The sequence below is a fragment of the Coenobita brevimanus genome, chromosome 57 (genome assembly GCF_032717465.1).
Source record: "Coenobita brevimanus isolate Jiangsu-jjx chromosome 57, ASM3271746v2, whole genome shotgun sequence".
NCBI lineage: Eukaryota > Metazoa > Arthropoda > Malacostraca > Decapoda > Coenobitidae > Coenobita > Coenobita brevimanus.
This window is the reverse complement of record NC_137010.1, coordinates 23,872,632-23,944,720: the sequence shown is the minus strand read 5'-3', so window position 1 is coordinate 23,944,720 and position 72,089 is coordinate 23,872,632. Positions and strand designations below refer to the sequence as shown.

At 39.5% G+C, this 72,089-nt stretch overlaps 1 protein-coding gene across 1 annotated transcript; it reads right to left on the bottom strand.

Moving 5' to 3' along the window:
* Positions 1–17,353: 17,353 nt before the first annotated feature.
* On the bottom strand, positions 17,354–69,667 carry LOC145402310 (putative sodium/potassium/calcium exchanger CG1090). The gene is made up of 9 exons (XM_080274449.1): positions 69,502–69,667; positions 49,581–49,681; positions 40,111–40,298; positions 36,147–36,364; positions 21,499–21,575; positions 21,034–21,244; positions 19,482–19,583; positions 18,563–18,694; positions 17,354–17,553 (listed from the first exon to the last, which is right to left on the bottom strand). The coding sequence occupies exons 1-9, from the start codon at positions 69,626–69,628 to the stop codon at positions 17,354–17,356; spliced, it is 1,356 nt and encodes a 451-aa protein (XP_080130575.1). The 5' UTR covers positions 69,629–69,667.
* Positions 69,668–72,089: the final 2,422 nt, after the last annotated feature.

Genomic DNA, 72,089 nt, shown 5'->3' with positions numbered 1-72,089 from the left:
AGCACGATTTCATTGGAATTCAGATCGAAACTGAAATAACATAAAAGGGTAAAAATATGTTTGATAGGGACATCATACAATATCTTACGAAGGAGGAGGAGGAGAGTGGATCGTATGGACAATGGTAGAAGTAGCAGAAAAGAAATTACCGCTTAAATCAAAAAGAAAAATATTAAAATAAATTTACTCTTGTCCATCATAACACCTTAACTCTGTCACCTCACAAACACAACACTACTTCTCTAAGCCATTTTGAGACCTCTAAAATATATATCTAAAATCATCAACAATAACCCACAGCATTGGAAAAGCCTCAAAACTGCATCTTATATACTCAAAAATCGTCCAGAAATCTAGTTTAAATTTTTAGTTCAAGATTTTCTCCCAGTGAGATTCTGGAATTTTTATCTGATTTTGATAGCATGGTCTGCTGTCAGTTTCTAAATTTTCTGTGTCAAGTTGTAAACTCCTTATTTGGCTAGATTTCCATATAAAATGCAATTTGAGGTTAGCAAACATTGTTATGTATTTCACACCTTCAAAAATTTCAGCGTAAGTTAATGTTCTGTTAAATATTCGGTTTTTCAATTTGTTACAGCAAAGTACAGTTATACCGGTGTGTAAGTATGGTGCTGTATTGTTAAACAGTACAGCAGTTTACCGCATTATCACTGATGTTAGAAATTTTAGCTAATTTTATTATTTCTCCATTTCCATATATTAACATTTGTTACAGCAAAGCACTTGTGATCACTGTACCCTCTTAAGGTACACCAAATCTTCATAGGCTGCCTATCTTGACAAGTTTGCACCAATTTTATTTTTGAAAAGTCCATATACCGGCAGTTTGAAGCATTTTACACTAGAGTGGAATATATCCCATTTGTGCCCAGGGTGTCTGTGTAATGGATATTCCTGGAAGGATACTAAGCATACTGCCCTCTGCCTATTGGTTCATATTCGCGAAGCTCATAGGCTAGTACCCAGTAGTTCCCCCCTTCATTAATTATGGAAATGCCAGGTTCCGTCCTACATTCAGGACCCTGGGCGCAGCTTGGTTAAGTGGTGTACTGCAAATGCATTGAGGACTTCCTTTTCGAAATATTGACGCAAAGTTTCTGTACTTTCTTGTATTTGAAATTTGTTACAGGAAAGTATGCATGTCATGAGTGTTCCATCGAACAGTACACGAAACTGAATTTGGTCTAATATCAAAATCGTAATTATGGCTGTTTTATTGTAACATTTATACTGAAAGTTGTTTTCCCAGAGTACAGTCGTGTAACCATTTTGTTTTCATACGGTCATACCTTACAATGGAAAGTGCAGTATAATCTTTAACCTTTCTTGCAGCTTCCTGTCTTTTAAAAGCCTTTATGCCTTTATATAAGAGCATGGATGTTGAGTAATCACTGTGATATATATATATATATATATATATATATATATATATATATATATATATATATATATATATACAGTATATATATATATATATATATATATATATATATATATATATATATATATATATACATACAGAGCTGGGCACCACAAACGAATGTTCACTTCCATAAACGCAAATCCGCAAACTCAAACCATTACCTTCCACAACCACAAATCCGCACACTTCTTGAAATTTGCGGTTTCGCAAATGCAAACTCAAACACAAACCATTTGTATCTCTTTCAGTACCACGGCTTCAGTTTCATTATTCTGGATACCATTAGAGGATTTTATTAGGTTTACGATGATATTTTTCAAAATCAAGGGGTTTAAAACCATCTCTGGTTCGTTCGTTCGAAGATTTCCTGCACATATAGTGCAAGCCGGGCCATACATTAGCCCGGTCAGTGGGGTATGGGCTGGTTAAAAAATAGTAAGTGGGGAGGACAGGACCTGGGGATTGCCCAGCACACACGTCCTGTCTCCTGACTGGCTTTGTGGTGTGTATTATATCTTTATATACTCTGTTTTGACTAATAACAGGTGGCTTTATGAAGTTTGAAAATTGTATGAAGTAGGCTACTGAATGGGATATATAAAATCATATGAAAAGTAAAACTAAAATATATATTTTAGATACTATGATAGTGGTATATTAGATTGTTTTTTGTACAAAACAAGGGTAAATCGTTCACTATTGTAGATAAATGAATTAAATTATTACACCACAGCTCACACTTGACAAGTTGACACACCAGTCCACCTTTATTCCTCGGCTCTAACCTCCTCAGTCCTCACTCCTTAGTCTCAGTCAGACTCCTCCGACAACTGAAACAACTCCATCTTGAGCAGGTCCATGTTGCCCTTTATAAAAACAAACTGCTCAGAGTTCTCAGAGGTCAAGCCGGTTTGCGGGCAGGTGTGCAGAAACGCAAAACCGTAAATTTGTGTAAAATTTGTCGAAAACGAGATCACTCTTCTGCAATTGCGGAATTTGCGGTTTGCGGAAGTGCATATATATATATATATATATATATATATATATATATATATATATATATATATATATATATATATACAAACTGTGCACTATTACAGGTACTTAAAATAGGCTTCTGTTTATCGGAAATACAGTTACTTCATGTGAATCTTCCTGTTCTGAAAGTTGTTACATTAAAGTGCAGTTGGTATGAAATCATTGTACTTTTATGTGAAGTACAGTGGAAGTATTACGGGTGGTTAATTGTGTAGTTCAGTATTGTACTTCACATTACATTCACTTACACATGAAAAGGCCAAGATATCTTCATTATTATACACAAGTCAGTCCTTATTCCTTCTGCATAGCCACGTAAACTCTCATAACTTGTTTATCTAAAATCAGCTTAAGGTACTCTTCAACCCTTAAATTTAGTGAACCATATAGTAAACAGAGACGGAGCAGCTTCCACCATTTTAGTATTTACCTTTTTTGTAAACACTGTTGCACTTGCGTGATGTGTTTGTCTACCACCAACCTTATTCTTATGTAAACCGATGGGTCTATAGTCAGTTTGGAGACACCCTTGTGAGTTATAACACCTGACTGGTTCGTGAATGTCGTAGTAATTCTTGAGGTCAATCACTCTTTGTTCTCTGTACGGTTGATCAAGGCCTAAAGTACATAGGCATCCTAAAAGTTTTTGGAATACTTTAACTTTCATGAAATGCGTGGTTAATTTTAAAGCACATGAATATCTTAGTGGCAACAGCATGACTGGATCAACTAGTCTTTAAACATTACAAGCGTTACCAGCATGTAACAGCACACCATACTGGCAAACTGTCCATCTCTGTACCACATGATTTTAGAGCTGAGTTTCCCGTCAAGAACTTAAGTTCCCGAAATTACTACGGTTTTTTAGGCTAGTTTAGCTATGCTCGTGTTGATTCGAGTGATTTAGTTTCGTCTGTGTCGGTGTAAATCTGGTGGGAGTGTTTTAGAAACATTTGCAGCCTGAGGCCTTAGAGTCTTATAATCAAACTCCTTGACGAGATAACACTAAGGAGCTCTCAAGCACCTCTTTATTGCTTGTTGATTTTCGCACAGGACACATTTATAATCTCTTATGTGTTATTTAAGTGATCTATCTTGTATGAATGAAAAATAAACAAAAGAATATTGTGTGAAGTGCAAATCAAACAGGCAAAGAGGTACTGGGAAGGCTGCTAAGCTCACACGGATTCGGTTCCATAATCGAAGTTGAAGAATTGACAACTAGCTAAATTAATTCCACAGGCAGTCAACTTTCCAGCATTGTTCATTTAATCAGACCCACCATTTTCCATACGCCTCATACTTTAAACGAGTTACTTTTTGTTCAACACCTTACATTAGTACTTGATAAATTCAGTAATAAACATATACCCTACACATAAACATTTTACTATCCAGTTACATACATTGACTCATTTCACTTCACTATTAAACCGCTAATTATGAATAATATTAGTTTTTCACTTTTTAACAGTATACCCTATCTTATTATATAAAAAACTACATATATATATATATATATATATATATATATATATATATATATATATATATATATATATATATATATATCCACCAGTTTAAAAATTCAGTGAGTTACTGTTTATTAGTTTTTTTATTCTAAAGCCAAATTCAAAAGTATAGATAATATATCTTATAAATGCAGAATAACATCTCGCATATATATATATATATATATATATATATATATATATATATATATATATATATATATATATGATAAGATAATTAGCAAAGAAATCTCTTTCTACAGTATGTCATGAGATAAAAATAACAAATGCACTTTCGTTAGTAATTATCCGAGTTGGTTCCAAAGGTATATAACACTCCTTAATAACTAGAATAAACATTACAATACGGTATACATTAGTCAACATTCATAAAATTTCACAGCATCACACTATAAATAAGATGAAAATACAGTAATGTTCTAACTGTAAGCAAATGAAGGGAGAGAACAAACATGGAAAATTCAATACATCTTTTGCACACCACAGACTTTTCCAGCCATCAGTATTCACGCATACAGGCCTGTGTGTTTTTCTGGACAATATCTTTTATGTTAATTCATATGCACGTATACTGGATTTCAAGTATTTGATATAAAACTGCACATTTATCAGTACTCCAAGCAATTTGCAGGCCCCTGGCCTTTGGTTCCTTCATCTTTGCATTAAAAAAAAAAAAATTACAATACTAATACTTTCTATACGTCATCCAGATAGCAACATTATCGTTAGTACTTTCCTCATACACCTTCTCCAGGCCAACTTTCTCTTCAAAAAACATTTTCAGTCTACATCTTTTTCAAACCATCTTCAGCTCAACATGTTCATCATAAATTAACTTTTTTTTTTTTTACACACCATCCTCGTGACTGTCATATCTGTATTTTCTTCATAAAACGTTATTCAAACCGATATTTCCTTCATGAGTCATCTTTTAGAAATACCTTACATTCAGGCCATCTTCTACCTTTTAGATCCGACAACTTTTCAGTCACGGTTATCAAATGTGACTGACAAGGAGAGCACACATACATTTCCCTGGATACGACACACAACAATTAATTTACGATCCAGGTTCCAATTCACATTTCATTAAGAAAATCGGAAGGCTAAATAATGCTGCAAAATTAACTGATATAATCAGTTCATCTCTTATTTCTTTCCTAGTTTTGATGTATTATATTTTCGTGTATCAAGTTTCGAAATCTTAAACAAACAAGTCTCTAGTCTAGAAAGAACTAACTTATCTTCAGAATTATCCAAGTTTTGAGTAACAGTAAGACCGAATAATTAAACTTAGTTAACCTTTCTCTGAGTCTAGATACCGGTAGCTTAATTAATTCGTGTTGGAAGAATGTTACAAAAATTTATCTAGCCAGTAAAGTAGCGTGGAAAATGTACAGTAGGATAATCACACGTGTGATTTAATACAGCTCTCTGAATAATCCCTTTTCTTTATTATAAGCAAGTGAATGAGACATCAAGTGTATGACTTATCTTGCATATAAATTAGGCATAAGCATATGAAATATGGCCTAGATCTAGACCATAAATAATTTTGTGTATACATAGTAAGATAAAAATATTTATCAGGTAAGGATAATACAACAAGTACCGGTAGTATTTACAACTACAGCAGCATAGAAACTCACTTGAGAATTAACTAGGCCAGTCTGTATCTATTTACCTGTCAGGTTCTCTATCTATCTGTCCGTTGTCGGTCTGTCTATCTATCTATCTATACGGTATGTCTGTCTGTCTATCCATCTTTTATCTATCGGCTGCTAAAACAACCTGCAGGATTTTCTCTCGCTCCTCAATAATGATCCCTCCTAGAGCACATCATCATTCTTCATTATCTCTCCCGCCTCAGGAAACTCACATTTTCATAATACCTACAATTTTCCTATATACCTCTTTCCTCCTTATGCTACGAAACTGTGTAATGCTTTTCCCTTTCCTCACAAAATTCCTTAATGCTTTTTTTTTCTTTTTTCCTCACAAAATTAATTAATACTTCTTTCCTTACGAATTTACTTGACAATTTTTTTCTTTTCCCCTACAAAATTACTCCTTTCCTCTTCCTTGCTAAGTTAATTAATACTTTCCTTGTCCTTACATCTACAAAAGTATTCGCATTCTTTTATTCCTTTTGCCTAGACAATAACTTAATACTTTTCCTAAAAAACTTACAAAATTACACAATACTTTCTTCCTCACGCCTTCAAAATTACCGTATGCCTAAAGTATTATGTAACACAACCAGCTTGTTTATTTATAGTTCGGATTTTCAAGCTTTTTTCTTTGTACGCTTAAAAAAAAAAAAAAAGTTTATATAGTTTTTCATACTTCACACCAAAATAATATCACTTAATATTTTTCATTATTCTTACTGATACGGTACTTTTCTTGGTCTCATGCGTACCAGATTACTCAATACTCGTCCATGGTCTTACACTTACAAAATCATTTAATACTTTCCCTTCTTATAACTATAAAATATTATAATTCTTCATCTAAAACTACTCGTGGCTCTTTGTCAAACCACAGGGCACATAGATTATCTTAATATATTTTTATATAAACATTTTTAACATATATAAATTAACACATATAAATACTCTAACACTTAACATAAACACACATAAACGCCTCCGCTACGAAAATATTTTGTGTCCATATATACATAAACGAGTCTCAGGCAGGACTCAACAGACTTAACCTCGACTCCCAGTGTAACCCAAAACTTTTTTTTTTTTTTTTTTTTTTTTTTTTTGAGGAAGAACAAGAGACACGCAAAGCTCTGTACTATCATTGTCCTTCCTGGAAAAAAATGTAACATGATTTTTTTTTTTTTTTTTTTTACAGGATGATCAAGAAATAGTGGAAGATTCTGGAATTCCCCTTCCTTGTTCTGCGTGTTAAAACAAATCTTCGATCACACGATCATTTTGCTTTTGCATTTCAGATTTGTTTTTGCAGGGAGAACAAGACACATGGGAAGGTTCAGCAGACTCCTTTCCTTGTCCTTCCTGCAAAAAACAAATCTCACTTACGACTGGGAATTGACCTTAAGTTTGTTTGTGAATCTAGACTCGGAAAACCCAACCCTTGGCCACTTGCAAATTAGTGTGTGTAGTTGTAGGTACTCAAATAATTATTTTGTAGCTTCTTCGTTTATCATTCTTAGCTGTTATTATTTTTGTGTGTCATCTTTTATTTAATTTACTTTCTACTTGTCTCTACCACTTGTTCTATTTATTCGTATTCAGTATGTTTTCATTTATCTCTGTTTATTTCATTATATTCTACTTCATTTATCAATTTTAGCTCCTTCGTCATCTCCATTCATCAATTATCTTTAGTTATCCTATTTAGTTCTTCAGTCAAGTAGTTTATTTCTCTGCAGTTTGCTAAAGCACAATCTCCCCTTTTTTAAAAACAAATAAACTTATAAAAAACTATTCTGTCATTAGTATATCTAAATATTATACAACATTAATCCACAGTTGTCAACCATGAAAATCATCTTGTCATCAGTTAATGTATTAGGGCAATATTATAATTTATTCTTAATATATTTCTTACATTCTCCTCGTGTTACATTTGTTTATATATATATATGGATATAAGTCTTCACCGATACAAAATCAAAACTTGGTTACCTAATTATATACTCTTACTGTATTTCTTGCATTCTTTTCTAATACATTTAGTATGGAGATAAAGTATTTATAATATTTTTACACAGATACAAAATCAACTTAAGAATCGTTTGATTAAGTTACAAAACAGCTAGGATGAAGTTATATGATGCTAAATTATTGTAATTTCTCTTAAATACATATATGGTGATTATTTTTTGTATTTTCCAACACTAAAACAAAATAAACCTAAGAACAGTTTGATTATTAGTTGCAAAATATTACAGCAGGATGGAATAATTATGTTAACTTGTCATAGCTTTATAACTCGTTCATTAAATGTTTTTTCCACATTCTGGCTAGAGTAGTCCTAAATGAACGTAATGATAGTTTGATTAGTGTTACATAGCCTAATACTCGTAGAGTGAAACTGGATGGAGTTAAGCCACTACCTGTAGCTGTGTTGCATTTTTGGAAAACAGTGAAGAAATTCTGTATGCAGGTTGTGTTTGCTTTTTTTTCTCTCTCTGATTTCTAAATACCAGGAGATATAGAGAATTTGATTAAAGCTGCATAAAGTACGGAAGAAGTAGACTTAAGAATAGTTTGATTAAAGGTCAGATTCTTAATGCTTACAGTGACAGGTACTTGGCTGTTTAATTAAAAGTGGACTCTGCTTTTGACTGGCGAAAAATAACTTCGGCATTCTTGAAACATTTTTAAAGGATAATATGTATATTGAAAATAACTGTATAGGCATGTTTAATCACTAATCAGTTAATTGGTCAAAGAACATTTTCAGAGGTAACTGATGTATTATAGCTCTTTAGGCATTTTCACCATCGATTAGTACAAAATTCTTCTTTCTGCAAAATGAACTTCTCGAATTTTAAGTAATCCAGATTTACCATAAACTATCCTTTTTCATTTAAACTTTTTTTCTAATTAGCATTTTTCAAAAACTATTATTCACGTAGCTACCGTATTTTGCTGACTTTGAAATCTAAATGATTAATAAGTAACACTTATGACAATAGCAATTTATCAAAATCTCTCCTCAAATTACTGACGTTAATTAGTACAACCTATGATGTTAAAATACCAAAATCACTGGTAAGAAAAAAGAAAGAAAATATGCACCATATATGGACAGGTTAAGGTTGAAATTTATGAACATAAATACACGTACATCATAAACAGATTCATTATATATGTAGCTGGATAATGGAACAATGTAGTAACAAAACCAGCTATGGACAAAAAGTAACCTACTAATGAAAATAATGACTATACACAGTAAATAGTTTGGATAAAAAGGTTGCCTATATGACACTTAACGATAACAAAAAAAAAAAAATATATATATATATATAAGTTTGGGGGAAATATATATATATATATATATATATATATATATATATATATATATATATATATATTTAAGCCGATAATAAATATGAAAGATTAATAACCATAGATAAATAGGTAGACAGACAGAGATAAACAATGTGCAAAATATGCTACCTGTTCAAATATAGAAGTAATTGTAAAAAAATATTCAGAACTGGAACCAGAGCTCATTCATTACAAAAAAAGAAAACTATGCCATTCTGTAGTGTTTCAGTTGCAGTACCTGTCGTGTGTTTAAGTGTTTCATCAGCAACTTTGGTGTTTCTTCCATATTAAGCAAGATTTAAAGATGGTGTTTGTAAGGAAAGTGTAATGAGATCGTTTTAAGTTTATCGAAATGTTACCAGTAATTATGCTGTTTTAATTAGTTTCTTATATTTCCATCAATTAGCACTATATTTTTCATTCATCAGTATGTTTCATAGCTTTCTCGGTATTTAAGCTAATTTCTTTTTTGCCATGATCAGCCCACTTAAAATGAGCTTTTATGAATTATCCTTTTTTACATGAAATATATATGTTACATAATTAACAACAAACATTTTACATATAACTAACATTAATAACACTGAAACGTTTAGTGATATGTCAGTCAGTTCCACAAATGTGTCCTTTCCATTTTCTTTCTCAAGCCTCATTCGTTTCATCTTTGTTTTAAACTTCACTGTCAGCTCCACTTTTTTATTATCACTTCTCATTAAAAACCTTACCCTTTACTATCTACCCTCTATTCGTTTATTGTGGCCACATCCAACATGCTTTCTAGTATCTCAGTCACCACTCATCCTTATTCCCTTCTGCCAGTCCAAACCATCCTCCCTCATAATTATACTACTCCGTCCTGCTACCAGAAATCTACTTTTTTTTTTTTTCATTTTTATCTTTCTTCACAATTAATATTAACTAAATCTGTCGAAGATCTGTTCACATTATGTTGAAAAGGCATACATTATTTTATTCATTTAATATGGATATAATATCAAAAATTCTTCTTTTTTTTCAAAATCAGTTCACAATACACGTTCAAATGTTCAAAAACAATTCATTATACCAAAGCCTGTCAACATCATCAGAAACCACTCAGCATTAACTCGGAATGGCCAGAACCATTTTATAGAATTTAAACCTGGTCAGTTAACATTGTTTTAGTTCAGCCTGATAGATCAGTTTGCATTTTTTTTCTTTCCCATGGTATTTAACGCATGTAGTGATATACTGATTTCCTTTCTTTTTTTCCTCAGTAGTGCAAAATTCATCGTAAATCCAGTTTCTTGCCATCTCTTTATGATGTGCTGAATCAGTTTCGTCATTTTTTTCCTATTCCTGGAAATCTTATCATGTGTTAATTTTTCTCTTAAAATTACCAGTATTTTTATATATATGTTCATATTTCCATATTCTAATATGTGATTTAATCCAGTTAACCTAACCTACAATCATTTCCCTATATTTTCCCCCAACATGTTATAAACTAATGCTGTCTTTTCTTCATTTGGCATGTCTTCTTCACTACACTTTATTAATTTTATGCTACATGTATTGACTATTGCTATATCTATGTGGGTATCCCTGCATTATCTGTATTTATAGTATTTAAGTATCTTTTTAGGAAGACTGTAGTGCTATAACGAAGCTAACTGAAGTAAGTGTAAGTCAGATCATGTAGGGTAGGGTGAAGTGGGGTAGGTTAAGTTACACCGGGTTAGGCATGGCTAGGAAGGCTGTGCTAGGTTAGATATCAATGTAGGTTAAAACAGATTACCAGTGAGTTAGGCAGGGTTAGAATAGGTTAGGTTAAAATTAGACTGGGTTTGTTTGGCTTAGGTTGGGTTAGGTTAGATTGCTTTGTTAAGTTAGATAAGGTTTGTTTGGGTTAGGCTGAGCTAATTTAGAGTGTTGGGATGGGTTTGGTATACTTAAGTTAGACAGGCATGCTTGATAAGGCTAGCCATGGTTACAGATGAATAAATTACTTTGGCTAATTTGATTAGGTGAATGAAATGGTGTTATATGAAATGATTTCATAGAGTGACGTAAGTTAGGCAAGATTAGGCTAGTGTAGGTTAAGTTCAATCATGCTAAACCACTTCCGGATATGGATTAAGACTGAGTGGGTTAGGGCAATGTAGGCCATCCTAAGTGCTTGAGTTAGGTTCTATTAGGTTAGGTTAGGTCGTTAAGAAGGCTTTGTCTAGGAAGAGGTAAGGTTAGGTAAAATACCGCTCAGGGTAAGTTAGACAGTTAGGCATGGCTAGGCTAGGGTTTGGTTATGAAACATGAGACAGGACTAGAATGGTCTGGGTTGGGTGGGTTAGGTCAGTTTAGATTAGGGGAAAGTATACCATGAATTAACCCCTTCAGTACGATGACTTCTGTAGCCTGTTATTCTTTTTAGCACCAACTTGTTTTATTCAGCTTAAGAATCCATTGTGAAAGGGTTAGATGCAAACTCCATTAACCTCTTTCGTGCCTGAGATCGTCTGCTAAATGAATAAAATCGTCTGGCAATGGTGTGAATTGAACAAGGCGTCATCATACTGAAGCGGTAATATGCTTGTAAGTAAAGTGAGCTCTTCCCTTGATTAAAACAAAGAACTATTGATAGTTTTTTTTTTTTTTCAAAATAATTTTTTTAATATGACACATACCTCATAGCTCTACGTAATGTAAAAAGTATCTATCTTTTTAAATGATATGGAATGGGAAAAGCTCGGTGAAATGATATATATGGTACTTATTAAATGTATGTATTAAATGGCCACTAAATTGTAAATAAAAATATATAATGGACTCTTGAAGGAAGACTTGCGTAGCTTAGACAAATATTACAAGTTGATACAAATATTTCTTGCACTAATTGAAGACGTAATAGTCGTCCTATTAATTCATTAATTACTCTTTGCTTCACGTTAGTGTATTTTCAACGGTAATATCAACAGCTTCTAAGGATTATGCTAGGTTTATGTAATCTTAATCACTAGGTACTTACCAAACAGCGTTAAAGTTCTACATAGGCTACGGTCAGATTCATATCACAAACTTCATTTCCAAGCTTCCTCATTATGCAAACAGTAATATCAGATAAGCCGCTTTTCCATTGTACGCCTGATGGTGGGGAAAAATGCTATTCGGTATGCAGTGTGTAACTATAGATCATTTATGGTTGTTGAGTTTGATACAACATTCTTCCTCGTTCGTCCTCGCTTTATGTATTAGCATAATTTGTCAATGCCAGAGCAACTGAAATACTTCGTACACATTTACTGTAGACACAGTGAGAGCAATAATATTGGTGTGCCTTTAAAAGTGATAATAATCTGTGGTATGAGAAATGCAAAACTCTACAGTGAGTTATTAGTGAACCCACACGTCCAAACAATGTAGTATCAAAGTCTAACAGCGCTCTTCATTAATTAGTATTATTAAAGTATAGGCTTGTACAGTCAGGCGAAATCAAGTCCAAGAGCAACAGGATAAACATGTGGTGATTCGAAATGTCCGCGTGACAAGGATTTCGAATAAGCACTCAGCCCTCGTCCAATTCAAAACTACCACATATAAACACAGCCTAAATATACAGTATCGTATTCCCAGCAGCTTCGAACAAAGAAGCATCGTGAATAGCCTAGCGTCTTAGTGACTGTGAGAGGAATAGATTTGATCCGCCTAAGTATTTCAGATTCATAAAAATTATTTGGCAAAGGGTTATGGTTAGTGATGGACAATAATTATCTACCTATCTATCTATTGCCAGACGCCATAATCCAGTAAGGGGTGGCCATTTGACTTTGAGCTATTTATTTTACGGGGAGGGGCACTAACCCTCCACCAACCCACTTGTTGACACATAGGGATCACTTACGGTTTGGTTATATGGTTACCACCCAGCTTTGTAAATGGTTTCTTGGCTTACAGGAAACCATTTGGCATGTCACTCAATGTAAAGCCACTTGTAAAGGAAAGAAAAGCAATAAGAAGTGACAGGAAAGATGGGACAAATAGGAAGAGAGGAGGGCAGGCACAGAAAAAGAATGATAAAGGCTAAGGAAGAAGTAGGCAGCACTACATCAAGTGAGTGGATGATGGTCACCACCACCTACCACCACAGACAGTACCTCTTCATGGAAATGCAAGAAGCAAGTAAGTTTTGAAAACTTTAGTACACACAGAACGCAAAAATATGGGAGGCCTGAAAACTTTAGAATACCCATTAAAAAAAAAAAAAAAAAAAAAAGGAAAATGAAGTTTAGCGAAGCTTAAACGCTGTGGTTGTTGTGATACTAAATATTTCGGCATTACATTCATCACGAATCGGATCAAGCTTGATAACAACATGGTGCTCTTCTGTGCGTCTGTATGAAACGTCTGTACATTTGTCACCCGTGTACAACTGACCAAGACATAGCAGGAAAATTGCACAATAGGCTTCGATTCGATTTCTTGCAAAATTCCCAAGACGCCATTTGACAATGATGTACCTGATACTGAACTACTTGACAAGCATTCGTGTACCTTCGTTAACTTTTATTACTAATTAACGGTTATGGTAATTACGGTGGAATGAAATAGCATGTAGCCTACTTCTCTCTGTTATTATGTCTACAACTCTGCATCTCTACCTCTTTGTCACTTTTCTTCCCTTACCAGATCTTAATCTTTTCCCATATAAGTAGTACATATTACAAGAATAAGTCAAATGTTTGGCGTCTCGGGACAAAATTACTCACGGTCAGATCCCGCCATTTTCCGTACCTGATCTCCACTGTTCCAAAATCTTGAACCAACTCGCCTTCAAAAGACTACCTAATCTACAAACTCCCCTTGTGTATGCAAAGGCTAGATTGTTGGAAGCAGTCAGTCACGTTACAAAAAGCTAATAGTCTTACGTTATATCAAAACTACCATTAAAAAGAAGGCAGAAGACCGTCAACAATCTGCAAAGTTGGAACTAGACTTGGTTACTTCTGGTCTATACAGCATTAATTATTATGCTAGTAATGATTCGCCATCGTCTTTTCGGAGCTTAAAGTGAAAACATGAATCAGAATCTCATGTGAATTGTTAGGTATTTTAGAAATGCTACTCTTAAAGTCTCTATTCAAGGGTAAATGGAAGCTTTTGGATTTGAGTTTCTATGTCAAAATCTAAAAGACACCAGGAACAACAATACACGACTCTCCACTTCAAATACATCCTTGCTACAATAGGACTATTAATTTAGTGAAACTAAGATTTTCCATTCACTAATAGACTCTTATTCAAACTTGGTTAAAATTACTTGTCTGCTCATTCCAAAAACTATGACGACAGGGAAAATACTTAATTTCACAGTGGAATTAGCGTCCACAAGCCGAAAGTAAATGATGTTAGGGGTGAGGTCATTTATGGAAATAACGCCACCACACCCCAAAGTATACTGTATATTATTAAGCTTTATCCCTCACACTTTATATGACATCGCTGGACTACAAATTTAAGCATTGTTAAGCTTGTCATCTCCACAGAAATTACATCACCAAACTCAAACGAATATATATATATATATATATATATATATATATATATATATATATATATATATATATATATATATAAAACTTTGCAGCAAAAACTACGTAACCAACCCACAAAATACCACCAAACGTGGCATTAGGAACAATTAACGCCAAAGAGCATTACCAACAGGCTTATCAAAAGTGGTATGTGCATTACTATATATATTTACGTTTATTTTGTAAGTATGGAGCAAACACGAGACGACATTTCCACATAAGTATTATTATGGGAGGATAAGTCAATATTATATTTCGTGAGCAAATCGCTTTGTTTTTCACTTTTTCTATATCTTCAGACATTCTTGTGACTCCGGTTTTAAAGGTAGCCTAAGTGTTTTAATACCTTTTCTGCGTTCTTGGAAATCACTGAATCTCTTACTGATAAATATACTGTACTTGGAATATACTCGCGGTATTTATCTATTAAAGTTTTTCCTCAGCTTTAATATGTATCCTTGATTCATAATTATGCCAGTTAAAAAGAAAAGTCTTCTTTGATCCTACATACTGGCTACACAAGATACTTTTTAAGTTACCTATCTTCAAAAAATCCGTGTCCAACATTATCTGCAAGCCACTGAACGTGTCTTCCTTTTTAGTATATATATATATATATATATATATATCATCCAGCCATCCAAATTCATTTTGATTTATTCAAGATTGCCGTAATTTCCCTTGTTGTAAGATCATCCCTTGTTAGTAGAGTTGTTCCTAGGTATTCTTATTTTTCCTTGATTGAGCCTGCTTTCTATTAGGCTAGGCTATTTTAGCAATGTGGTATATATTGTCGCTGGGAAAGGTACCATAACGTAGCCATTCTTTAAGACTGGCGAAGACCATACGACTTTTTTCCCGTCCCTCTGCACTCTCCTTTTTATTTTTCATATTCTATTTTTTCATTGGCATTCATCATATTATCGTGACCCCAGTTACTCCAGTACATATCCCAGTAAGTCGAAAGTTAATGTATTTTAAATCACCTCGAAATACACTGTTACACCTTTACCTTTTTCTATGTTCAGTGATAGTCCTATACCTTCCCCAGTAACCTCGAATTTCACCAAAAGTAAGTTACACTAACAGCTCGAAATTTCCCCAGTTATGTTTTCATGCGTCTCCCTAAGATCTTTATGGGATAGGGTTCTTGCGGCATCTGAGGTAGCTGATGTAAACGAGCTTCCAGTCACCAGCAATTCAATTCTATCACTTTCCTTCTATAATGCTGGTATTTTTTATTTCCTCCAGATTTTCCATTAATTCCACTAGTCTGCTGTTTTCACACTAACCCACAGTAAAGGGACTGAGATGGCCAATGGTTTTATTCAGTCTCACATTCTCTTTTTTCAACATTCTCTCGAATATCGGTTCGCTGATAGACTTGGGTACCCGAACTACGTGTAGTTCAGTAAACTTTTATTGCCATGATTTCCCAGGTTTCCCTAATTTTCCAACGGTCACAGTAAATTTCGTATTTCTAATGTGGTGTTACCCTTCCAATATTATTTAAAATGGAACAAACGTTCAGGTGGGCTGACTCAAAGACACATCGATGTATCATATACACTGCTCTCAGTTTACAGATTTTCCCCAATTTTCCGGCATTTCTTTAAAAACTTCTGTCTTCTGGTACTCATTTCAGCAATTTTACATGGGCTCAGACACTCCAGTGGACTGAGGTAGCAGAAGATGTTAAGCTTGATCATTGACATTGCCTGATTTTTCAGAATTCCTGTGACAACTTTCCACTTCCAGTATTCATTAAAAAAAAAAAAAAAAAAAAAAAAAAGTCAAACGCTCCAATAGACTGTGTTGTTCAGAGGCATATTATGACTTTTTCTGAATTTTTCTCCTAGCGGTCCCCAGGTCACTCTAGCATTCCTTTTGATAACTTATCTCTTCCAGCACCCATCCGAGTGCTCTTTGGGTTCGGTATTACGTTGATCCAGTGGTGTTTTCCTTATTATTCGACTTCAAGATATCTCCAGTTTTCCAACAACAATCAAAACATTCCAGCCTTCCGTCTATACCTTCCCAGTCCAGTAAAATAATACAGGTTTGAACACTTCTGCGGATCAGACTTCGAAGAGATCCCAAGTTTTACCGCTCTCACCGGATGTTTCCAGGCTTCCTTCCATGGCTTGCCACTTCCACTGCCATTCCAGCCACCTAATTATGGGCCTGGACACTCTTGTGTACTGAAATGACAAGCTATGTAATACTTATACTACGTTCAGTATTTCCCTATTTTCCAACCTATCGGTACAGCACTTGCCAGTCTGGTACTCTTCACAACAATCTTATACGGGATCGTACACTCCAGCAGTCCCGACTTCGTAAATTTCCCGCAATTTTTTAGCAATCACCATAGAATTCAAGCTTTCTATCGATAAATTATTACCTTCAGCACTCATTCCAAGAATGGACAATGGCTTAAACATCCTAAAAACATTCAGCTTATTATATGGCGCCAAGATATCGCCAACTCTCCAGCAACCACCAGATCACTCCAGCAACCACCAGATCACTCCAGCATTCCCTCTTTGACTCCCTGCTTCCAGCACCCGTTCCACCAATCCAATATTGATTGGGACACTCCGACAGATTGAGATTGTTAGAGACGTTTTCTTTATTATCAGATTCAGTATTTCCCCAGTTTTCCAATAGTCACTAAATCATTCCAGCATCCCTTTGATAGCTTTCCACATCCAGCACCGTAGCCATCCCAGTGACCTAATACGGGCTGGGGCACTCCGGCGGATTGAGGTAACCAAAGACATTGAGCTCGTACAAGCTGGCAAAGATCATGAAGAAGAGGTACCAGAAGAGGAGCACTACCCCGTACTTCTTGTCCAGTTTCCAGCCGTTGAGGTGCGTCGCCGCGATGAGGAAGATCACCGTCGAGAAGAGCGAGACTGTCGAGTACGTCAGGCCTGTGGAGAGGAATATTTGATTTTAGAAATAAGGGAGATACTTGAGACACTGATTAGAGTTTGAAGGAGATCTTCGAGTACAGGGATTCTGATCAGTCTGGGGAAGGTTTTTAAGATACTGATTAGAGTTTGAAGGTGATTGTCGAGTAGCCTATAAAGATTCTTATTAAAGTTTCAGTAAGATTTTTAAAATACTGGTATGTGTTTGAGTGGAACTGTCAGATTGGTCAAGCCAGAGAAGGATAATGCAGAGCCCAAGGGATAGATATTCTTAAAACATTTATTAGAGCCTAATGAAGATTATCAGGAACTTACTGAGTCTGTTGAATTTAACAAAGTTTAATGTACTATCGAGCACAGATATTCTGTTTAGGATTTGGGCGATTAGGAGATCAGAATTTAATTTAGATAATGAGAAGGTTGTTAAGTACCGGTATGTCAAGCCTAGAGAGATGTTTCATTTTAAAGAATTGTGAATTTCTCAACTAGATCGGTTAGACCTGCAGTTGGATTTCATTTGTATATAGGAGGACGGATATTGTATTTACAATTACAGGAAGGCTTGACTATCAGACCCAAGGAGATATTATTTTAAGTATAAAACCTTACTTATCTAATAAATTGAGAGTCAGTATTTAAAGATAAAATACTTTAAAAATAACACACGTATCACAGTCTATGATCTTTTAGATCCACACAAAAGCTGTTTTAAGTGTTTAGAGGCCAAGTAGACTGGTGGCGTTTTTAGTTTGGTCACTACCAGACTATATCATCAGCTGAGGGAAAATTCTTTTTTAGAAAGGCTAGGCCCTGTTTCTGTTTGACTCTGTAGAGGTCGGGTAGGTATTACATGCCAGGTAGGTATGTTAGGTATTAAGTGCTAGTCTGGCTATCAGACAAATACATTCAGTTGAGGATAGCCCCCTCCTGCTATTCTGTTAACATGGCTATGAGTCTTTTAAGTCTCCTTGACAGTCCAGATCGACATGAAAGCTCCATATGTGCTCACCTCTGCTCTCGACGAGCACGACTACGCCCGGGTCAGTGATAGCTGTCTTGATGAACCATGGCAGGCCCAGGCACAGCAGAATGTCGAACACGTTGCTGCCAATTGCGTTACTCACTGCCATGTCGCCGAATCCTGTTGGGGGAAGGGGAGATTGTTGAATTCATCGGAGGTCCACGTGCCTGATTTTGTTCGTTTGCCATATTATAAACATCTGTTTTCTGTACCCTAAATGCAGCCTTCCATTATTTGTATATTATTCTCTATAGTCTTACTCACAGGCATATCACCGAACCCTGTTTGGGGAGGGAGTTGAAGCTCCTATTAAAAGCTGATTAAGATTACAGGAGGACAGATTAAATGTCCTGTAATTTAACCACCCCAATCCCAACCCCACTGATTCGTCTTTCCCCATTGCTTTTGTCTCCATGTCACCACCCTATTCACCCTACCTCACCACCCTACTTACCCTATCTAATCACTCCACACACCCTTCCTCATCAGGACCACTCAGCGCGCCACTTACCACCCCACTCACCCTGGTTCGCCACCTCACTCACTCTGCCTCACCTTCCCACTTACCCTGCCTCACCTTCCCACTCACCCTGCCTCACCGTCACATTCACGGTACCCCACCACAACACTCTCCCTGAAACTCACCGCACTCACCCAGCCTCTCACCTCACTCATCCTAACCCTTTCACCTTATTTACCCTATCACACCATCCCACTCACCCTACCCAACCACCCCACTCACCCTACCCAACCACCCCACTCACCGTACCCCACCACCCCACTCACCCTACCCCACCACCCTACTCACCTTGCTTCACAACCCCACTTACCTTGCCTCACCATCCCCCTCACCCTACCCCACTTTCCCACTCACCCTACCTCTCATCCCACTCGGCATGCCACTCACCCTGCTTGGCGACACAGAGGGATGAAAGTGCGTCCGGAGCAGACACCCCCACTGCTATTAGGGTGAGGCCCATCACTGTGTCAGGGATGCCTAGGGTGAAGCCTGTGGGGAGGGGTATTATTATTATTATTATTATTATTATTATTATTAGCAGCAGCAGCAGCAGTAGTAGTAGTAGTAGTCGTAGTAGTTATTATTTCCATTATTATTATTATTATTATTATTTTATTATTATTATTATTATTATTTTATTATTATTATTATTATTTTATTATTATTATTATTACTATCAGTAGTAGAGCTGCTGTTGTTGTTGCCGTCGTCGTCGTCGTCTATACTCATCATAAACGTCAATAGATAAAGCCATTAGAATCGCACATTGTTCACTGTTTTTGCCCTACAAACGCCGTTGTCACTGAGTTATTAAGTACTGCGTTACTGAGGCTCAAGGCATCTAGCGACAGCCAACCCGACCCCCGACACCTCATGCCAGTCTACGCTGTTGTACGGTACCGCGTAACTCATGCTCTGTCATAAGTTTTGAAATCTGGAGGTAGACGATGCCACTCTTTTTTGCTCTAGGACCCACAGTTTGCGAGAATTTTAGGATTTTCTAAAATTTTGCTGGACCCCTCTCTTTCTCATGGGTGTTGCCAAACGTTGCTGGCTCGCACGAGTCTGGGGAATATCAGGCGTCGCCGAATTTTCAATTATTTTTTTTTTTTAATTTATTTTTTTTTTTGTAGGTCCGGCAGATACGGTCACCAAACGTGCTAGTATTTATTACAGAATCATCACAACCATCCCCACCATCATCATCATTGCCATCTTTATAAATCACCACTTTACTTTTAAGCACTCTTTATTTATCAGAAACGTTTCATATTACCCTCATTACCGTCTGTAGCAACATCATCACTAGCTTTACTGTCACTACTGTTATTGCTATCATCTTTATCATCATCATCTCAGGTCTGTGTCATTATCATTTCCTATTGACCTTGTTATCTAACTATCTCGCAGCTCTCTAACTGTTTTTATCATTATCATTTTTGCCTTTAAACTTCCAAACTTTAAAGCACAACGTATCCGATCCATGAACAGATGGTGGTTTTGGCTTACTCTAGTTTAGCCAGTTTGACTGGAAATGAAAAACGATGTAGACCTTCAGTCTTCGGTTCTTTATGTTTTCATAGTATTTGACGACATTCTCCACTCATTTAGTTTAGTGGATAATGCGGCAGGTACATAACACAAAAAGTACAAACTAAAAAAGGAAGGAATCTAATCTATTTGGGACCAAAATATTATAACGGAACTGAGCTACCCACACAACTTGAATACTATATCGTGGTTGCATAGAGTTCGATGAGCCTTGGTTATAAGGTAGGCATGAGTCTCCTTGGTTACTGGTCACATCGACCCCCCCTCCCCCCCAAGCTGGAATCACTTGGACATTAGCTGAGTTGGAATAGAACCAACTCGCATTAAAAAGGCAAGGGTTGGAATCTATGAGGGACCAGCTCTATTACCATGCTGTGCCTTCACTTACCAATAACAGTGATCATCCAGACCATGATATACGAGTACGCCGCGATCCATATCATACTCATAATGAAGGTCATGAGATAGAACCTTCTGAACCTCTCCCTCCTGCAGTCGGGTGTGGTGAAGTGGTGTAGGGCGACGAGGGGCAGGCTCATCCCCCACGTGAACCGCTCCCACACACCCACAGGAACCGTCCACGGGGATACGTCATCGTCCTGGGGAGTGGGGACGATTTAGGAAAGAGAGAGAGAGAGAGGGGGGGGGACGTAAGAATATTGGGGTAGGTATAGCTGCTGGAGGGTGAAGGGAGTGGGTATGCGTAGTGGGTTGGGCTAGAGGGGGAGGTAGAGGGCTTGGGGAGTGGGTTGGGGTGGAAGGAAGGACAGAAAGGTCTAACAAAAAGAACAGTTACGAAAAATAGAGAATACCAGTACGTTAACGTTTGATATGACCTTTATATTGCACTGACCTTCATCTCTGGTGCCATGACCTTGTTTGTGGCTCCCTCGATCTCTGCTGTCTCCTGTACCCTCATTCCCGTACCGTCTGTGGCGAGGAAGAGTCAGACCAGGTTAGATTAGGTTAGGTTAGCTTAGGTTACGTTAAGATAGGGTAGGGTAGATTAGATTAGGTTAGGTTAAGATAGAGTAGATTAGGTGTAGTGTAATGTAGGGCAGGGTAGAGATAAGTAAGTTAGGTTTGGTTAGGATAGGGTAGATTAGGGGTAGTGCAGGGTAGGGTAGGTTTGATTAGGTTGGGTTGAGCTGGTCTGTGAAATGGGGATAGTACTGGGTTGGGTTGGAGAGGGAGTTAAAGTAGGTTAGGTTGGACTGGCATGTACTCCTTGGGTCTTGGTTGGGTTAGCTGAGGCTGCAGTAATTTGGATTGTGCGGGCATGTTTGAGAAGTGAAAAGTGGATAAGGATCGGTAGGGCAGAATGGATTAAGTTATGCTGGGCAAGTTTGTGTAGAGTAAAATAGTTTGCATTGGGTTGGGTTGGGTTGGACTGGTTGAGATGAGGTGTGGTTATGATAGGTTGGCCTCGGCTGGGTTGAATTAGAGCTGGATGGGATAGGTTACGATATGGTAGGGTAGGGCAGAATGGACTGGTTTACAGGATGTTAAATTAGTGGTAACTGAGGTGGAGTATGTTAGTATATTTGTCTGTCTGCAATAAACCTAAATGGAGGATCATTCTGAAAATTAGTGGGAACATTCCTGTTTACCCAAAGATAAAGTGATCTGATTTTGGTGAAAGTCCTTTAGAAGATAAGAATACACTGGCAGCTTTAATTACCAGCTCAGTGTGATGTGATGGATGCATGCGCTGTACTGGACAACATTCTGGTTTGTGTTATTAGTCTGTCTGTCTGTCTGTCTGTCTGTAAGATTATGAATGAAATTCAGGGTAGACCATTATAAAAATCTGTGGAGTATGGCCTTTTCATAATTGGTTAAACATGAGGTAACGTTATTAGTGAAGGTACGTCAGAGAACAAAGGTACAGCAATACTTCAAAACCTACACATTAATAATAAATGAGAAACGGAATGCGATATAAACTGTCTTAGGATATAACAGAGATAAATATATAAATACTAACTTAGCTGACGGACATACGCGCTCTACTGAGTGCTCTTCTAATCACTATCTTTAGAACATATTAGCGGCATAATACTCTGATTAATACTGCTGGTCAGCTGTCAAGAGTTATTGCCTCCGCGCCCTAATAACCACTGATGTTGCTTTATGGGAATTTAAGTCGGGCCTATCAGCAGGCCGGTCTAACACCTCCAAAACACACACATTAAACCATTCTTTCACTTTTCATGGAAGGCAAGGAGCTCCTTCTTGCATGAAAGTTTCTGCTTTACAGCTGTCATAACAGTCTTCAAGATTATCATGCAAGATACCCAAATATCGTTCACAGTTATTGGTAACACCTTCCTCTCGGTATATACCATATTACCCATATCATAAATAGAAAAACAATCCCAAACCATAACTGAGTCAGGGCGCTTCACCGCCTCCACAGTGTACAGAGGCTCGTACTGGCCAGAATTTCTTGGTCGTCGCGCTTTTGCACACGCAATTCCTGTTACTAAAAAAAAAAACTAAAAAAAACGCATTAATCTGACCATAATACACTACGGATTTTCACCAAAGTAAAGTCGTTATATTCCCTAGCAAAATTAAGCCGTTTGACTTTGTGACGAGCAGTTAAATCTTATTACTCGTAGCAGCTGATCATGAAAGCAACTCGGAACCATGTAGCACACGTGCTGCACAATTCTAATGGACACATCAGCAAGTAATTCAGGGCTGGCTTCCTTTAGCAAATGTTCTGTGCTTGTTGGAACAACATTCAGCCACGGGATTTTTTCAAGGGTTATTAAGAAGTGCAAGCCTCGTATTCTCGGCAAACCAGTGAATGCCAGTGATAAAAGAACATTGTTAGCTATCAAAATACATGCAATAAAAATAACTTACATAAACGTTACCACAGAATCATTGCTGTGAAAAGAGGAATTTGGTAATGAGTCAGCATGAATTCAGCCTTGTGGTAATCCGCTAGGAATCACGCCCCCCCCCCCTCCTTTCCAGAGTGGTGAATCAGGCCCTCACCCCGCCACAACATTTGCTGCCACTGTACAGTATATGATGCCGCTGACTTGCTGCTGTTTAAAGCTTCTACATGCCTGTGAATTGAGTTTAAGTTGGAGATTTCAGTAAAGAATAATTTCTGACACAATGACTTGCGAGCGTTACCATTAATAGCACTGTTATATCTTATTACACCCGTCCTGGCGATGCGAAAGCGGCTTTTATTTTTTCCTGTGTGTGTGTGTGTGTGTGTGTGTGTGTGTGTGTGTGTGTGTGTGTGTTTTAACAAAATATATCAAACGTTTGTACCCGATTTTAACCAAACTTGATGGAAGGGTTGAGGGTTAAGCAACGGAGAAATCTATTTTTTAAGAACAATAGATCAAAGGTCAAGGTCACGGGGCTAGGTCAAAGTTTGACCTCGCAAAATCAACTTAACAGATTGTATTCAATTTAGACCTGACTTGAAGGAAGGGTAGAGGATAAGACAAGAGTGAAATGATTCATTTGCAGAACAGTCAGTCAAAGGTCAAGGTCAAAGTTTGACCCATCTGAGTGTGTGTTAACAAACAATTTTGATTCTGCGTTAACAAACCTTTGTAGATGTGTTGAGAGTCAGCCAAGGAGTAAGCCATTTTTTTTTTTTTTTTTTTAACAAGAGGTCGAAGGTCAGGGTCATAGGGCAAGGTCAGCTTAAATACCTTTTCTCCGATTTAAGCCAAATTTTGAGTAAGGACTGAGGATAAGGCAAGAATAAAATATTCGATTTTAAGATCGATCAGAGATCAAGGTTACAGGGGAAGGTCAAAGGTCAAGGGCACAAGGCAAAAAGCAGATCAGTTTTGATCTGATCTGAACCAACGTCGGTGGAAATGTTAAGGGTCAAACAAGAACAAAGACATTCAGTTTTAGGAAGAATAAGTCAAAAGTCAAAGTCACAAGGCAAGGTCTGTGTGTCTGTGTGTGAAACTAAAGCCGTTTTGATTTTATTCTGATCAAAGTTGATGAAGGAATCGAGGATCACCCGAGAGCTTGATCTTTTCTTAGAACGGTAGGTCAAAGGTCAAGGTCACATGGCAAGCTCAGCTTTCTGCAAGGGTTCAAGTTGTTGTTGCTGTTGTTGTTGCTGCTACTGTTGTTGTTGTTAATGTTGTTGCTCCAGGGTCATCTGGACGTGAACCCAGTGGATTGCAGGCTGAATCTGTCCTCCTGCAGTCCTCCATCCTCCTTTCGGGGGATAGGGAGCTCCGGGATACTTGTACGACCGAGTAGCAGAGCCGTCTTGCTTTATCAGTGCCACCAGGCGAGGGTGTTCCTCTCCAGCATCAGGGTTCAGGTTTAAATAATGATTACAAAAGACACGATTTTTTTTTTTTTTTTTTAGTCAGTTGAAGGTCAATGTCATTGAAAAAGGTTAATAATCAAGGCTACATGACAAAGTCAACTCGGGCAGTTTTGATCTGATTTGAACCGAAGTTGGCTGAAGGATTGAAGGTTAGGCAAGAATGACGTAATTCGATTCTGAGAGTAATCTGTCCAAGGCCAAGGTTACATGGTTAAGTAAAAAACAATCGGCCATTATAACAGTTGATGGGAGGGGTGTTACACTCTCTGGGTGCTCCATATTACTATTATTATTATAATTATTATTTTTATTTTTATTATATTATTATTATTATTATTATTATTGTTGTTATTATTATTATTATTATTATTATTATTATTATCATCATCATCATCATCATCATCATCATCATCATCATCATCATCGTTGTTATTATTACTGGCTGTACTAATATCTCAATCACCGAAGATAAAAGGTTATTTTCATCCCACTCGGTTTTTCTGTTTGTGCAAGATATCTCACAAACAGGAGTGGACTGAAACTGCCTTTGTGACTGCATTCATTACAATTCACTCGTGCCGTAATGCTGTAGATTTTTACTCCCACCTTCGCTGCCGCCTCGACTTTCCTAAATGCAAAGATACTGGTCAACAAAACACACATGTATGAGTACCACGTCAACACAGATTCACCCAAAGCACCCAGATTGAGTCAAGCGCTTCAGCAATGCATTGATCAATCTAAATGTCACTCAGGAGGTGCAACAGAGCAAGCGTAGGCTATAAATGCATCAAATCAGTCAAAATTTCCCCAAAACCAGCACAAATCACTGTGTACCACGGCAAACAAATCCACTAAAGCTGAGGTGTTTTTCGGATGTAACGAGGTAACCCAGACAGAGACACACAACAACTGTGAGAGAGCACCAGATCTACCTAGGTTCACCTAGGTAGTCTTATAAGAAGCTATGGTAAATTGGACTTACCTTAATTCCTTAGAAGACAGGTAGCCACTTGGCCATTTTATTCCGGTTGCCGTCAAACGATTTATATAATTCAGCGAAGAGAGAGTCCAGCTTTGTAAATGATCAGAACCTGTCTCTCGTAATTATCCCCACCATTATTCCATATCGTTGGGATTCAGGAATCATCCCTGTCCATCCGTCTGTCTGTCTTTCTGTCCGGGCCTGTATCTTGGAAATTACAAGATGGATTGGTTTCATACCACACAGAAGGATAGAATATGTGTCATAGTTGATGCCCATATATATGCAAAATTGCCATGCTGTCTGTACTTTACGAGCTATGACCATATAAGGAAAATCTCTTGTGTTACCCATCTGTCCGTCCTTTCATCCAGGCCTGCATCTCGGAAACTACCAGGTGGATTGGCATCATATTACACAGAAAGATAGAGTATATGTCATAGCTGATGCCCGGTTATGCAAAATTGCCATATTGTCTGTACTTTACGAGCTATGATCATATAACGAAAAATCTGTCTTAAGTTGGTTGCGTCTACTGGAGATTTCAATCCGACCTGCACAAAGAATCTGAAGATGAAACTTAGTAGACCGATTCCGAAGAATTTAATATTATTTCTATTATCCCCACTATTAGTCTACGAGTCCTACTTTATGCCCCTATATTTGAAATTGCTATACTTAGTGCATATCTACTGTATGGATTCTTTACCAGATGATGGGGATACGTCACTGATAAAGGTTTGTTCACTCAGGGAAACATATCCCACAAACCTACCCTTATGTAGTGTTCAGAATGCCTCAAGCTCACCCAGATGCGCCCAGTTTGTCCTGATAATCTCCATATCTAAGAAGACCTTTCAGGCAGTCATTAAAGGCACTGAATCCATGGAAATACACCTAACCCAGTTTTTAAAATGCACAAAATTCACTCATACTCACCCATATGTACCCAAGCAGTCGTTGTGGTAACCATCCCGGATAAGCCCAAAAGTGTATACAATGCACTAAATGCACTCAAACTTACCTAACTACATCCAGGCAGCCATACATAGTTACTCTGGCAGTTCACAAGTTGTTGTTATTGCTGTTACTTAACCCCGTTCCGCCTGACTGAGGAAGCCTGTCTACCACAGGTAATCAATACTGCTTTCGTAGCGCCATCCAACAGATACAGCACATCCATTGTGCTGGGAACCGGCGTCCCCCTTGTGGTAGACAGTGCCTCACCAGGGTCATACAAGGATCCTTGTCACGGTAAGGTGCAGGGAAATATGAAGAGGTCTGGCTTCCGGGTGGACGCCTCAGCTGCTCCACCCTGAGTGCAGAGTGCCACCACGCTGAGGCTCTTCGCCAGCGCTGGTAGTCCATAACTATATCACATGAATTCAGATTTACCCAAACTGACCCAAACCAACAAAATCATACTCACATTTCATGCAAAAGAATAAGTAAATAAATAGATAAATTAAGTAATAAAAAGCTAGGAGCCTGTGAAAACTAAAAAGTTAAATTAAGGACAGTTAAAATCAAGACCCACTCGCTTCTAAATGTTTGGGCACATTCATAGGAAGTGGGAAAGACAGACTGAGGAAGACTGTCCAGAGTTGACAAGTTGTGTGCCCAGAACATGTACGGCTGAAAATTCTGGTAAGATTATGTAGCTGGATGAGTGCTGCGTGCCCACTGTAATGAGGGAGGCAAGTGGACATAGAGTTTGAAGAACAGTGACCAGCATGGTAGTACCGAGATGAATGAGCCCTTACTGAAGCAGAGAGAGAGTGTGAGTGAAAGAATAAAGTCAAGAAGAAAAATGGAGTTAGACAAAAAACAATACTTTAGCTCCATCCTGTATGGTAATGTTGCATGTGGTGACCCTCTCCCCCCACCCACCCCCACCCCCACACGTACACAAAAGAATTGTTCTCAGCACATAGGTCAATAAGATCAGTGTATGGAGTCAATAAACATGCAGAATAAAGCAAAACACAGAGTCGGTTATGCACGAGAAGAGTAATATATTCTTTCAAGACACATCACAAGAAAGAGACACCAAGAATACTGAGAGGTGATGATGGACCGAGTTGCATATTTAAGACTGTGTCGAGGTGAGAGATGTAACTGAGTTTTTGAGGCAATAAAAATAACCAAAACTGATAAATCGGGAGTTAGATGAGCCATTAACTCATTTCGTGAGCAGTCTATAGTAATGGCTTCTGAGATGGACGCTGCTTAAAGTGACTGAAAAAGTAAAAGGCGGAATAGTACCATCAGCGCGTGAACGAAAAGTGCTAGATGTACATTTTACAACTCGGAAGTCAGGTGATGATTGCTGAGGAGAGTTAGTGAATAGACAAATCGCTGAGGAATCAAGGAGTTAGAAGGAACTAGGAAGTCCTAGAAATATGCCAAACCAACCACTACCTATCCAAAGAATCTTGAGTATACATCAGACCAACCAAAACTTACTCTTACCGTCTTAGAAATAAGCCATCACAACCAAAAATACTCAGATAGTCTCAAAAGGCACCAAATAAACTAAAAACACTAGTATAGTCTTGGAAATTCACTAAAACACACTCAAGAACTCTAGAAATGCACCAAACCAACCCAAATTAACCCAATCAAACCGTTTTTTTTTTTTAATTGTATTTACTGGCTATGTCCTTGAAAAAGACGTCAGCATCGTAGTCATCGTCGTCCTCTGAGGTGTTGTCATCGTGGTGAAGAGGTAAGGGTGTGTGAGGGGTCAGTAGGGGGATCCGCACCCCCTCCTCGTAGGCTCCTGAAACTGGGTATTACACCAGCTTTATAATCCCACTACACTGATAACATTCACTGCCCGGATTCACTTGCAAACTTACGATCCATTCCGTGTCATAACTAAAATTTAGTTTCGCAGGAAGAACGAGAAGAGTACGAGAGAAATAACATACCGGTATCACTTTGTTCTGCAGAAAGGTAAAAGAAATGGAATGCACATTCTTCCTGTGCCTGTTGTTCCTCCTGCAGATACAAATTTAAGTTGTGACAGGGAATCGACTGTAAGTATGTTGGAGTTTCCCAGTTCAGTTCCTTAGTATCCCTGTGGGTGAAGGATCCGAGGTTACAGTGCAGCAGTCCGGAAACATTTAACCCATTAGAGGGCACGGGTTCCCTGCATGTGAATAAATTCATATGGTGGTAGCCAGAAAAAAAAAAAAATACACCGAAAGGGATAGGGGTAGATGACCACCCTACACCCACAGTGTCAGTGCTATACATGATTCAAGCTTCCAGTTACCTCCCGGGGACTGAACCAGGGCACCCTTAGCACATGACCGGCACCCGACTAGTGCTTTAGACCACTATACCACCAGGCGTTATTCTTGAAGATATCTTAATTTCAGATACTCGCAACTTCCATAATCTAGACATCTAAGCATTGCAAACCATTAACTTCCGGTAATTTAGCAAATATATATCCAGATCTTCCCCTCGCGGAGAAAGTGATAGCCAGAATGAACCTTTCCCCTTGCTGGTGAAGTGCGAATGGAGACGGGGTGTCTGTCGGAAGCGTCATGTATATGTAGATGAAAGTGGTGTATTAGCTGTTTGCGCGTAAATATGTATGTCATCGGTAAAATCGACAGGGTGTGAACATTTTCACGCATAAGACAGGACACAGCCGTACTACAAGCTTCCCCCTCAAATGTCCACAATGGCTTGGGCTCAAACCTTAGACTTGGGGCCCATGAATCACGATATGAATAATTACAGCTCCCGATAAAGTAATTCGAAGTTCATGTTTCCGTTAGCAGAAGAAAATAAGAAAGAATATGTGCACATTAGAATCCTGAAACTCAGTCATTTAAACTTACTTCCTTAATCGAACTTAATAATTCAAAAGCGCAAGTTAAATTTATCAATATTCTACGAATGCGAGATCTTAAAACCCCTTAATTCTACAAAACCAAGACGTACAAACTTGTTCATAGTGTACTTATTGGAACTGCGGATCTTAACCTCATCAGTCTGCTGCAAATTCTGTATTCCATGCGTAGTACCTCCAGACGATTTTACTCAGTGTAGCAGAGATGTTTCTAAGTGATGAGGTCTCCCCTCCTACGAATAAAATCGTTTGGAGGTAGCAAGACTATGCCAACAAAGTATGCAGCCTGCTCCAAGGGTTTGCAAAGGTTTCTGCAGATATAAACCATCTAACCCAGGACAGTTGGCTGCTGGTAAACTTCTCACATAACACCACTCCAGTTACAAACCATATAAAGGCTCCTATTATTGGTCTGCACGAAACTTTCATTTACTGCTTATTCCGTACCCCAGAAACTTCAGCTACCGGTGATTTAAGGTATTTTATCTAGATACCTAAGCTCTGGCAATATTGTACCATGAGGGAGGGGGAGACCAAGGATGAGATGGAGGGATGGAGTGGAGAGGTATATGAGAAGGGGTGTGAACTGGGAGCAGGGCATTGAAATGGCGGGGGACAGGGCGACATGGAGGCGATTTGTTTGTGGCCACCCCTTACGGGAGTCTGGCAATATACTCGTATAGTTAGACAGATATCCTTTTACCTTTATAAATGGAAGAAAATTAAATATACTGACGGGGGTAAACATGTTAGCATGTCAGAAAACGAAAAAGTTCACGACGGCGAAAATTCTTGAAACAAAGAGAAGAAAATCCTATGAGATAATCCTTGAGACATCGGACACCTGGTATTTTAAGAATCTGAAGTCGCAAGAAAGCGTCAGAATACTAGAATTCAAGGACACCTTTTTGCACTAAAATAACCCTGCCTGTATAAAATCTTAGAACCATGTTGCATTAAGAAGCATTAGCATTAAACAACACCGTTCATAATCAAATCTGAACAAATATGCAAATCAGCGCGAAAATAGCGAAACAGGCTGGGATATTCTTTGTAAAGTATAAACTCGAGACCCCCATCTCCCAACAACGCGATGACGGTCCGCCTGAAGGGTCCCGATCCCGCGCTAGTGGAGTCTGATCCTGTTTGCCTCGGGCTGAATCCTATTACCGGGGGAGGCGGGGTGGGTCGGGGCCTAGGGTTTGTGCCATTTGTAGTCTTGAGTGTGTTTGTGTTATCTCACCTTTTTCAGATTGTGATTATCAGGTATGCGTATCGTTGTGTGTGTGTGTGTGTGTGTGTGTGTGTGTGCGTGTGCGTGCGTGCGTGCGTGCGTGCGTGCGTGCGCGCGCGCTTTACATTACCTAATTTGTTTGTTTTTGTCTTTTATCTTGTGGCTTTGTTTTTCCTTTTCTTCATTTATTGGTTTGCTTGGTATCATTCTTTATATTATTATTTTGTGATTATTGCTTACCTTTAGCAAGGCGAGGCGATATAGTTTTGTGTGTGTGTGTGTGTGTGTGTGTGTGTAATTCACCGGGTCGGTCAGGATCAATTGATGGTCGTAATCGTCAGCTTTTACCCTCCCGGAAGGGAGCTGAGAGCTCATATAGTCCGATCTAAGGGCAAGGCTGTGACCTTCACACACGCACACACCCGTCCCCTTGCTCAAGGGGGACAGTAACAACCCACTTCGTCAGTGAAACTTTTCGCAACCTGAGCGAGGCGCGAACTCTCGTCCACCAGTTGGCAAGCGAGAACGTTACCACTGCACCAGCGAGCGACAGAGATTTTGTCAGTGTGTGTGTGTGTGTGTGTGTGTGTGTGTGTGTGTGTGTGTGTGTGTTGCCTAAATTTCTAGGAAAGTTGTGGACGATTTTCCACCAAAACTCCAGGAATTGGCGACTACGTGGATGTGCAAAAGCTTATTACTTTTGATGAGGGTTTGATCAAAGACGATCGATCCCAGCCGCCATATTTATTTTAAAAATGGATTGGCTTTTTACGAGACGCGGTGACTGAATGCCGTAGAGTTTCCCGAGACGTGATCGATTTCTTTCGGCAAGATGAGGCGACAGAGATTTTGTCTGTGTGTGTGTGTGTGTGTGTGTGTGTGTGTGTGTGTGTGTTGCCAAAATATCTGGTCTTCACATCTGGTCTGCAGGTTGATTGTACTGTACCTTAGGCAACAACATATTTTTGCTGGCGATTAGCACACGGCCCCCAAATGCTTTTGTTTCATTTTTAGATGATTTCGTCTCTCTCTCTCTCTCTCTCTCTCTCTCTCTGTATATATATATATATATATATATATATATATATATATATATATATATATCCTTAATGTTTTTTTTTATATGAAGCAAAAATTGCTAAATCAACCGAATCGTGATAACTGATACGTCAGTGCATAATAATCTCGCTAGTTTAACATCGATTACACTACTACGCATGCTTTTCTCTACAATAATTCTTTAAGGGGCCGGTGTTTAGTAATGTTTTAAAGACAACTTAAACTTCCCGCCAGACCTACCTTCACCAGACGTAAATAATGTCGTGCCTTGTATTTCTAGCGTCACAGGCTAAATGTGCTGAACTCAGACACCATGAGATTCCTGGTAAGGCCACGTGGTGCAAAATACCTAAACATTTTCTTTTCTGTGGGGATTATCTTTAGCCTGGCTCCGACTTTACCGTGTATTATATGGTCTATTTTTGTAACACACACACACACACACACACACACACACACACACACACACACACACACACAGACCCTGGTGAGACGCTGTCTGCCACGAGGGTGTGCCGGCTTCGAACAAAGTAGACCCTTTCACACCTTGCACTGCTACACCACACTGCGCACCTCATTCTGCACTCCTCACACTCTGCTACAATGCACTCTGCCACATCTGAAATTACCACAAGTCACAAACACTCCGCAGTTACACTCTCTGCGTCCCGTCACACTGCCGTGCTAATACACAAAACCCAATTACACTTCATGCTGCGCACACACACACACACACACACACACACACACACACACACACACACACACACACACACACACACACACACACACACACACACACACACACACACACACACACACACACACACACACACACACACACACACACACACACACACACTGCTATACGACGCACTGTCACATTACAATCTGCCACACAACACATTGCCACAACACACACTGCCACAACACACACTGCCACACAACACACTGCCACACTACACACTGCCACACCTGACAGTCACTTCTCATATTGTCACACCTCACATTCCCACACATCACGCACACGTCACATCATCATACCTGTCAGCTACACACAGTCACAGCTCACCCACACCTCCCGCCTCTCATCGCACAGATTTTAGTTTCTTGTATAGTAAATTACCTGCCAACAATATGAAAAGTATAGTGAATCGTATTCAATATATATATATATATATATATATATATATATATATATATATATATATATATATATATATATAACAAGCTCAAACAAATATCACAGAAATATTAATAATACATAATAAAGAGGTAGGTAGTTATACTGAGTATAAAATTTAGTATATATACAATGCGAGTAGTTAGCCAGGCGTGTTACGTAGGTAATGAACGAATGTTAGAAAGGTAGGGAGGCCTAGGCAGGTGATTAAGAGCTGTTAGTTGTAAAATAGCACAGTCTAAATATATATCGAAGTACTGAAGGTAACGACTGTTCTACGACAATCACTAAAAACTGCCGATTAGTAAGCCTATGAATACACTACATCTACAAGCCCCTGAAGGCCAAAAATGAGCAAAGCGCCGAAATATCCAGATCGAACTGCTCTTGAGCCGAATTGTTCATAACTGCGTGTAAACAAACCTGTGGCTCCGTAGCTGGGAACGAGAGGCGCCGAATCTGTGAGTAACGAAATCGGTTAAAATATGAGAACACATGTTATATTTAAAAAAAAAAAAAAAAATCATAAAATAAATAAGTGAGTGTAGACCGAAATAAATGGATAAATGAGAGTAAATGAAAAAACACCTGAGCATGAGAAATCGACGGATGATGGAATATGATAAAATACGTTTAAATAAATGGATAAATTAGAGTGGATGAGAAAATGAACTGTATAACAAAAGACTGAAGGTAATTGGAAAGTGAACTTCAGTCTTAGAATAAAAGTGTAAATGGATGCCGATAGAAGAATAAATAAAATCATATATAAAAAAGAGACGACTAATAAACGTGTTGGGAAGGAAAACGATTATACAGGAATTGCTCAGAGGGCATAGTAACGTGAATGAAGACAAAATTCAAAACGAGAATAGGCAGTTTCATATTAATTTCATCAGAATGTTGGGCCCCAAGACTAGGCTACCTTAGTCCAGAATATGTACGAGTAGCAGACCAACCTACGGCCCTAGTAGCGTTTGACATGCAGGAAAAATCTCCTATCGCTTTTTAGGAATCGAATCGATGCGCGTAATGCACGACTATTTTCGACCCGGGTGTTCAACCACTACACCAACGGGTTTTAAAAAAAAATCCTGGTGATAACTATGGGGGTAAGAGCAACATTTACGATTTGTTTTTGTAATAAACCCTCTACAGCATGTGAGCTGCTTCTTGACCTATCGATGTATGTTGCCTCATCCCAGAGTTTACCCAGGCAAATCTCTGCACTGAACCTTTGGTACTGTAATGTCTTCTTTACTTTATTCCTGTTACCCTTTGACAGTTATAACCAATTTTCGGAAAATATTGTTTTTTTTTTTTTATGGGGAGGGTCTAGGAGTCTAGAGGAATCAAAGACCCCTGCACTATGATGATGCCTTATTTTATTTTTAATGACTATATCTGGACGACAGTGTTCGGAAAGGATCGATCTCCGTCGAAGGATTAAAAACGATTTCCGTTAACTCCTACGTCGCTGTTGTATAGTTGAATTTATTCGCAGTACTCGCAGATAATATTATTAAACTAAGAAAATATCTTAGGGACTCAAACGGTTGACTCTGATACTACGAGATGTCTGCTGTGAGTTTAATAACATGATGTGGGGGTACCACAACCATCCTTTTAAGGGTTCGGGGCTTCCGTTAGTTGAATTAAATCGTCTGCTGCTTGTGTGATTAAACCATACAAGTGGGCACCTGTCCTCTAAATAGTCTGACTGGTAAATACGTCGAATAGTCTAGACGTATCCTCCATAACCAGATAGATCGAGACAGATATAGATAGATAGATAGATAGATAGATATAGATGTAGATTCATATATATATAGATAGATAGATAGATAGATAGATAGATAGATAGATTCATATATATATATATATATATATATATATATATATATATATATATATATAAAAAAAGAGAGGGGGGAAGTGTAATTAAAGAAAGATTAGAGAATTGTAAATGTGGGGAAGATGTAAATATATAAAAATAAAAAAAGAACTAAAAAATGAGAGAGAGAGAGAGAGAGAGAGAGAGAGAGAGAGAGAGAGAGAGAGAGAAAGAGACAGAGACAGACAGACAGACAGACAGACAGACAGAGACAGAGATACAGAGAGAGACAGAGAGAGAGAGTAATAATTGAAGTTGTGAGCCCTTGTTACCGGAGTTCCAAGAATCACGCCTACCTGAGCCTCTCATCTCTAAGGTAACCGAGAGAGAGAGAGAGAGAGAGAGAGAGAGAGAGAGAGAAAGAGAGAGAGAGAGAGAGAGAGAGAGAGAGAGAGAGAGAGAGAGAGAGAGATTCGAAACTGTAGGACTGAAAACCTTCATTTTTATTTTTACTCAGCGTGTAAGGAAACCCAGTGTAGTTACCGAACTCTAAATCTCTAAACCCATCTAACTTTGTAAGGAGTAAACACAGACCACAGCCAATCGCGTATTACCCCTTGCCTGATGGAGTAGGGACCCGAGGATTGACTACCGTAGCCCAAAACATTTAAGGGTGGATGGCCGTACCGTATGCCCCGGCTGGCACTGTGTTATTGGGAGGCATATGTCTGTGTATGTATCAAGAATGGAATTAAGTAAGAAAGAAAAAAAGTCCTGTCAACCTTATCCCACAGTATGTGTATGAAATTGTTGTAGTCGTCCTCACCTTCCCCCTTCACCACATGTCGCAAGAATAAAAATAAATAAATACAGAAAGAAAAAAATACTAATGTCATGGTACTGAGATTAGTTCCCCTCACCATGTCCCGCAGCAGCTGTACCCAAGGATTTAAGAAAAAGAAAGAAAAAAATATATGTCCTAGTACTGGGCTTATTTCCTCTCACCTTGTCCCTCAGTATCTTGTGACCCAGCGTCCCCCTCCTTCAGGCCCTGGTCGCCCATGGGAGGCACGGGTTTGCTGCCAAAGAGCGATGACTTCTCCTCCCTGGTGGCGTTCTTGAAGGGCACGTTGAGAGTGTTGGCCCAGGCTTCCAGACGCGAGTTGTACCACATCATCACAATATAGAGCACGTACAACAGCAGCAGGAAGACTGATTCGTACCTGCACAGTGGAGATCAAAGAAAATGAAATAATGTCAGTGAATGGCCTACACAATGAAGGAATGACAGTGAATATCCCGAAGAATGAAGAAGGACAGTGAATGACCCAAAGAATGAAGAGATGACTGTGTAGCCCAAAGAATGAAGGGATGACAGTGAACAGCATAATGAAGAGCCATTGGTGGTATTTGGGAGATAAAAAAAAAATCCTCGAATTACCTATTGAACCACGTCTTTACCATCTCCAGCATGTACGGATGTAGCCGCAAGAAGATTGAATGTTATGCCTGCACAGTGGAGATAAAAGAATTTATAATGAAAAAGTGACGCTATAGGAACAAAACCTTTCATCATTACTTGTTGAATCACCTCATGCTGATGTACAGTATATGGAGTGGAAGTAGGGTGATCGACTCGTGCCTAGGTATTAGAGATAAAAAATAAAAAAAAAACTACGGCATAATGAAGAAGGAATGGTGAAATTGCCGAGATAAATTAGAGACCAAACAGCTTCCAAGCGCCTGTTAAACCACATCATACCGCTGAATAATAGGTACGGCCTTGATTAATAATACTTACCCACTTGAAAAGAGGAAGGGGAGGGGGGGTTGGAGGGAATGGGGGGTGAAGGGTGAGGTTAAGAGAGGCAGGTGAATGTGTGAGGGAGGAGTGATGGGAAGGGGTCGAGTAGTGAAAGATGGTAGGGATATGACCATATACTGAATTTAAAACGTGCCTCGAATGTCATGGTAAATATTGTTTGCCAACTGGAAATAAGAGACAGACTGAAAAAAAAAAAAAGGAGGATTATTATGATACTGTACATGAAGACTTTTGTAAAAAGAGGCACTTCAAACTGTTGTGAACCCCTCCGTCACATGTACAAAAGAAGGAGAATACCGTAGTATAAAGAAAATCGCAAGAAAAAAGCTCACAGAGTTCAAAGTATCCTATTGAGAAAAATAAAAAGATCAGGGAACGATATGCAAAATGTTGAACAAAAACACCTCACGCTTCGCAAATCGAATCACAACAATTTAGGCAACCTGGGGCACCACCTGAGAGTAAACTCGTACCTGAATGTTAGAGATATAGAGAAGGCAGAATTTTGGCACAACATGGAAGAATAAAAACAAATAGTGTGAAGTGTTACAAATTGAGCAGTGCATTGAATCTTCTGTTACATTACATAACACGACAGAATGAAACGAAGGTGATAAGGCACTAATACTTTCACAGCTAAATATGAGAGGTGAGACGTGTGATTCATAAGCTAGGTAGATGATGATGATGATGAAGTGTATATAAAATAATTCATTGTTATAAACCGTATATTCAACCACATTAGCCTATAATGTGAGATATCGACTGAATACAGGTACTCTCACACCCAAGTACTAGATTACAAAATATCCAGTACCTGGTTAGATAAGGAAGACGAAAGATAATGGGCATCATGATAAAGGTAAATCCTTGCTTTAACCCTCATTCGGAATCATGAACCAATAACAAGGCCAGCCTCTGGAGGTATCCCGCATCTGAACAAACTTTCCTGGCAAGAGCAAAAATATTACAATATTATTACAGCTGATGTAATTGGGAAATAGATGAAAGTAAAGAAAATTAATATTGATGAAAATGCATCGTAGGAAAGGCAGTTTGGCCACATGAGAGAGTATGGGTAATAGGAAAATTGGCGATGCATAACAAAGAATTACTGCTCCGAACCACAAAATAAAACTGAGCATTAAACCACAATATAAAACTGAAAGCAACGAAACAAAGAGCGATATAATGAAGATAAACTCATTCCTGGAGATGAGAGAATGATAGACTGATAGACATGGCTAAGAAAAATGAAAGAAAATAATGTGGAATTATGAAAAAAGGAGGTCACTGCCTCGAATCCCTCTCTTGAGCACTGGGCAAATAACATACAGGAAACAGAGAAAAGATGATAGAAGAAGCATAAGGACGGAGTAATCAGGGCCGGACGCAGCACTTTGGAAAAGGGGGGGTTGTGATTCCTAGTAGGACTGATCCTAAATGCATTTAAACATTTTTTTTCATCGAAATGCACTCCTATTTTAATTTTTTAATCACCGAAGTAAACTAATAAATCCGAATGCAAATAGATATTCATTGCATATATATGGTAAATAACACTGTTCTCTTGTTATAAGTAACCACTGGTCTGCCGAAAACATGAAGGCGTACGTCCCCCACGCCCCCCATAATCCGTGCCTTGAGTTAAAGCAGATGACAAAAAGAGGAGATGAAATACTGTAAAAGCTGCTTTAAAACGGAGTAAGTGCCTCGAATCCCTTAATGAAGCACTGCGCAATACGTGAAGGGAACAGAGAGGGTTGCGGCAAGAGAATGATAATGGCGTAGTGAGGAGAGATGATAAAGGAAAGATAATGGAAAAGTTAAGATGAAAGGGAGTTGTTGCTTCGAATCCCGGACTGAAGCACCAGCCAATACATAAAGGAAGCGGAGAGAAGAAAGATACGTTTGTTCCAGGATGAGAGGGAGATGGAAAGAAAAGATAAAAGAGGAACTTGAAAGATGAGGGAGACTGAGGAAGATTGGGAAGAGGATGAGAGAGAGAGAGAGAGAGAGAGAGAGAGAGAGAGAGAGATCAAAGAACCAGGACAAGAACAAGGTTATCATCATACATGCAAAATTGGGAGAAAGATAAAGGTACAAAATGCTGATGGCACGAGAGAGAGAGAGAGAGAGGGGGGGGGGGAATCAGAGCTTCGAGGCAAAAACCAAATCACATCATATCATCATACACTGAATTGGGAAAAGAAAGTGGAAGGTGGAGAGAGAGAGAGAGAGAGAGAGAGAGAGAGGGGGGGGGGAATAAAAAGTATGTGGAAGATGATGATGCTTAGTAGAAAGAAGGAAGGATATAAAGAGAAGGATAAGAATATGATGGAGATGATGATATAGAAGATAAGCAGGCGATGAGGGAAAGACTGAGAGAGGAATGAAACTAAATACGTAGAAGAAGAAGATGCAGAGGATGGAGAAAAGAAAATTACAGTGTAAGATGTGGAGGAAGAGGATGAAGAGAACAGATATAAGAAGAAAGAGGAAAAGAAGGAAAATGCAAGTACGGACGTGAAAAAATGACAGGTAAAATGGGGAAGGTAAAGAAGGGATGAAGAAAGATTAGATTTGGAATATGGAAGAAAATGATGCCTAGAATATGGAGAGGGAAAATAAAGAAAAACGAGGATGCTGTGAAGGAAGATGATGCACACAACAGCCTGGAAAAAGAAGGACAGAAGGAAAGTTGAGAAAGGATGAGTAAGAGAATTGACAGAGCACCGAGAAGAAAGATGAGAAAGATAAAATGCACTGATATAAATAGGCTACAGAAGAAAAAAAGAGTGTAGATGGATGCTAGACTAGAGAGAAGAAAGAGGTACATGTAAGGAGAAACAAGACGCAAATAAAAATGCAGATCATTAATAGAAGCGAGAGACGAGTGAAGAAAATGGAGGTGAAGTTACAAAGACGGTAAAAGGAGAGAGAGAGAGAGAGAGGAAAAGCAAGGCAGTTTTTCACTCACCGTGTTACCGATGACAGACAGATGGATGGATATTCAAGGCTAAGGAGAGAAGTATAGAGGGAGAAGGAGAGACAAGAAGAGAGAGGGAGGGGGGACAGGTAGAGACAGAAGGGAAGATGGATTAGGGGTTAGAGTCAAAGAGGACAGTGTCTTTATCTACCCACCAAGTGACCTCCTCGTCGTAGATGGTGAGGAGGAGGGCGCAGATGGAGATGCAGTAGAAGGTGGAGTCCCTGATGAGAGGCCACCAGTTGATGAAGATAACGTGGCCGGCAAAGAGGGCACACACGGAGATGACGAACATTATATTGAACACCGCTGAACCGATCACGCCGCTGATGCCAATGTCGTCCTGCAGTGAAGAACAGAGAACATAATTATATTTCATGTGGATTGTTATGTTAGTTTTGGTCGGGTTCGGAGGAAGGTGTCACTGATTATTTATAATGCACCTTTAACCATAGTGTGTATTTTGCGATAGACTGACAGACCGATATATCTGTCCATATATATGTCCATGTAGATGGACAAATAGATAGATAGACAGAAATAGATATAGGCCTACTGTGTGTGTGTGTGTGGAGGGGGGAGAGAGAGAGAGAGAGGGAGAGAGAGAGAGAGAGAGAGAGAGAGAAACAGACAGACAGACAGACAGAGACAGAGTGAGAATATCAGCATAATGAATCTCCTGTTCATGTGTGTAATTAAGAGAGATTGAAAGCTAGGGGACACTGACGAGGATAGACTCGGCAAAACCAGTCTCAGCTCACCATGTATTCAACAGATAATAGTTAGATAGATGGAACACTGTACTGCTGAGCCACTAACACTGCTGATTCGTGTATCGTCCCACAAAAAAAAAGGAAAAAAACGAAATACCAGTGTCAGCTATAAATATTGTGAATAATGTTCGTGTTATGGGAAAAGATAGGGATTAGCTTAAGTAATTGTGTGGAGAAGGGAGAGCTGGGGAGCCTTTTTTTTTTTAAGTTTAGAAATACGTTGTTTTTCTGTCCTAGGAGAGAAAACTGTAAATGTGTGTGTGTAGGTGTTCTTTTATCATGAATTTTTTTCTCTTCGTGGGAAAATATTATAACGAGCTTGAATCTTCCCGGAAAAATGTAACTAATTTAATTCTTCCAGGAAATAATTATACCTTGATGAAGCGTCCTGTTACAAAAAAAAATATTTATATATTCCAAGCTTAAATATTTATGGGAGTAAAAAAAACACCTATATTAATTCTTGTTAGGAAATATAACCCGTAGTTGTTGCCTTTGAGGAGGATAATACACTTTTTTCATTATCATTATCGTCATCATCAACCTTTTCCCGTTGTCAACTTGTCATGAATGGGGTGGAAGGATCAAGAATGACGAAACACTGCAGCAGAATTATCATCACCACCTTCATCACTTCCTTATTTCCACCATAATAAATGAGGCTGGAGGTAGGTCTATCCAGAAGTAGGAAACAAGGCAACACAAAACCATATCTGTCATCCAAGTGTCCATCGTAGTTGAACCACACCTTCTTGTAATCATTAGTCAGACCCTCAAGATTCTAGCCTAAAAAAAAATAATAAGATACGCAAGTAGGTTCTTTACATAATCCCCACTATCCCAGGACACAAATTATATTCTTGCCACCCCCGGACGAATTTATTTAGCCTAAGAGAGACATCTGGCAGTGAAGGAATCGTAAACAGTCCCCCGCAAACTCCGTCAGCACCAAGACGCCTCCTATAATATTACCGCGTATTACTGTATATCATTCAGGCTGCTAGACGATTTAATTTGGTTTAGGAGAGACGTCGGGTTGTGAAGCTGTGTGTGTGTGTGTGTGTGTGTGTGTGTGTGTGTGTGTGTGTGTGTGTGTGTGCGCGTGTGTGTGCGTGTGCGTGCGCGCGCGCGCGCGCGTTAAAGGACTAAAGCAAGTAGGTAAATATCGTGTATTTTGCTAACCAGGAAAAGAGTTATGCGTATCCTTAATCCTGCTGAGAAAAAGCAGTGGATGATTTTTTCCTGAGAAAATTGACGTGATAATGTCCTCACAGGAAAAAATATACCGTGATCCTTTTTTTCCGGGGAACATCTCTTTCGACCAATCTATCTATCTAACTATTTGCCTGTCTATCTGTCTGTCTATCTTTCCTTCTTTCTATTTATCTATGTCTTTTTTATACTTTGATTTCTATATTTGTGTCCATTCATCCTCCTGCGTAGCCCTGGGCACATCAACTGATAAGCCATGCCGCAATCAGCGTCCTGCACACGTTAAAAAACCTGCAGATTTTCGGGCACACCCAAAATCTCTTTGCAGTTCAGTGTTGTCTAGTGTATTAAGTTTATTATTGCTGCCGCTGGACTATGTTTTCAAGTTAGGGACGATCTCTCACGCTGAAGGGGCTTGAGGTGGACTCCAGCACTTCATATGATATACTTTAATCCTGCTGCCCTTGAACCATGTCATTGTAAAGACCTCTGGTACTTAAAGTAATAAAAACGTAGGGTTGCAAAGCCTAATTCCTTCATTGGCGGTAGCAAAATTATGTTCTTGTAGATATTTGTGTCTCACTCCTTCATCACCATCAGTCTCTCCAGCACTGACTATAATTATCTGGCTACAGCTATATTACCAGACTCCACCTAGGAACACAGAGACACACACACAAAAAATCTACAGTACCTTCCAGTCTTTGGCTTAATAAGTAGTCAGGCTTGAAGAAGAGAGTAGGAAAATGCTTAAAACTTATGGCGGAAAGAAGGAAGGCTCTAAAAAACTTACTCGAGAACCATCACTTAACCTTATTACAAGTCCGGAAGAAAAGTCCCGCTCCTAAAAACACGGCTTCATCCAATCTCGGGAAATTTGTCACACGCGGAGCAAAACAAAGTCGAGGGGGGAGTGGTGGCGGATGAGGGTGGGAATTGAGGGAGTGAGAGGGGGAGTTTCGACCTTAGGGCTGCGTGTGGAAACAGATTATGGAGTGAGAGTAGGAGGGTTACGTGAGGAGAGGAAACGGGTGAGGAAGAGATGGGAAAAAATGATGGAGAGAGAGAGAGAGAGAGAGAGAGAAGGGTTTCTTGAAAGTTACTCTCTCTCTGATTTAAAGTAAAAGGTTTTTGACAGGACACGAATGAGAGATAGAAACACAGACAAAAAGCTTATACAGCATGAATGGGGGTACGAATATGACGATATATACCGTATATAAAGTATGTAATGTGTATGTATGTATGAAAGTATATTTGTGTGTGTGTGTGTGTAATTCACCGGGTCGGTCAGGATCACTTGATGGTCGTGATGGTCAGCTTTTACCCTCCCGGAAGGGAGCTGAGAGCTCATATAATCCGATCTAAGGGCAAGGCTGTGACCTTCACACACCCACACACCCGTCCCCTTGCCCAAGGGGGACAGTAACCACCCACTTCGTCAGTGAAACTTATCGCAACCTGAGCAAGGCGCGAACTCCCGTCCACCAGTTGGCAAGCGAGAGCGTTACCACTGCACCAGCGAGCGGTGTGTGTGTGTGTGTGTGTGTGTGTGTGTGTGTGAGGGAGGGTGAAATACATTATATCAAAGCATTCATATTAGGAGGTTAAATACACTGAAAGCACCAGCGACATGTATAACAGAGCCCTGACTAATATACCACATGCAGGAAGCAATTAATACACACTAACATTAGCACCTTTTCATTGCCAGATATCATTTACCATACCGTACTGCCATTAACCCCGTCAATTAGGCGTCAATTTACACTTTATTAATGCCATTTCCTGACGGTTTTGACCCAGCTTACAGGAGACTTGGCTCTGGAGGGGTTGGATAGTGCCTTCATTAACCCTTTCGCTCCTAGAAATCGTTCCTAAGCTGAATTAAATCGTCTGTCTTAAGAATAAAAATAAGTGACGTCCTGGGGCTGAAAGGGTTAATTAGACTGATTTTGGACAAGATAAGTACTTAACATCAATCAAAAGAAAGCAATTTTGTTCTGAGGGATGATTATGATGGACATTTGGTTGATTTTTCTTTAGGTTTATTGAAGGGTGATATTTATGTAGGTATTAGTTATCAGTAATGAGAGAGAGAGAGAGAGAGAGAGAGAGAGAGAGAGATCAAAGAGCCAGGCAAATAATGGCTTTAAAGAACAACAGAAGTTTGAGATAGCTCTTTTTTTTTTTTCAGTCACCTTGCACACTGAAAGGCAATCAAACTTTTAGGAGAGAGAGAGAGAGAGAGAGAGAGAGAGAGAGAGAGGTGTCCTATTTATTCGTCAGCCCTAATATTAACCAATGCAACATCATGATTTTAACCAAATAGACAGAGAGACGGACAGCTTCAGGTCAACAGACAGATAGATAGACAGACAGATAGACAGACGCTTATACAGACGACTAAATGCCTGTTTTTTTAAGTACAACGTAAAGGAACTGTACAACATTCACTTCAACTGTAAAGTTGTCCTCTCTCCATACTGAATGCTGATCTATTAGAAGTGATTAATACAAAGAAAACAGGTGCTGGTTTCGAAAATGTGCTACTGAAAAAGGTGTTGGTTTTGAAAATGTGCTACTGAAAAAGTGCTGGTTTCGAAAATGAGCCACTGAAAAAAGTGTTGGTTTCGAAAATGCTACTGAAAAAGGTGCTGGTTTCCAAAATGTGCTACTGAAATAGGATGCAAAAGAACGACAAATCATCCCCATTTATAGTGAATGATCCATCGCAAGGATGTATTCTTTAGGCCTTGGATCCATCGTACAGCCAACAATAAACGGAAATATTACAGAAAACGTTATTAATAGATTTTTATGGGTAACTAATTCGTATTGACTTATTTTATTTTGATTTTGCTTTATTTCATTTTATTTTTACTAAAGACGAGAGAATGGATGTAAACAAAGAAAAACAGCAGGAGAGAAATGTTGGAAAAACTGGCGATGAAAGAAGAGGAGATGAGAGATAATGAGGGAGATTTGAGAAGAGGCACGCAGGAGGGAGAGACGAGGAGGAGAGGAAGAAGAGAGGAAGACAGGCAGGAGGGAGAGGGGAGAGTGCGGTAGGATATGATGGAGATGGGAAAGAGAATGTGGGAGGAACGGATGCAAAGAGGAAAGACAGTGTGGAAAGAAAGGAGTGTGGGAAGGGAGGATGGAGAAAGGGATGGGTATGTGGGAGAGAAGGATGGAGAGAATGGTGGGAGTGTGAAAGGGACGGATGGAGAGAGGAATGGGAGTGTGGAAGGGAAGGATGGAGAGAGGGATGGGTGTGTGGGAGAGAAAGAGGGAGAGAGCGATGAGTGTGTGGGAGAGAGGGATGGAGAGAGGGATGGGAGTGTGGGAGGGATGGATGGAGAGAGGGATGGGAGTATGGGAGACAAGGATGGGGAGAAGGAAGAGAGAGAGATGGGAGTGTGGGAGGGAGATAAAGGAAATAATGAAGCTGGGAGAATATTAACAGAAGGGAAGACCTTATCCGTACGTAATTACACTCGTGCTTGATTACCTTTCCATCATTATTTTTACATGACCACCTGAACTTATGATAACTTTTTACTCATCGTAATAACCAATTCTAGTATTCAGTATATTAACCTGTACATAATTATCTACACTTAAATGACCTGTACTGAAATGACTGCACTTAGATGCTACTCAAATTCCTGTACTTAAAGGCTACTTAATTATCTGCCGTTACATGCTGCTAAATTGGCTGTTTAAATTGCTTCTTAAAAATCTACTTAAATTCTACTTAATAACCTGTGGCCACTTGAATGTAAGTAAGTACTTGAATGTTAATTATTTATCTGCTGTATTATATAGCTTCTCAACTTACTTAGGTGATGTGAACTCCTTGGCCGGCTGCACTAACATACATACATACATACATTCGTACATACATACTCGTAAATATACGTCATATCGTCACGCATACACATTTATACATTTGTGTATATATTGATGTATTAGACGCACATTCACATTCATATTTTATTTACACAGGCATACTCTCTCTCTTTCGCCCTTTCTCTTCCTTTCTCTCTCTCTCTCTCTCTCTCTCTCTCTCTCTCCCCTTCCGGAGCACCTCACGACCAGTCCGGTGCTACACGGAACACGGAGCACTTTATTTAGTGCTACTCAGAGGAACAGCGAAGGTGAGAGAATGGGAATAAGATTAAAGAAAGTAAAGATAATATAAAGATGGGTCCTGAGGTTGTTACTGAGGGAAATGGGAGAAGAGAGAGATTATGATAATAATAGTTATATATATATATATATATATATATATATATATATATATATATATATATATATATATATATATATATATATATTTATATATATATATATTTATATATATATATTTATATATATATATATATATATATATATATTTATATATATATATATTTATATATATATATATTTATATATATATATATTTATATATATATATTTATATATATATATATTTATATATATATATATTTATATATATATATATTTATATATATATATATTTATATATATATATTTATATATATATATATTTATATATATATATATTTATATATATATATATATATATATATATATATATATATTTATATATATATTTATATATATATATTTATATATATATATATATATATATATTTATATATATATATTTATATATATATATATTTATATATATATATATATATATATATATATATATATATTTATATTTATATATATATATATTTATATTTATATATATATATATATTTATATTTATACATATATATATATATATATATATATATATATATATATATATATATATAAACTTTAAAAGGAAGCTGAAAGAGAGACTGCTGTGATATTTTAAGTATCGGAGAGAAAGAGAGAGAGAGAAAGAGAGATCCGAATAGCGACTATAAAACTATAGATAAACAGATAGATAGATAGGTAGATAAACATTCAAAGGATACTGAAAGAGACTGAAGTGATATTTTAAGAATGGGAGGGAGAGAGAGAGAGAGAGAGATCAGAGAAGTGACTATAAAACTGTCTATATATATATATATATATATATATATATATATATATATATATATATATATATATATATATATATGTTAATGTATAAAGGCTGGGGAAAAGCTATAAGAATTCAGACACAAGGAATGACAAGAAAAAAGAAACAAGATATTTCAGTTCTAAGAGATACCAAGAAAGAAAAGTATTAGCACTGTGTAAATATTAAGGTGGAATTTAGATCTGAAAATTGTCCATGAAACAAATCCAAACGAAAAGGAACATTAATGAAAAGTCAAAGATATGTCGACATTCAAATAAAAAATAAACGAAGAAAGAAAAATCGTTCCCTCAGTGGAGAAATTAAAGAGTGGTGTCAGACTGGAAATAATCGAAGACGTACATGAACAAAAAAGAGAGAAAATTAAAGTGAGAAAACTTTGCTACAAGTTCTGGTAGTCTTTTTCAGTATTAAGTGGGAAGAGAAAAATATTAGCGCTGTGAGAAATTAAAGGTAGCAGAGCGGTTAGTCTGAGCTAAAACAAACGTGTTATATCGAAGAAGAGACAAACAGACTACTTGCATATAGAAAGTAGAGAACTGCAAACAATTAGCATTACCTAAGCAATTTATCTAAAATTATTTAATGCAACATAAACAATCAATTACTTACGTCTCAACATTATCATTCTTAAATCCAGCAACATTATTAAATACAAGCAATCTATTAACCCTTACAGCATGCAATATACATCAACTGGACAGGAGTATTGCTGAAAGTATGAGTTGGAAGCGGTATTAATATTGGATGTTAGAGATTAACAAAGGGGCATTTAGTGAAACCAATATTTTAACTAGTTTATATATATATATATATATATATATATATATATATATATATATATATAAAATATTGCATGTACATGAGATGCAATTTACATACATGTTACAGTACGGGATATTTCATAAACTGCACCTCATGCGTATTCCCTGGGATATATGGGAAACTTATATTCATGGTAAAATTATCCTGGCTTTTCATTGGTTAGATATAATACGATTACAAAGGCTAAGTAACCCTTCACTATTATCAATGCGATTTATATATACTGTACCCGGGATATGTAATATGATTTATATCAAACACATTTAACACATTAAAAATAGACATTCAAATCTCAAAAATAACTGTCAAAGATTACATACATAAACTACATATATTCAGTACATATACATACATACGAGCAAATATTAATGCTGTGCGTATATATTTTTGTGTAATTCTCTCTCTCTTACACACACACACACACACACACACACACACATACACATTGTCGGACGGTATGGTGCGTGGGCAGAGCCATGAGTATTAATAGAGCCACCAGCGTGTGTGTGATACAGACGAATTGAAAGTGACGTTCGCACACACACACACACACACACACACACACACACACACACACACACACACACACACACGCGCGCTATCTCCGGCTCATATCCCCTCTCTATACGTCATAAGGCAGTGTTTGGAAATGCTATATTTGGCTCATCTCCATAGCAACCCCTCTGTGTGTGTGTGTGTGTGTGTGTGTGTGTGTGTGGCACGTAAGAGTTTGGCGTACACTGAGACAGAAAGTGCGCGGGGGGGGGGGGGAGATTAGCCTATAAATAGAAAAAACTACCCTAGGAGATTATGCTATAAGTACAAGGAAAGGTGTTTATTTGGGGAGAGAGAGAGAGAGAGAGAGAGACTGACTAACTGACAGAAAGACAGACAGAGGAGGGGGGAGGAATCTGTATAAAAATCTAGGTGTGAATGTGTGAGGGAGGGTGAGGGACTGAAGGAGTGTGTACCTAAGAGAAACAGACAGACCCAGTCACCGGGGGCACAAATAGAAGCGATATGGCCGTTTCCATTATATTAAATTGTGATATTGATTCTCTCTCTCTCTCTCTCTCTCTCTCTCTCTCTCTCTCTCTCTCTCTCTCTCTCACACACACACACACACACACACACACACACACAAGGGAGGTATTTAGAAAGGCTAACACGAGCTTATTTCAGATCTTGTACACAACAGCTAGACAAATAATCATACGCAATTTCCCCATCATTGGAATTTTCACCAATTACGTTATTTTTTATTATTTTTTATCAGTTGTCTTGCAAGGTTTTTTTTATTACTATTAACTTATGATTATTAAATTCATCATCATCATCATTATCATCATAATCATCATTTTATAATTATATTATTATTCTTGATAATACTGTTGTTGTGGATGTGGTTCTTATTCTTGAAGTTATTCCTATTTTTTTACAATCGTTATTTTCAACAGTAATACTGCTATCGTTATCAAGTAATCTTACCATCATCATCACCATCATCACTATCATCATCACCATCATTATCACTTTTCTCATCATGATCATCATCATTATTCCTAACATTACATAATGGAATTATCATCATTAATCATCACTGTCAGTTTTTTCATGATCATTGTTATAGGTGCTGTTGTCCATACCATTACCCTCACAATTTTTGCATTACAAGTAAACCCGATGGTCAAAGAAAACTTGGTGTATTTAGGGTGTAACTAACCTTAGCGACGAAGACAGCAATGATGGATGTGGCCAGCTCGGGCGCAGATGACCCGGCTGCCATAAAGGTGGCTCCTGCCACGTCCTCAGTCAACTGCAGCACTGGAGGCAGAGGCAGGTGAGATTAGGACACAGACTTGTGAGAGATGCAGAAAGAAACAGAGACAGGGAAAGAGGAGGATATGGTTAAACAGAGGTGTGTCGGCTTTATGAAGAGAGGGATATCCATCCATCCATCCATCATCCAATCCTACATTGCCCCATGAGGAGCGTAGGAGCCCGGGGCTAGGCAGTTGGTCCCGACATTTAAGATGAGAGTGACCAGCCTTACTCATCCCTGAGTGGTATTACATGAGCAATCAATCCCAACCACCCCTTGGATATAAACCTTCACCGGCTTAATCCGATTGGAGTGCAATAATTATCCACTAAACCCATTAAACCACCAGGGGCTAAAATTTGGTTATATGGTTACCACCCAGCGTAGAAAATGGTTTCCTGGTGTACAGAAAACCTTTTGGCTTGTCACTCAGTGTAGAGTCACCCACAGGCTGAAGGAAGAGGAAAGACAGAAGAGGGAGTGTAAAGTCACCCGTGGACAGAAGGACAAGGGAAGAATGAAGGAAAGAAAGACAGAAGAGAATGGAGGGGAAGAAGGATGGAGGGGAAAGGGCAGACACCCGAGAGCAGCACTACATCGAGTGAGTGGATGGTGAGCTCCCCCACCTACCACAAAAGAGAGGGATATATATATATATATATATATATATATATATATATATATATATATATATATAAATAATATATTCTGTGTGTGTGTGTGTGTGTGTGTGTGTGTGTGTGTGTGTGTGTGTGTGACAAGAACGATCTGGGATGCCGGTACACGGCAGGGCCCCTTCCCTCTCCCCCCACTGAAGGTGTATATTCAATCTTTTTCGAAGCAGGACAAGAATGGAACTACCAAGAATTGCTGGCGTGGACAAGAGAGCGGTCAGACAGTGTTGTTTGCATACACCCGCCGAAAGATACGTTTAAACAGGGCGACAAAGCAACTACATCCACACGAGACCCACACCTACGCCCACATCTACACATTCACAAACATTCACACAAACCTGTACCAACATGTACACTCTCATCTACACCCACATCCTCACCTTCACCCACACCCACACCTATATACACACATATATCCACAACCACAACCTCACCCACACCCTCTCCCAAATCTTCATCCACACCCACTTTCAGTGACACTCACCTCCATTCACCCTTGCCGCACCCCTACTTCACACTTAACCTCACTCACTCAGCAAGTTAACACACACACACACACACACACACACACACACACACACACACACACACACACACACACACACACACACACACACACACACACACACACACACACACACACACACACACACACACACACACACACACACACACACACACACACACACACACCAACACCCTCCTTCCCCCCCACACACACACGCACACACACACCAACACCCTCTTTCCCCCCCACACACACACCAACCTCCTCTACTCCCCCCACACACACCAGTGTTCCCCAACACACACACACACACACACACACACACACACACACACACACACACACACACACACACACACACACACACACACACACACACACACACACACACACACACACACACACACACACACACACACACACACACACACACACACATCCTTGCCCTGCCCACACCCAAATGCACATTCATCCGTTACCTATACACATCATCCTTACCCTGACACTGACCCTTACCTTCACCCACACCCTCATCCCCATCTTCATCCACATCTTCATCCACATCTTCATCCACACCCACTCCCACACCCACACTCACCCACTCCCCACCCAGCTACACTCTCTCACTCTCTCAGGAAAGGAAGAGAAGAAAATATGTGAAATGGGATGCTTTAGTTGTCCAGGAAAATGATGTGACCGCTAATAACAAGTGTGACCCCTGTTCCCTGGAGAGAGAGAGAGAGAGAGAGAGAGAGAGAGAGAGAAGGAATTTGTAAAGAGACTAAGCGAAGCCTTCTTATCCTTCCTTTGCGTCTGTGAAGGCAAAAATGAAGGAGAGGACAGAAGGAGGAAAGGAAGGAGAAAAGGAAGGGAGAGAAGAGACGAAGAAATTAAAGATAAGGGGGAGGAGTAAAACAGACAGAAGGAAAGAAAAAGGAAAGGATAGAACGAGAAAGAGTAGGAGAGAAAGAACGGAGAGAAGAAAGGAAAGAAGAAAGTGAGACAGGAAAATTAAGTGAAGAATGGAAGAAGGACGAAAGGAAAAAAGAAAGGCGGATAGGGAGGAAAGCAGAACAAGGAGAAGAAAGGAGGGAAAGAAAGAGGAAAGAAGTGGGTCAGAAGAAATGCGAAGGAGAAAAAGAAACAACAAAGAAAGAAAGAAATAAAGGAGAGAGATAAAAGACGAAATACAGATGGTCGGAGGAGAAGGGAGGAAGAAAGAAGAGAGGAGGAAGAAAGGAAAAAAATACAGAAGAGGAAAGGAAGAATGGTCAGAAAATATATATAAAGCTTATTTTTTCCTTCTGTGTCCTGTCTCTTCCACTTTTTTAATATCTGTTTTCTTCTCTCCTCTCCTCTCCTCTTTTTGCATCTTCATTTGCCTTCCTTTCCTTTCCCATCCCTTCCTTCCCTACTTTTCTTCCCTTCTCTTTTCTTCCCTTCCCTCTCCATTCCCTTCCATTCCTATCCATCTCTTCTCTTTTCCTTTCTTTCATTTTCTATTCTTCTTTTCATTCTTTCCTCTCTTTTCATCTCTTCATTTCGCCTCTCTTCTCTTCTCTTTCCTTCTCTTTTCTTCACAGTTTCCAGTTCTTCCCCTAGTCTTCTTTTCTTCTTTCTTCCCTTCCATTCCTGTCCCTTCCCACACCTTGCATTCTTTTCCCCTCCCTTCCTTTCCATATTCTTTTCTCTTCTGCCGTTTCTTCTCTTTATTTCCCCTTCCTTCCCTTCCTTTCACTTCCCCTTCCTTCCCTTCCCTTCTCTCCCATTCCATTTCATTCATTTTTCTTTTCTTTTCTTATTGCCCTTTTTTTTTCGCATCCCTTCAATTCTTTTCCCTTCCATTCCATTCAGTTTCATTCTCTTCTCTTCCCTTCTCTTCTCTCCTCCTCTCCTTTCCTCTTTTCCTTCTCTTCTCTTCCCCATCCTTCCCTTCTCATCTCTTCTTATTTCTTTTCTTTACTCTTCCCATTCCTATCTCGCCCACTACTCCCTTCCTCCTCTCCCCTCCATTTCGTGCTTCCCTTCCTCCTCCACAGTTACCACCATTATCACAACAATCACCGCCACTACCACCACAACTGCCACAGCCATCATCACCACTACCACCACGACCATCACAAACACTGCCACCACCAACCTCACCACAACTTCAACATCCCTCATCACAACTGCCACCACTACAACCATCACCACCACTACCACCACAACTACCACCACTACCATCACAACCACCACAACTACCACCACTACCATCACAACTACTGCCGCCGCCATCACCACCACTAACACCACAACTTTCAAAACCACCATTATCAACGCTACCATCAGCACTGCAACTACAACAGCCACTACCACTACCACTAATATCACAACCACCATCACCATAACTACCACCATAGCGACAACCATCACCCTAACAACACCACTTCCACAACTACCACTTCCACAACTACCGCTTCCACAACTACCGCTTCCACAGCTTCCACTCCCACAACCACCGCGTCCACAACTACCACTTCCACAACTACAACTTCCACAACTACCGCTTCCACAACTACAACTTCCACAACTACAACTTCCACAACTACAACTTCCACAACTACAACTTCCACAACTACAACTTCCACAACTACCACTTCCACAACTACCACTTCCACAACTACAACTTCCACAACTACAACTTCCACAACTACAACTTCCACAACTACCACTTCCACAACTACCGCTTCCACAACTACCGCTTCCACAACTACCGCTTCCACAACTACCGCTTCCACAACTACCGCTTCCACAACTACAACTTCCACAACTACCACTTCCACAACTACCACTTCCACAACTACCACTTCCACAACTACCACTTCCACAACTACCACTTCCACAACTACCACATCCACAACTACCGCTTCCACAACTACCACATCCACAACTACCGCTTCCACAACTACCGCTTCCACAACTACCGCTTCCACAACTACCACTTCCATACCAATGCCATAAGTACTGTTACTACCTCTGCATCAATTGCCGCCACCTCCACAACCACCACCTCCACAACCACCACAACTACCATCTCCACAACCACCACAACTACCACCTCCACAACCACCACATCTACCACCTCGACCATCACCACAACTACCACCGCCACAACTACCACCGCCACAACTATTTCCGCCACCACTATTTCCTCCACCACCATTACCACAACTACCACATGTACCACCGCCACAATTATCACCACGACCACCAAAAGTAGCGCCATTACCACAACTACTACCACCGCCTCAGCTACCATCATCACTACAACTACCACCACCACCACCACCACTCTACCACCACAGCCAGAGCTACCACCACCATCAACAAATACCACCACAGTAACTACCACCACCGCCACAGTTAGGCTACCACCACCACCAGCACAACTGCTACCACCGCAATCACAACTACCACCACCACTACAACTACCGACACCATAACGACCACCACCACCACCACCACAGCTACTACCTCCACCATAAATACTAACACCACCACAACTACCACCAAAGTCACATCTGCCACTGCCACCACAACCACCACGACCACCACAAACACAACCATCATAGATACTACTATCACCACGACTGCTGCCACTATAGCTACTTCTTCAACTGCCATCATTACCACCTCTACCACCACCATCGCAAGTTCCACAACTACTCCTACCACCACAACTACCACCACATCCACAACTACCACTACCATCACAAGTACCATATTTTCCACCACCACCACAACCATCACCTCAACTACTACTGCATTTACCACCATTACCGCAGTTACTAACATCATTACAGCTGCCATCACTACCTCAACTACCACCACTACCACAATTGCTTTTCCCAGGCCACACACTAATACACTTACCAACCCCCTCCCACCCTTCTCCCCCCTCGGCTCTCTCTCTCTCTCTCTCTCTCTCTCTCTCTCTCTCTCGTACATGCAGGACTTACAGATGTGCGTCCAAAAACGTTCACATGTACAACAACGGCAATAACTTCGCCCACATGTTGTCCAGAGAGAGCAAGGGGGGGAAGGGGAGGAGGGAAAGAATGAAGAGAGGACGAGAGGAGTTAAGAAAGGAGGAAAGGAAGAAATAGAGCAGAGAAGTTTTAAAGAAAAAAAAAGTAAGGAAGTGAAGGGAGTTGAGGAATGAAGGGGAAAAGAAAGGGAAAGAAGATTTTTAGGAAGGCTGGGGGAACAGAAAGAAGGAGTTGAAGGAATGAATGAAAGGAGGAGCAAAAAAAAAGGGAAGAACGAATGAAAGGCAGGGAGGAAGAGGGGGAGCTGAAAAAAACGTATGGATATGTATGCATGTATTATTTACATGTCTATATGTCTTCGTATGTACTGTTTCTCTTCGTACATTAATGGTTACTTTCCTTCTTTCACTACCCCCTTCGTTCATTCATTCATTCATTTTCCCTTCTTCACCCTGTCCTACCTCCTCTCCCTTCTCATACCTCTTACACTTCCTCTCCTCCAGCTCCTTATCCTTCCTCCCTCCCTCTCACCCACGCACCCAGTCACCCCTTACTCCGCTTACCTTCCCTCTCTCTCCCAGTTTCTATCCTCCCATCCCTCCCTTTCCTCTCCTTGCTCCCTCCTTGTCTCCCTCCTTCTCACTGGCACTTCTTTCTTTCATCTTTCTCTCTCGCCCTCTCCCTTCCTGCCTTCCCTCCCTCCGTCACTTTCTTTTCTGCGTCGTGAGCTACGGTATCTCTAGGGGACTACATCTCTCTCTCTCTCTCTCTCTCTCTCTCTCTCTCTCTCTCTTTCTAAGGCAATATAGGAGAATTTTTATTCGAATAATAATTATAAGGAGGAGGAGGAGGAGGAGGAGGGTGGTAGTAGTAATAGTAGATGTAGCAGCTACAACAATAACAGTAATATAATTATTATAATAATAATAATTGTAACCACTTACTCCTCCTTATTGTGTAGCCACTATAAGGTAGCTTCGCCATTTGGCATATAAGGTATGTGTAATATAAACAATAGCTGAAGTCCCTAAGGTAACTTCATGTGTAATATCAAGAAGGGATCTGAAGACAAAGGTGTTGAAGAACGCACTTGTAAATTTTACGTTTGTCTCAACAACTGGCTAACTGTATGCTTAACTGTAGCCATATTCCTTTCAGTTCATAATGGGGACCACAGCTATATATCTGGAAAGTTAGTTTTAAAGCTTTTGTGGTTTTCTCTTACACGTCTTGCAATGAAAAAAAACAAAAAAAACAGCAGATTTGAATTTCCACTAGGCTAAATGACAAACTATAAAGCCAGAATCATTCAGCAAACATTCGTATCATAAGATTTTGAACCAAATAACTGAATCTCAATTAGTTTCTGAGATATTTCTATTTCAGTTATGAAATTTTTAGAATAAGACTGAGTATATCATCTTCAAAAATAGGTCAAGGTCACTTATATTTGGTATAAGGACTTGGATTACACTAGTGTACATTCACGTGAATTATCATCACGATGGAAGAAAAACCTGCAAAGAAAAATAATAACAGGCCTGACGAAACTTAGAAATAATACTAATACTTTTATAATGATGGCTGCTATAGCAATTAATACTCACTCTCTGATACAGGTGAGCTGATGTAAGGTTGTTAGATCTACAACAGCAGGCTATTAAGTTTAGCTAAGTATTACAATTTAGGGGTTATTACATACATACATACATACATACATACATACATAGACATTCAACCAGGCAGGTAGATAGGAAAGTTGACTGGATAGATTTATGAACTGACTGACTGAATAGGAGAGAGAGAGAGAGAGAGAGAGAGAGAGAGAAAGTATAAAGCTGCATAAGTAGACAAACACGACAACGCAATTACTCATCATCAGGGTCGTCAGTGTGCGGTAATGAAGCAGTGCCCAACACCCACATTACCTTTGTCATTAGGCAAGTTAATCACTCAATTAGTGGACACCCCATAACTAACAGCAGTGGTCATTTCATTAACGTTGTGTATAGTTTCATTTTTAGTATTCAGTATTAGTAACTTTACATTAATCAGCAGTATTAGTAGCAGTAGTAATGGTAGACGATAAGTACATGTCACTTAATATTGTTACTACTACTACTACTTTTTTTTTTACTACTACTATTACTACTACTATAAAATTACATCTATCATCCAATACGGTAGTTTTTTGCTTCATCGGGTGTCCATTTGTTACTTATATTCAGTAATTATCATTCAGCGTAGTAGATCGTGTCCTGTAATATGGTAAGTCATTTGGTTTACCACATATAGGTTGCACTATACCGAGTGAGTAGACGGTGGTTTTCAGTTTTATATTACTGGCATCGGTACCATTATACTACTGTTGGTACTATTTCTGACACTACTACTACTACTACTACTACTACTACTACTTCTACTACTACTTGATAATAGTAGAATGCAGCAGCAGTAGTAGTAGCAGTGGCTGTAGTAGTGTTCAGAGGAGGCATATTCATCGGACGCGTTGGAAACAATTTTGTCTCAAGAACAACAAGCGTCTCGAACGTCAGATTCCAAACCACATTTAAAGCAATATTCTCTCGTATGCTTCCATATGAACATACCCAGAGCAGCACTTCAGCCTCCACACCCATCACTCTCACTGCAGACTCCCCATCATCATTCGTACTCCCCCAGCATGAGAAAGGTTAATTGTAGCTGCCTTTAATGCTCCGAGAAGGTCCAGTCCCGCAGTGCACCTTATATCACAACAACAAAGGCAACAACATTTCCCGCTTCCCATTCTTCTTCTATCCCGTGGAGTTGCAAGACCCTGACATATGGTGGTTTTGCCCCGAATGTGTTGACCTACGTCATGGCTAATCATTTTATAAACCCATTGTGTAAGTCAATGCTTCTGAAATAAATAGATGATTCACCCACAGAAGGACATTTTTCATCACCGAATGAGGGGTTAGCAGTGAATGAATTGCTTAAGAAAACAGTGAGTGAGTAGTTCCTTGCCGCTTCCAAGACAGATCGTTGCCCGAAGATTGCATTACATTGTCAGGAAACCCCAACGCTTCTGGTATGGCATTTTGTTCATTTCTTCACTGCTAACGAGAGGATATAGGCATAGCCCATGAAAATGAAACGTTCACTGGGCTTAGAACAATATACAGTAATAATGCTGAGATTTCAAACAACAAACCATTGCACCTAACTGCGGTGACCTGCCAGGAAATCTTGCTAAATTATGTTTCTCGATGTCGCTGGTAGCAGTTCAGTCGAGACAGGTCTATATCGTTCTGCTGTCAGTTTTTCATTCACATCATTTCTGCTACAGTTTCATTGTTATTTATTCTGTTCGTAAATTTCATGTCGGCTATTTTACTGTACTTCCTTTGATATCACGCCTGCTACTCACTATGTCTTCGATAACTGAATAGAACATAAATGTACACAACAAAGATGTCGTGTCAGGTGAAAATATTTGTTGGACTCAGAGACGTTTAAGAAGTTAGCGACGCCCCTGTTCCTTCCACCATCCCCATCCCTCTTCCCTCCCTCTTCCCCGCCGCCACCCCTCCAGTGACGCGTGGAGAGATAGTAGCAAGTATTTTGTTGGCAACGTGAGCTGCGTTTAGATCTGGAATGCTCTTTTTGCTTCCTTGTGAGATTATTTTGTTTATTACACCAGCGCTTAAGAAGCAAAAGTGCGTGTTATGTGTTGCTCTGCGTCTGTCTGTCTGTCTGTCTGAAGAAAATGACTCAAGAATTTTCATCCAGTTTTAACCGTACTTGGTGGAAGGGTTGGAGGAAAACTAAGGGGTTGACCTATTGCTTATAAGAACTTGTTACCAGTCCCTACCCTCTAGGGTAGGGACTGGTAACAAGTCAAAAATCAAGATCACATAACAAGGCCAACTTAAGCAGTTTTTATCAGATTTAGACCAGTCTTTGGGAGGGGGAGGGAGAATTTAAAGTAAGGCAAGGATAAAGATATTCTATTTTGAGATCAACCAAAGGTTAAGATCAGAGGGAAATGTCAAAGATCAAGGTCACAGGGGAACGTTAACTCATTTTTTTATCTGATTTGAATGGAGTTTGGTGAAAGGGTTATGGGTAAGGTAAGAATTATGTCGATTTTGAGAGCAATAGTCCGAAGTCGAGGTTACAGGGCAAAGTCCTGTGTTCGGCCCTTTTGATCAGTTGGGGGGCGAGGTTGCTGCACTCTGTGAGTGCTCCTTGTCATTATATGGTTATTATTATTCTCGTTATCCTTAGCCTTGTTATTATTATTATCATTTGTAGTAGTAGTAGTAATAGTATTGGTCACTGGAGCGAGCGAAGCGAGAGGAGTGGTCATATACTTTTTTGGTCAGTTTTCTTCTATACATTAAAAAAAAAAAAAAATCCACTTTATTGGGTTCAGTGGTTCATTCATACCTAGTACTATATGATCAAGTAACAATTCCATTTTGGTATATGAGCGTGTAAAAATTCATTACAGGAAGAGTAAAAATTTTAAAACTCACCAGTAAAAGTGGGATAAAATCCTTCTTTATGGACCAGTTTTGCTCGGATTTTAACTCGAGAGTCCTCTGAGCTTGGAGTTTATGGGGAAATGTCAAAAGTCAAGAATTCCGGCCACCAGGTGGCGCTATAAGCTGTGATATTTTTAAAGTTTGCTAAAATTCCGAAAAAATGAAATCACTGCTAAAAATGGAATAAAAACCTTATTCATGGACCAATTTCGCTCAGATTTTAACTGGAGATTCCTTTAAGCTTGCCACATATGGAAATTCAGACCAAGATAATTTGAAACTTGGTAAAATTCCTAGAAAATCACCAGTAGGAGTGAAAAAAAAAAAAAAAATGTATGGACCAATTTTGCTCATATTTTGACGTGAAATTCCTCTTTGGTTGGCACAAGGCAAACTTACGGGAAAACAGAACTTTTCGACGTTACTTAATGCAGAAGCTGATCTGGGGATACAAGTTGGCAAAAATTTCTAAGAAAATCATTGTTAAATGTTTAATGAATCTGAACCAATCTTCCTCAAATTTTCACGGGAGATTACTTCTCTTTCTTTGGCATTAAAGGGAAACTTTGATAAGTAGAAAATTTATAAATTTAATGTTACTTTCCATTCAAGAAATGATGCCCTAGAATTTATCCACAGTAGCAATTAAACATTAAGCTACGATCAAAATCGTAATTTTTTCATGATATTCATCTTTACATCAAGAGAAGGCGTCCACAGGGTGGAACGCTGGTCACTGGAGCAAGGGCACTACCAGCTTGTCTTGAAAAATTCATGTGTTGAAGTTGTTAAGATGGTGGCCACCCCGCTCCCGTGACCAGCGTTCCATCCCGTGGACGTCTTCACCTTAGAATTAGTATTAGCATTATCATCACTATGTTGTGCTATTTATAGTACCAGATAGATAGACAGAGATAGACAGATGCATAGATAAAAGACAGGATGGATGAATGGATAGATAGGAGGATAGATGACCAATGAAGATACTGTACTACTACCCTTACTCCTGCGACTGTTGCTGATGATGATTTCCCTTAATCTTGTGTCTTATTTTCCTATATTTGGATCCTACCCACTATAATTTAGTAGAGAGATTAAGGTAATGATGGTGATTACTGATGGATGACGTATTACTTTTGTTTTCCTTTCCTGTGTCAAGATCCTTCCCACCCTAATGAACAGTGAAAAATTATGTTAGATGATGATGGTAAGGATGGTGGTGGTGGTGGTGGTGATGGTGTGGTGGTGGTGGTGGTGGTGGTGGTGATTAAGGTCAGGTTGTGTAATGAGTCTATTAAGGGGTAATTTAGGGACACGAGTATTGATTAGAAGGGTAACTGATGGAAGATGGGAAGGGAGGCTTGAATGAAAGGATGGAGAGGAGGGAGGGTTGGATGGAGAGAAAGGGAGTAGGGTGAAGGAGAGAACAGGAGAAAAATAACAAAATAAAGATGGGAGGAGGAATAGAAAACAGACAGATAGACAGAATGGAGGAAGGGGGAGGGAGGAAAGATGAGCAAGGAATTAAAAAAATGCAGAAGGCAGGACGACTAGGAGAGAGAGAGAGAGAGAGAGAGAGAGAGAGAGAGAGAGAGAGAGAGGACAACTTTAATAGGTCACCTTCTGTCCTATTATCAGCCTCGGCGTCTCCCATTACCTATTATATTCTAACGACCCCTTACCTGCTCTCTTTATTTTCACACATTTTCTAACTTTAACTTTCCCTAAAATGAGAGAGAGAGAGAGAGAGAGAGAGAGAGAGAGAGAGAGAGAGAGAGAGAGAGAGTTACACCCACTGTTTTACTTTCTTTTATATACATACATATAAGTGGATAGACAGAGTAATAGCTAGACACACAGATACATATAACTGCCATAACTTTTATCTTTTCCTGGAAGAGTTTGTGTGTGTGTGTGTGTGTGTGTGTGTGTGTGTGTGTGTGTGTGTGTGTGTGTGTGTGTGTGTGAGAGAGAGAGAGAGAGAGAGACGTAAAAAGACAGACAGGCGGAGAAATTAAGATAGATATATAGACAGTTGCCATTCCCAAATAGTCTCTCTCTCTCTCATATACACATACCCACGGTGAAATTCAAATAAAGTGAAATTAAGGTAATATAATTATGTGTGGGTTTGTATGAATAGTATGTCTATGTTCGTGTATGTGTATATGTATGTACGTATGTATATGTGTATGCAGGTATGACTGTATATTTTGTACTTGTGCGTTTGTGTATATGTACGTTTGTGCATGTATGTTTTTGTGTATACGTAAACATGTATGTATGGCGTGTATACCGGGAGTGTGGGTGTCGGCGCCTGTGTGTTAACTGGACCAGACTGCACAGACTGGCACCCGATCAATCATAAATACGTGTTAGTGTACGTAGGCGTGAGTGTATTTTTGTGGCATGTGTGTATGTGTATGTGTGTAGGTACGTCTGTCTGTTCGGTATGTACAAAGAGGATGTATGTATGTGTGTATGTATTTACATATCTGTAAGTAGAGGTGTGTATGTATGTATGTATGTGTATGTATAAGTATGTGTGTATGTATGTATGTATGTGTGAGTATAACCTTGGTTGCCCTTTGACTCTCTATCTCCATCTCCCTGGCTCTCATCCAATCCCTCCCTCCCTCCCTCCCTCCCTGATCCTCCACCTCTCCCTCTCTGCTCCTATGCCTCTCTACCTCTTCCACTCCTCTTCCGTCTCCCTCTCTCTCCAGCATTCCCTCGCACCTCTCCCTCCCTCCTTCTCCCTCCCTAACTCACTCTCCCCCCACCCTGCCTCCCTTTTCCTCATATTTTCCCACTCTCTCTCCCTTTAGACCTCTCTCCCTCCCCTCTGCTTCTGCTTTCCCTCACCTCTTCCTTTTTCACTTCACTCCTTCCTACTCTCTATCTTGCACTATACTTCCTTTCATCCCTCTCTACCTCCCTCCCTCCCTCCCTCCTTCTTCCCTCCCGGCCGCTCCTTCCTTTCCTCCTTATTTCTCTGCCTCTCGGTCTACCTACTCTGGCTTCACTTCCATTCATCCCTTGCTCTTTCTCTTCCTCCTTTCCTCCCTCCCTTCCTTTTCTGTCTCGTACCCTGCTTCCCTGCCTCCTTTCCAAACTCCTTCCCACTCTCCTTCCCTTCCACTTACCCCTGCATGCCCCTCCTTACTTAGGTATTTTCTTACCTCCTTCCCTACTTACCTACCTACCTTCCTGCCTGTCTACCTACCTACCTACTTTCCTACCTACGCAACTACCTACCTACCCACCCACATACATACATACATACATAACTGATACGGCATGCAACACACACATCTGCATACGCCATTGCATATCAACCATCATACCAACCTACCTTACTATCCCCTCCCTTCCTACTTGCCTACCTGCCAACCTAGCTGTCTCCATACGTACATACATACATACATACATACATACATATATAAATGCATACATACATATATAAATACAAACATATGTACCTTTTCCTCCTGTTCTCTCTCTCTCTCTCTCTCTCCATTTCTTTCGGTTCCTCTAATATTCCTTCCCTTTTCTTTGTTCCTCTTCCCCAGTGTGTGTGTGTGTGTGTGTGTGTGTGTGTGTGTGTGTGTGTGTGTGTGTGTGTGTGTGTGTGTGTGTGTGTGTGTGTGTGTGATTACCAGAAGTTGTAAATTTGATATGAATACAACAGCTAGAAAGAGCAGGAGAGAAAATGGGACTAAAATAAAGAAGAAATACGAGTTTCATCATAAAATCAGACATAGAATAAGGAAACCATGAAACACGACATCAGAGAGAGAGAGAGAGAGAGAGAGATGTAATGTAAGAAAAGCAATTAATTTCCTTACCATTCATCCTTCTGTTCTTCCCGTATTTCATCCATTAGTCTTTGTCTCCGTTCATACATTTTCACTGCTTGTCTGTCACTCTGTTTATCGCCATGTGTGTGTATCTGTTTCAGCCCGTCAGTCTCTATCCGCCCACTCTCTATACGTGTCACCATCTCTTTCTATATCCTTACTACCACCAGCGAAGTTAGAGGAGGTTATGTATTTACCCCTGTCTGTCTGTTTGTCCACATATCTCAAAAAGTTACAGATTGATTTACACGAAATTTTGTGGATGTGTGGGTTGTGGACCGAGGAAAAGTTTATTGTAGTTTGGTGGTGATCTGAGTTAGAGTCCCAGTTCAGGACTGTTGTTTGTTTATTTGTCCACAAGATATTTCAGAAAGTTTTTGATGGATTTTAGTGAAGTATTGTGGATATGTGAGTCACGGGCAGAGAAAGAGTTTATTCATTTGGTGGTGATGATAGATGTCTGGTATGGACGCTGGCAGAGGTATGCTGTCTCTGATGCGCTTAACTTTTTATACATATGTCACCTTTTCAGTAACTAGTTTTTCCTCTCTCTCTCTCTCTCTCTCTCTCTCTCTCTCTCTCAAGATTATCAAATGCACTCACTTCACCCTTGCGTAATTACAAGTATCATTAGAGAGAGAGAGAGAGAGAGAGAGAGAGAGAGAGAGAGAGAGAGATTTGCTGCCGCCAGACGATTTTATGCAATTCAGAAGAGAAATTTTAACTCCGGGGGTTAGATATGGAGTAGCCTTGATTAACCTCTCTACTGCTGAATGAAATCGTCTGGGAACGGCAACACTATGATGGAAATGGCGTCCCCTGTATGTGTGCTGTGTTTTGGAGGGGGTAGGGCAGCATGATGACGAAGGGCAAGGTGACATGGATGCAGTCTGTTTCTGGCCAACCCCTCCAGGATTAATGCGTCTGGCTATAGATAGAAAGACAGATGGACAGATAGAGAGACAGATAAACAGTTGAATAGATAGACACAGATAGAAATAATTGTATAGATAGATGGATACAGTCAGACAGATAGATAGACAGATAGACAAGCGTCCTCGAGCTGAAAGGATCAAAAGCCTTCCCTGATCCTCCCCATACCACACCGTCACACCATAAAAACACCTCCGCTGATACCACCACGCCAGTTCCGGCTGGTATAGCCTCAGCGTGTTCCGGTATTGACGGTGGGCATTAGTGCCTGAGTGGTGAGGTTTGCCCCACCAGCCACAGGAAATCGCTTATATTTTTATTTTTCCCATCAACAGACGATTTTGTCCCTGCTGCAGGGGTTTCTGGAGGCTGTACCTGAATCCTCTTGTATGAAAATCTCATGTTAAAATAAAATCGTCTGGAGATAGTAAAAATAAACTCAGACGTCCTCGGGGTGAAGGCGTTTAACACCATCACAGCTGCCCTGAGTTAGATAACCCTAGCATGGTTCAGTATGGGCGGTGGATATTAGTGCCCAAATGGTGACGATAGCGATAGCATCATTGCCTCAGACCTGAATCTCATACCCTGAATATATTTCCAGTAGGCATGGTTCTGTCTTGATGCCCCAACGGTGACATGTGAAGGTGCAAGGCACCTTTTACTGGTGCGGGGGACAATGCGGAGTCTCAGTGATCGGACTGACTAGCCTACGCAAGGAGTCCAACACATTAAAAAAATAAAATACAATAAAAACTACAGACATAAACAATTTTCTCAGTTATACATCAATAATATCAGTCTGTGTTTATCTGTGTGTTTATTTATCTGCCTCTTTTTCTGTTTATATAGCTATCTCTTTTTTGTTTTTATAGCTATATACCGGTAGAGAGAGAGAGAAGGGATATATATATATACAGTATATAATATATATATATATATATATATATATATATATATATATATATATATATATATATATATATATATATATATATATATATATATATATATATCCCTTTCTCTCTCTCTCTCTCTCTCTAGTGAAACATATTAAGGTAACATGACAGCGAGACCCTTACTTCACTGCAGCTTTAAGGAGAGATAGAGAGAGAGAGAGAGAGAGAGAGAGAGAGAGAGAGAGAGAGAGAGAGAGAGAGAGAGAGAGAGGATGGAGGGAAGAAGGGCGAGAAGAAAAAGAAAGAAGTGAAAGTGGGAGGAAGAGAAGATGGAAAGGAGGAAGGGAAAGGGAACGAGCAAGGTAGAAAGGTAGGAGAGAAGAAAATATGAAAGAGGGAGTGAAAAAGGAAGGAGAGAGACAAAGCATGTGAAAAGGAGGGAGGGATGGAGGGAGTGAGGGAGGAAGGACAGAGAGAGAGAGAGAGAGAATGAGAAGAAATATGGAAGGAGTGGGAACGGAATGAAAGAGAACGGAAGAGAGGAAAAGACAGGGGTAAGAAAGGTGGGAGGGGATAGAGGGAAGAGAAGGAGAGAAAATTAAGAAAGTATGGAATGATGGTGACACAGGAAATCAATAATGAATGAAGGAAGACATGGAGCAATAATGAACGAAGGAAGGAACGTAGACGAGGAATGAATGAAGAATGGAAGGAAGAAGCGAGACGGATGAAGGAAGAGAGGGGACGAATATTGGGCAGAAGAAAAGAGGAAAGAAAGGAGAGAAGGGATGAAGAAACAGAAGAGGGAAAGAAGGAAGGAAGGAGAGTGAGTGACGAAAGAAAGGAATGAATAAGGGAAGAAATAGAAATACAGAAGAAATCTAATCAAGAAAGGAGGGAGGAGATAGGGCGAAAGGAAAGGAAGGAGGGAAGAGATAATGCTAAAGGGAAGGATGGAAGGAAGAGACAAAGATAAAGGAAAGGATGGAAGGAAGAGACAAAGATAAAGGAATGGAAGGAGGGAAGTGAGAGAGGTAAAGGAGGAAAGATAATTAATGAGGAAATGGAAGCTAAATGACTCTATAATTGTTTTTCCCCATAGAAATCCCAGGGGATACAAGGGCGAGGGAGGAGGGAAGGATGAACTGGAAGGAGGGAGGGACGGAGGGAAGGAAATAAAGGAGGAAATGAGGGAGGGAAAGAATGGAAGGAAGGAAAGAAAGAAGCCAGGAAGGAGAGAGGGAAGTAAAGAAGGAAGGAAGGAAGGTGAATGATGGAAGGAATAAGGGACGAAGGAAAGAAGAAGGAAAGATCGAACGAACAAACGAAAGAAAGGAGGAAGAGAAGGGATGAAAGGAAGGAAAAAAGAAAGAGGGATGGAAGGAAAGAAGGAGGGAGGGAGGAAGGAAAGTAGTAAGAAGGAAGGAACGAACGAACGAAGAGGGAAAGAAGGAAGGAAGGAGGGAGGGAGGGAGAGAGGGGAGAAATTGATTTAAAAAAAAAGGAAAAGAAGAAAGAAAGGAGGAAACAGGATGGAGAGGAAGGAGGGAAGGAAGAAGGAAGGAGGGAGCTGACAGCAGGTTTTAACATGTCTAACCTACTCTCTCAACTCTAGGGAAGGAGAGAGAGAGAGAGAGAGAGAGAGAGGAGGGAGGGGGGAGAAACTGTGAGAGGATGAAGTGTAACTGAAGAGATTTGAAAATTATGGAAAGTTAGAGAGAGAGAGAGAGAGAAGGAACGGGTTAAAGAGAGAGAAAAAGAAACTGTGTAAGATTGAAATGAATGTATCTGAAACTTAAGAGAGAGAGAGAGAGAGAGGTGATAGAAGAAAAAAAAGAAAAAAAGAAGTAAAGTCCTGAACAGATATTCTCTCTCTTTCTCTCTCTCTCTCTCTCTCTCTCTATCTATCTATCTATCTCTATCTATCTATCTATCTATCTATCTCTATCTATCTATCTATCTATCTATCTCTGCAAGGAAAGGCAAAAGGGGATTTGGATGAGAGGGAGAGATTGTCACCTCAGGGAGAGAAGGGAGGCACACAGGGAGAAAAGAGGAGAGGGAGGAATGGAAGGGAAGAAGGAAAGGAAGGAAAGGAGAGGAAAGGTGGGAAAGAAAGAGAAACGAAAAGCGGGAAGTGAGGAAGGAACGGAAGGAAAGACAGGGTAAAAAGAAGGATGGAGATAGGGCGGGAAGGAAAAGGAAGGAAGGAAATGAACGAAGGAAAGAGGGAGGTATTGAGGGAAGGAAAGATGAAAGCAAAGGAAACTGAAAGGAAAGGAGTGAAAATGTATGAATGAGGGAGAGGGGATAGTCGGGAGGAGGAGGAGGAAGAGGTGGGAAAAAGACGGAAGGAACGAAGCAAGATTGGATGTTGGCCGGGAGAGAGAGAGAGAAAGAGAGAGAGAGAAGGGGGGGGGGCAGAGATACAGAGATCGTTACACAGATACACAGACCACACAGACCTTTCGGTTCCTTGTCGGTGGCTCGCCCGTAACAGCGGTGAACAGATTTTGCTTTATAATTACAAAGCTTCATTTAAAGGACAGAATAACAGAGGCCTTTCCCACACACTGCGAACCGTCTGTCATTCAGCCGTACAGGAATACAGATCGAAGCACCGCCATACCGGACACAAATGCTTGCAGGAAATATTATAGCTCAAGAAATTAATATTAAAACTGAAGCTGCTGTTCCTAAGAAATTTTATTATCGCAACTAGTCATCCTTATTTTCATATATCTCAGATTTATAGAACGGCAGATAGATAAATTCATAGACAAATAGATAAATAATAGATAGATAGACAGATAGAGAGACAGACAGGCAGATGTAAATTTTTCTCCTTATTTGTTACGTATTTCATGAGCTAACTTTTTAAATATCATGCTGAGTCTTTGCCGTGTTCCTGCCACCACAAAACTTATTTCGTTTATTTTGAAGACGAAGACAACCATCACGTCGCGGAGTTAAAAAGAATAAATGTATCTGGTATATATGGCCCCAAGGCAGCCTGGAAGAAGCCTAACCTCACCTTAACCCCTTCAGTGCCGTGATTTTTGTTTCTCATTACTTCCACACGATTTTATTCATTTTAGGAAAGGCCTCGAAATCGTTTATGAAGGCTACCGTTACATCTAAACTCTCGAGTTAGAAAAGTTATTAGACTCCTTAGCTGGATGAACTTGTCGTGTCGTGTGTCTTTCCCTCTTTCCCTCTGCCACCACCTTTTTTTTTTCTTCATCTCCGTATCCTTTTCCTTCTTTCCCTCCTTCTCGCTTTCTCCCTCCCTTCATACATCCATCCATTTTTTTTTTCTTTTGAGACATGAAGACTTCCCTACTCTTCCTTTTTTCATCTCTTCTGTCTTCTCTCTTCTCTTTCTTTCCACCTCTTTTCCCTTTCCTCCTTCGCTTCCTATTCTCTTATTGTTCCTTCTTTTCTCTAACTTCCTCCTCTTTTGCGTTCCTCACGCCATCATTCTTCCTTTCTTCTCCTGCTTCTTGTCATTATTGTACCAAAAAAAAAAAAAAAGAACAGAATCCAGGAGTGTTATGCATTCAGTACTGATAAGGCTCCGTGTCTTTTGCATCAAACAATCACTCCAGCCACAACATAACCATTTAGCGATTCATAAATTAGTACAACTACCAACAATACGGAATCCAATTTCTGCTGGAAATGAATAATTATATTTCTGCTTGCTTATGCTTCAAGATACCTCCTTTATACTCAGATATACCTGCATTCTCCTAGTCCACTGTCACTTAATTTCATCATCTGATCATCACCACTCAATCATGCTACTCGCAACAGACGCTGCCATAATTATCTCATAGTCATGTTACCTGTAGGTCTTCTTTTAATCATATGTCTCTATGTAATTCACATCAGATCTCTTCTAAATCCACTCACTCAGTGCTTATCGTTCCGTAATCACTTCCCAGTCTCAGTCTCTTAGGCCATCCAAGCGTTTCACTCAATTACTGTATTCTTAAAGCATCCCATAATCATCTCTCACTCATCTTACAACAGATTACTGCTACTTCCATGCACTACACATTACCTTAGAATGACCTAAGATTCCCTTAATGTCAATCCCATAACCAGCTCCTAAATCATAGAACAGGGGCCCCTTAGTTTGAAGTGTTTTCCTACATTTTTACACGCCCCAAACCTGTTACTCGAAAGTTCTACGAAGACGTAAAGTGTATCATAATCTTTGCAAGAGTAGAGAGTTTATAGGGGGCCGCCACAGCGATACGTTCTGTATTACAGTTATGGAGAAAATATAAAATAGTTGATGGAAAAGAAGCAAAAAAAAAATATATTTCACAAGCAGTAATTGTCAGTCACCGCAGAGCCAGTCACACACCACTCACCGTCACAGATCATCTCAAGGGAGGGGACGAAGTACTCATCACAGACGATAGCGATGCCGATGAACATGTAGATGGTGATGATGATATGCAGGATCAGCCCCCCGTTCTTCCTCGTCTCGGGGGACATCAGGCCCCCAGGGAACTGCTCGATGGCTGGTGGAGTGCAGTTCTCTATCAGACCCACCCACGTCGCACCCCCTGTCGCCTCCTCTGACCCCCCCTCCCCTTCACCCTCCTTCGCCAGTAGGTGCCTGGAGGGGGAGGAGGGGGACAAGGGGAGGGGAAGGTCTGCTTGGTGTGGAGTGTTGGGTTCTGTCAGGGAGAGAATAAAGAGGGTGGGGTTAGTGATGGGCTGGAGAGCTGTGTTGGCCATTTTTTATTATTATCATTATTATTACTTTCACTGTTGGTATTATTATTATTATTATTATTATTGTTGTTGTTGTTGTTGTTGTTATTATTATTGTTTACTTTTTACTCATTTAATTTCCCTTTCCTCATTTGTATTTTGAGTGTATTGGACGTGTAATAAATGGGGCGGGGTGGACCCAGAAACAACCATATTTTCGGCTCTATAATAATAAGCTAATTTGTTTCTTCAAGGCCTTCATTTACATAACTGATGAGCACCATTTATATAACGCTGCTTGTGTGTGAGCACCATTTATATAACGCTGCTTGTGTGTGTGTGTGTGTGTGTGTGTGTGTGTGTGTGTGTGTGTGTGTGTGTGTGTGTGTGTGTGTGTGTGTGTGTGTGTTTGGGGGGGGGTTTGGCTGCGTTTTCAGTTCCAGCAGAATATTTTAGTTTATCATCAACAGAGATAGAGGGATGGGGTGGAAAGTTACATGAGAGAGAGAGAGAGAGAGAGAGAGAGAGAGAGAGAGGGGGGGGGTGAGTTGCAAGGTCAGACAAATGGCAGAGGACAGGGTGACGTGGAGGCAATTTGTTGTGGCCACCCCTTATGGGATTAAGGGGCCTGGCAATTGATACATAGAAAGATAGACAGATGGATAAAAACATTAGATGTAGATAGATAGATAGATAGATTAGTTAATAGAAACATAAGCTGAACAGATAGATAGATAGATACACAGAAGCATTATGAAGATAGATAGAAACATTTTAAAGACAGATAGATATACAGAAACATTAGATAGATAGGTAGAAACGTAATAGTTAGATAGATAGAAAGACATAGATAGACCGATAGTTAGATAGATAGATAGACAGATAGATAGACAGAAGCATAATAGTTAGACAGACATAGACAGACGAAACGATGGAAAGATCGTGTCTTTCTTTAGCCTTTGAAGTGTGACCGATGGAGCGACAAACAGCACCATTACCACTGCATTCCTGATACACTTGTTAACAGAATCGACAGTATACAGTCCACTATTAACCCCACCCCCCCCTCGCAAGGCGTAGGGGTCCGAGGCTAGGCTAACTCTGTCCAAAAGCAATTAAAGGTAGGCAGGTGGGTGATGGCGTTAACCTTATAGAACACCTGTCACGTGACCTTTGACCCGACTGGCGCCTTGGACCACTACACCACCAAGAGTGTATCAGTTGTTATCAGGAATATTAGGTTTATCGTGTGCAGCTGCTGGAGTAAACCAGTATAATGCCATGACTCGTATAAACAGGGAGATAGATAAATAGATAGATACAGGGACAGACAGACAGACAGACAGACCGACATGTAGATAAATAAGAAGATGGATAGATATGGGGACAAACAGACAGGTAGACAGACAGACAGATAGACCGACAGGTAGAGAGAGAGATAATTAAAGATCGAAATGCATGGTATTAAAAATTAATAGTCATTTTATAATCAACCCTAATGAGGCATTCTCTCTCTCTCTCTCTCTCTCTCTCTCTCTCTCTCTCTCTCTCAGTAACATTTAATGCACATTCTCCCTCTCTAATCCACTCCATACATCCCTGAATACCAGGACGATAGATTAACTGGTAGACAAATAGATTGATAGGGACACACGTAGGCAGGTAAGTACGTAAATTAATAAAGGTAGGTAGGTAGGCAGGTAAGAGGATAGGTAGGCAGAGAGGCTAATAAAGAGATAGAGTTTGCATGGACGGACAGATAGGTAGATAGATAAATAAAAAGATGCAAATAGACAGTGAGAGAGAGAGAGAGAGAGAGAGAGAGAGAGAGAGAGAGATCGCTTTAATAACGGTGTGGTGGTGGAGGATAGAAACAGGAGTAAGTTTAGGATTGGTTAGGAAGTTAGGAGCAGTTAGAAGGATAGAGGCGGTTACGAAAAATTACAGGATGGACGTAGTTACGAAGTTAAGAGCTGTCTGGGTAGGTTGGACGTCAAAACAGTTAAAAGAAGTTATTAATACACAAGGAAATAGGTTAGAAGTTAAGGAAATATGTAGTTAGAAGGACAGAATGTTAGATGAAGTTAGAACATAGGTTTGGAGAAAAGAAAGAGGTAAGATTCTAAAAATAGTTCGAGGGTAGTAGATAGGAAAGTGAAGCACTTAGGAGAATAGAAACTGTTAAAGTTAGCGATGAGGATAAAGCAGTAGTTAGAAGAGCAGCAGTTGGATAAGACGT

Excerpts from the sequence above, each read along its gene's own strand:
- LOC145402310 (XM_080274449.1), bottom strand. The coding sequence starts at position 69,628 with ATGTCCCCCGAGACGAGGAAGAACGGGGGGCTGATCCTGCATATCATC. Across the intron at positions 36,365-40,110 it reads TACGACGAGGAGGTCACTTG|GTACGAATCAGTCTTCCTGC; the intron begins GTGGGTAGATAA and ends TCCACTGTGCAG. Across the intron at positions 19,584-21,033 it reads CTGGATGATCACTGTTATTG|GCTTCACCCTAGGCATCCCT; the intron begins GTAAGTGAAGGC and ends CCCTCCCCACAG.